This window comes from Lethenteron reissneri, chromosome 23 (assembly GCF_015708825.2).
Source record: "Lethenteron reissneri isolate LAM-NWPU_2019-01 chromosome 23, ASM1570882v1, whole genome shotgun sequence".
Taxonomy (NCBI): Eukaryota; Metazoa; Chordata; class Hyperoartia; order Petromyzontiformes; family Petromyzontidae; genus Lethenteron; species Lethenteron reissneri.
The window spans coordinates 4,021,422-4,093,510 of record NC_083801.1 but is presented as its reverse complement, the minus strand read 5'-3'; the positions used below and the strand labels follow the sequence as shown (position 1 = coordinate 4,093,510).

At 43.3% G+C, this 72,089-nt stretch overlaps 2 protein-coding genes across 4 annotated transcripts in view; both read right to left on the bottom strand.

Annotated features, from left to right (window-relative positions):
• Positions 1–22,843: 22,843 nt before the first annotated feature.
• LOC133345862 (cyclin-Y-like protein 1) lies at positions 22,844–57,983 on the bottom strand. The gene is made up of 10 exons (XM_061556913.1): positions 57,670–57,983; positions 44,150–44,224; positions 40,759–40,805; positions 40,324–40,424; positions 32,840–32,875; positions 31,856–31,910; positions 28,857–28,976; positions 28,427–28,593; positions 26,740–26,902; positions 22,844–25,742 (listed from the first exon to the last, which is right to left on the bottom strand). Exons 1-10 carry the CDS (start codon positions 57,839–57,841, stop codon positions 25,626–25,628), a joined length of 1,053 nt encoding a protein of 350 aa, XP_061412897.1. The 5' UTR covers positions 57,842–57,983; the 3' UTR covers positions 22,844–25,625.
• Positions 57,984–65,326: 7,343 nt separating this feature from the next.
• The window catches only part of LOC133345860 (cAMP-responsive element modulator-like), a 15,757-nt gene continuing 8,994 nt past the window's right edge, over positions 65,327–72,089 (bottom strand). For all 3 annotated transcript variants that reach the window (XM_061556907.1, XM_061556906.1, XM_061556904.1), the window contains 2 exons: positions 71,646–71,808; positions 65,327–66,016 (listed from right to left, as the gene is read on the bottom strand). In XM_061556907.1, the coding sequence (XP_061412891.1) occupies positions 65,872–66,016; positions 71,646–71,808 (308 nt within the window). In that variant the 3' untranslated portion in view covers positions 65,327–65,871. The remainder of the gene's footprint in view (positions 66,017–71,645; positions 71,809–72,089) is intronic.

Here is a 72,089-nt window from a genome sequence, read left to right as displayed (position 1 = left end):
TCCCACTCTTGTTCACCACAACAACAATCATACGCTGACAGGTATTGCCGTATGTTCACCAGCCTAAGTATAAGTTCATCCAATACCTGCACCTACACATTTTGCGGGGCAAAATACGTTTTTGGATCAGCCGAAGTAATATCATGACTAAAAATGGTTCGGGCTTTTTGATTTTGCCATGTACTATAAGATGAACACTACACATAATAATTTTTAGCACATTATTACACCTTGTATAATAGAGGACAGATGAAATAAATTACTAAATATAATACGAGAACGGTTTGCAAAAAGAAAAGGAGTCACCGACTGGTCGTGGAGGTGGTTACTGCTTCAGGCCACGTGACCACCAGCGTAGTTCGTCCCAAACCCACCATGTTGAGCCTTGTATCATGGTGACCGTTGATCATATTCTCATTATTATTATCCCTAATTTTAAACTAAAACACGAGTGGAACTTTTGAAAGGGGATTCAAATGAATAAAAAAAATATAACCACAATCAGATGAGACTGATTTTAAAACATTTTTCACTCCTGTGGCAATGACGTTCGCAAATTTCACATGGTTTCTTCAACCTCGACGTGCACTTTAAAACATCGCAATATACGACGGCGACTCATATTTTCAATTGAACACGTAGCAGGCTTTCGCGACCAATATTATTCATAATAAAGGTTTTTGGGTCAGATCGCGTTATTTATAAATGTGTCGTAACCCTCCATCACCCGACACGGCTAAACAGTAAAAAATGTGTCACGTTTTCAAAGGACAAAATAATTCACTTCTTTAGCCCACCGGTGTGCTGAAGAGACAATCAACAGCATTCTTGCCTGATGAAGCTGATTGTAATTATCAGCGAAACGTCGTACTCAAATTTTTAAATGCTGTTGATTTTCTCTTCAGCACACCGGTGGGCTAAAGAAGTCAATTAATTTGTCCTTTGATTCATATTTTGCTAATAAAAATAATGACGGTGGGAACGTCGTGTAACGCCATGGTAAAACATCGAATCAGCGGGCAATTTCATCACGGCAAATACTTTTCTCAATACACAAGACGACTTGCACTCCAGAAACGAAACTTTCTTTTTCTCATTTCTATGGGCACCATTGTCTACCTTATTTCAATCCTCCTATATATAACATGTGAATATTCCATCCATTCCTAGAACCACAGGAGGGGGGGCGAGGGCACTGCACATTGTTGTCCAAGGCATTGTCATTAGACCACAAAGCAATGCACGGGTGCAAAGTAAGGACTCGTTACTGGCAATGCCGCAAACACACACGAGTCGGATAGTTTTACGTAAAGGAGGGGAAACCCCAGCACCTAGTCGTGTGCACAACGTTGAACGGTGGATAACCTTCACCGAGCGATCACAATGGGAACTCGTGGAAGATGTTTAAGAGGAGCAACACGTGTGTCAGTATGAAATCTAAGTTAAGCTTAGCAAATAACTCTGTGCAGATAAAAAAAAATGTACAACACTATCAAGTGTAATGTTTTACTTGTAAAGTAAACAATGTCAGGAGCCAAACAAAATATGTAAATATGAAACGTCTTTAGAGCGTCGGTGTTATTTTCCATCAATAATGGATGGTGAATACCGTGGCAGATAATAAGGTCCTCTTTCCAGGTATATTTTACATTATAGGTCGAGTCATAACTTTAAAATAAAACAATGCACCTATCACGTGACTCGGTCAGTAGGAACCATTACACAATGTGGGGGGGGGGGGGGGCTTGTGAAGTCACGGCAACGTGGACGTGACGGGGGGTGTAAATTATTGCTAGTCAATAAAGAAAAATAATTTCCACAAGCTATTTCGGGAAAAAAAATCTTATACGAATGAATGGGTATATGTTGGGATGACATTTTTTTTAAAGAACTTATAAAGGATAAATAAACAGATGGTAAACCTCACCAAAGCGTACACGACACAAAAATGCTTACGACTCACTAAGTTGTGCGCATTTTCTAAATTAATTTCCCAGTAAAATAGGCACAATTTAAAATAATTCTGTCCACCACCTCCCAATAATGTTTTGTATGCGTTATAAATTCTGAACTGGCTTGAAGACATTGCAAGAGGAGTCAAATACTGCCACGTAACTTTCAGAAAAGTAAAAGTTCAAATTAATTTATGTTCGAACACCAAATACTCCTTTCCAAGTCTGTAATACTGATGCAATCAACACATTGCGCAAACATCCCAAGTGTAAACAAACTAATAAACAGCTCCGAGTACTCATCTATATATATAAAATCGCGAATCTGTCTGTCTATCTGTCTGTCTGTGTGTCTGTGTGTCTCCGGACCATACGCACTTTCATTGGACGCCGGTTGCCCCTGCCAACGGCTAGCGACGCCTTCGCCGCTTTCATTGGACCTGGCAACGGCTAGCGACGCCTTCGCCAAGGGCTGCACTTTCATTGGACGGCGGTTGCCCCTGCCAACGGCTAGCCACGCCTTCGCCACTTTCATAGGCTCCGTAATTAATTAAATAATAGCCATTACGCAGTATTGTTGGAGCGCTGAGGGGGGGGGGAAGGAACGCCACCCGTACCCTGCCTCTGCCAGGTGCCCAATTTTGGCGAGGCCGCAGGCTCTGCACGCTACTAGGCCTCGACACCCACCACGCCACTCTGAGGTAAATTCATCAAAGTTTTTCGTACTCTTCACTCCACCCCCACCACAATGTGTGCAATTAATATTACTTTTAAACCCAACGCGCCAACAATCGATTACTTAAATGTTCACTGTACAAATAGTCATTAAGCTGGGTCAGCGTACTGCCAGTCTATCATGTAGACTGTAGCCTGCTTATTAAGCTCGGTGAGCGTACTGCCACTCTATCATGTACACTCTAGCCTGCTTATGAAGCTGAGTGCGTGTACTGGCAGTCTATAATGTGGACTGTTGCCTGCTTATTATAATCGATTCTTTATATGTTCTTTGTACAAATAGTCATTAAGCTGGTTGAGCGCCCCCAGTTCGATTCCAACTCACGCCCACCACCGCTGACGATTATTTGAAACGGACCTGGGCCTCCCCTAGGTCGACTCAGCCTCAAACGCGTAACTGCTGTCGTGTGTGAACATCGTCACTGGGGAGACAAAGGCGGCCGGGCATCGTGGATCCAAGTCCCGGGCGAAGCCGGGTCATGTCTATGTGTGTATGTGTTTATGTGTATGTCTGTGTGTCTGTATGTATGTGTGTATGTATGTGTGTGTATGTGTGTGTGTGTCTATGTATGTGTGTATGTGTTTCTGTGTATGTATGTGTTTGTATGTATGTGTGTTATGTGTGTGTCTGTGTGTCTGCATGTATGTGTGTGTGTATGGTGTATGTGTTTGTATGTGTTTGTGTGTTTACGCTCGCATTACACAAATGTGTGGCAGGTCTAAGGCGTTCCTTGCGCAGCATTGCCGCTTTATTATTTCAGTCGTTTACTGCCGTACGCACCCTGAAAGTCGTGTGTGTCTGCAGCAAGCGCGTGTATGTGTACCTATGGACGCGCGCGCGTGTGTTGTGTAGGGGGAACGGTAGTGTAGTGCTTAGCGTGCTGCCTGTGTGTCTGTGTGTGTCTGTCTGTGTGTGTCTGCGTGTGTCTGTGTGTGTGTCTGTGTGTGTGCCTCCGGCCTTCATAGGTGCTCGCTAACAGCACTTGCCCCTACAGTCTGTTCAGGCTATACGGGGGATCTTTGTCTTTGTCTGTGCGTGTGTGGTGTGTGAGGATCGGTGGGTGTAGTGCTTAACGCTACGCTGCGCTACCAACCCGGCGAACCCAGTTCGATTCCCGCTCACGGCCACCACCGGTGACCATTATTTGAACCTCCCCTAGGTCGACTCTGCCTCAAACGAGTAACTGCTGTGGCGTATTAACATCGCCACTGGGGAGACAAAGGCGGCCGGCCGTGGTGGATACAAGTCCCGGGCGAAGCCGGGTAGTACAGCTAGTTGTTTATATAATACGTAGTGTGTCAAACTACGTAACTTGTTTTTTTTATATTTTAATGCATGAACAATTATCAAACAAAATATAAGCGACAACACCCATGCAACGCTATTGCGTTCAACGCTAACTTATGAGCCAACATATGAACTTTGTCACGTGGTGCATTTAAGGTCACCGCACGCAACACTGTCTCTTATCTCTACTTATTCACATCGACCATAACCAAGTTATTGTTTTTGTTAAAAATGGTTATAGGAAACGACCTTGTTATTGTTGTTGTTTATATGACCTTCCACATGCACTCACACTGCACATCACCACAGCAACGTTACGAGAGGATTCGATACGATTTGACTTACTGTAATTGTGCAACGCAAAGGAAGTGGACTACACGTGTGGATGAGCTTCATCAATTTAAAAAAAATGACGAGCACATCGACAGCATATAAACATCAAGGATGGTTTCACGAGGGGTATTACAGCCGAACGTTAAACAAAATATGCTTTCAGAGTAGTCGTTTTTTTGGTGCAATGACGTTTGCATATATTAAATGCTTAGTTTAAGTGCATTTGTTTAGACTAATGGTAATGTTTTTTTAAAACCCCAGCATGCTATGACGGGAGTAACTATGACTCGGTTTTATGGTGCGTTCCCTTGGGAAAGGAACGAGAGTCATAGTGGCCATGACCTCCTCGTGGTCCCGCCGGTAAAATTGTCTTGAGTTAAATCTTGACAATGGCGAACAAGGTTAAAGCACCTATTCCATCTCCCATCCTGTATAAAGGCCTGTACACAGGATTATTAAAGGCCGCAAAAACTTATGATTGAAAAACTAACGTTCTCAAGCCAGTTGGCATGATGCCTGGCCAAACAACGTGCTATGGGTGGCGCTCGGGTTGGCGATCCATCCATTATAGCTAGACCCGCAATAATAGATGTAAGCAACACTGAGGGTTCATGGCGACGGCGTCCCATGAAACTCTTATTCGTCTCAGTATCAACCCAGACGCAGTACGAAGGTGCCTATGGGGCATCTAAAGTTGAAAAACCTACGATGTCCAGACCGAGTCAAGAAATGATTATTACGCATTCCATCACTTTCCATAACTCTTTATTGAATAGGGAGGAGGTGAATTACGATGGTTATGCCCAAATTAGTAAGCTATTTGAGCACGATGACCCTTATGAGGACGACGATAGTGTAGATGAACCCCTGCTCGAATATTCAGTAGAGGAACCAGTGCTTCAAAAGTATCCTTCAGACACAAGAAAGGACACTGTAACAGTTCAACTGCCCTGTTCTGAAACTATCTGTGATATCTGTAAAGAACACTTGGGCAAAGCGTCAAATGTTTCAGCTCACTTCATCATCAAACACAGAGAAATACCGCTTGTATTTAAATGCTCGAAATGTGACAAGACTAGCTCAAACTATCGTTCAATATCATGCCATGCACCAAAATGTGGGGGAAGGAAGGTTAACCAGGAAAGTCTAGCCTGGGGATGTGAGTGCTGCCCGTCACGATTTGAGTCTCTAGAGGCCTTTCGCAGCACAAGAGGCATGCACACCCAGTAGTGCTCAATGAGGAGAGAATCAACCCGCGACAAAGGGCATCTCGAAGAGAGGCGCACACCGGAGCTGCTGGTCGCTGGAAGAAGAGGAGCAGCTGGCCCTACTAGAATTACAGTATCAGGGGGAAAGGACTATTAATAAACTGATTGCGGCCGGGCTCGGATCAAAAACCAACAAACAAGTTGCCGACAAGAGACGATGCCTTAGCAAAAAGAAAGGGGACAACAGGCCTCCGATTACAAACAATGTATCCGGTTTCCTCGAGACATCGTCAACACCACCGAGTATAACAACCGGGGCAAGGACCAAGCTTGTTCAAGCGGCGGAGCAGCTTTCAAGCGGGGTTGGCGGCCGCCTGGAGAAGACAGCGGTGGACGCGATAAGGGCCTGGCTACGGGACGACGGAAAGCTGGACGCCCTCATAGAAACGGCGACAATGTCAACGCTACAACAGATGAGATCACGGAAAATCAAAGTTCCACGCAAAAAACCCCAAAAGGAAATTTACAGACCCAGAACGATGCCAGCAAGACCATGGATGAAGAGGAGAGCTGAGAAAAAAGGTAGCGACATGAAACACCAGAAACTCTTTTATAAGAACCGTTCTCATTTAACGTCTTTGATTCTCGACGACACAGATCGCCATATATGCAGGATTGCAGCCTCTGAAATCTACGGTTTTTATCGTCAAAAGTGGGAAACTGTCTTTGCATTCAAAGGCTTGGGGCAGTTCAAGTCTTCCGGTTCAGCGAATAATGAACATTTTGAAACAATGATATCCGTGGAAGAGGTAAAGGCTGGCATCAATGCAATTAAACAAGCGTCGGCACCAGGACCAGACGGCGTAACGAAAGCTTCAATCTGCACAGCAGACCCGGAAGGGTGGGTACTAGCGTCACTTTTCAACGTATGGCTGGTCACAGGGGTGATTCCTGCAGATATGAAGAAGAATAGAACGATTCTTATCCCGAAGGTCATGAACGAGGAACTGCTGAAAGATCTGGGAAACTGGAGACCGATTACTATTGGCTCCATGGTCGCGAGGTTGTTCTCAAGAATTCTGACCGTACGACTGGGACGTGCATGCCCACTCAACCCACGACAACGTGGATTCATAACCGCATCTGGCTGCTCAGAAAACCTTAGGGTACTACAGGACCTCATTAAGCATGCAAAAAGATCGCACAAACCGTTGGCAGTGGTGTTCATTGATGTAGCAAAAGCATTCGATTCTGTGTCCCATGCGCATATTTTGTGGGTGCTGAGACAACGGAAAGTGGATGAGCACGTAGAAAACATCATTCAGAACGCCTATGAGACCTGCACAACTTCATTTAAAATCAACGAAATTTCGACACCAGACATCAACATCCAAGTTGGTGTGAAGCAGGGAGACCCGATGTCACCTCTGCTGTTCAATCTCACAATGGACCCACTGACATGTGCCTTGGAAACACACGGAGTGGGATACTACATCGACGCCGACTGTGTTACCTCGCTTGCATTTGCAGATGACCTGGTGTTGGTCAGTGAATCCTGGGAAGGAATGGCTAGCAACATAGCTATTCTTGAATCATTCTGCAAACTGTCAGGACTTGAGCTTCAACCAAAAAAGTGCCAGGGCTTCATGCTACGCCACACCAAAGATTCTTATACGGTGAACAACTGTGATCCATGGATGATATCAAGTGCGCATGTCAACATGGTTCAACCAGATGAATCAGCAAAATATCTCGGATTAAAAATCAGCCCTTGGACTGGCATTCTGCAGCCAGAACTGACAGTACAATTAAACAGCTGGATCTCCAAAATTGACGAGGCACCACTTAAACCAACTCAGAAGGTGGAGCTCCTCAACGTCTACGCTCTCCCCAGGTTATTGTATCCAGCAGACCATTCAGACTGCAAAAAGTCAACTCTACGATTGTTGGACCAGGCAATAAGAAAAGTAATAAAGAAATGGCTCCATCTACCAGCTTCTGCCTGCGACGGGCTGCTGTATTCCCGAACTCAAGATGGAGGCCTCGGCATCATGAAACTAGAGAGTATGATCCCATCGATTCAGGTGAGGAGACTACATCGCATTGCGAACTCGACAGATGCGATTACCCGCAATATAGTGTCCCAACTAGGTGCCGAGGAAGATTTCCGGAGCTTGTGGGTAAGCGCAGGCGGTGAAATTGACACTGTGCCAGCTTTTATTCTAACAGAATTGGAATCTAAACATCCGGTAGAGCCAAGACCCTGCGACTGGAGACAGCATGAGTTCTGTCTTGCCTCACGGCAGATGGGGAGCGTACGTTAACAGGAAGTTCCTGTTTTTTGATGCTGTTGGTCACGTGACCAGGAAGTGACGATGTCAGATTTCCACTGTACCACGCGGGCGTCAGCCATTACACAGATAAGTCAAGATGGCGGCACGCATCGCATCTCAGTGAGACCACAGCCGCACTTGTCCATTGTGGGAGCTTAAGAAGCATTATCTGTAAGTTGTTTATATTCTTATAATATTGGAAATTCTGTTGTAATGTTGGAATGACCGTTATAGCAACGTAAATGCCTTTATGGTGACGTTAAGTTGTTGTAGTAAATACGAGGCCTAGTTAGTAACGAAGCCTATGACTTTCCTTATTGTGGATGTTACTTGTGATTTAGTAGGTCGATCAGACTTGTGCCTATGTTGCGATCCTGAGAGTGATGACGAAGTATCTCATCCACAGTTTAGTGTTAAGTGTAATGCTGTACATTTGGGGTGCAGTGGGATGAATACACTGTGCCTGTATGCAACGCACCAGCTTGTACCTTTGTCTAGTTGTTCAGGGGTAATATGGGGGCCTGGTCCTTCCAGGATCTATTGTTATCTGAGACAATGTTCTGATGCTGTGGTGTTCATTGTGTGGGTGTTTCCGAATTATAACAGATGCTGTATCTGTGTTTTCTCACCAGTTTTACCTGTTACAATCAATAAATGACGATCGGAGTTGGACGGTCATCCTGGCTTCGAGGGTTTATTGAACACATGGTTGTCTACTCGACTAGCGGTGCAACGCAGCGCACAGCGAGGCCGAGATAAGTTCCAAAGATGGTGCGAAAAACCAGTCCAGGGTGTCGGTATAGAAAATTTTGCAGGGGACAAAGTCAGTAATGCTTGGTTAGGTCGGTGCAATGGCATGAAACAATGCTACTACATCGCTGCATTACAACTACGAAGCAATATATACCCAACAAGGGAGAGCATTAACAGGGGTAAAGTAGGTGCACTGCGTTCTTGCAGAAAATGCTCCGCAAGATTAGAATCTATATCGCACATTTTAGGCCAATGTCCCGTCGTCCAGAAAGCTAGGATAGCGCGTCACAACAAGATCTGTGACATCCTAGCGACTGAAGCCACAAGATTGGGATGGACTGTACACAAAGCGCCACGCTTCAGAACCGAAGTTGGGGAGCTGAGGAAACCAGACCTGATTTTTGCAAGAGGAGAGGATGCCCTTGTCATCGATGTTACCATCCGGTTCGAGCGAACGTGTAGCACACTGACTGAGGCGGCGTCGCACAAGGTTGAATATTACACCCCACTCCGAGACCAAATTAAAGAGCTAACAAGAACAAGCAACACCAAGATCTACGGATTTCCTGTGGGGGCAAGGGGAAAGTGGCCTCCGCGAAACAATGAGGTGCTGACTGCCATGGGACTGACAAGCCTGCGTGTAACATCCCTTGCCAAGCTGATTTCACGTAAAACATTGCTGTATTCCCTTGACATCCTGAGAATGTTCGGTGGAAATTATGCAGTTTATGAACGGTCTTAAAAAAAAAATACAGTGTGATATTGTTGGTGTTTACTCAGAACATTATAAAGGACTCTTCTCACCCTGGACACTCACTGTTTGAGCAGTTGCCATCAGGCAGACGATTCAGATCAGTCAAAACAAGGACAAACAGATTCAAACAGAGCTTTTATCCTACAGCGATCACCACACTCAATAATGCTAATTAATTATTAAGTAATAGTGTTTACAATTGATTGTGAAATAGAGATGTGCAATGACAAAATGTAACCTTATGTGGGTATGTGGGTATACTTGGGCTGTTTTTATATATAGTATAAATTGATTATCTTTCATTTAATTTTATTTTTATTTTCTTGTTTTATTTAATTTAAATTTATGAATGATGCCCTGACTGGTGAGCATTTTACATTTCGTTGTACTGGTGACAATGACAATAAACGATCTATCTATCTACTTTACTCTCTGCTGCCAACGGTGCCTGGTAACAGTGCGACGACAGCTTGGGGCACCAAGGACATCGGCGCATACCAGTGTGGGGGTCCTGGTACTATTGACCCCCATTCTCTGTTTATCTTTGGTGCCGGATATCAGAGTGACGTTAAACGGGCGACCGCATGGGAATCTTGATATGATTAAAACATTAAGCGCAATAACACTTTTGACGTTGGTTATGGACGGGCCATTAAACCCGGAGAGGATCGGCTTGAAAGAGCCGAATGACAATGCCAAATAAACAACATTGGACATTTCAATACTGAATGCATTTTGTACAATACGTACGTGCCCTACTCTTAAAACTGAAAAGGGAGATTCATATATAATATGGGAAAGTCCACACGCCTTTGAATGTAATGTCTCATCGAAATTATCTGCTCACGATTTTAGACGTCTTTAATACACTGGCTTATATTGATATACTATTTATAAACAAAATGTTTATGTCTACATTTATACTGACCAAAGGCCAAAGGCAGGGCAGATTATTAAATTCTAACGGACAGTAGACACATTATCTTTTTGCAGACGAATATTAAACATGTAATGTTCCTGTATGCATATTAAACAGTTTATATTTAAAACAGGGAGTGTTAAATCAACTTAAATGTCTGCTTAGGGAAACGATTTATTTGATGCCCAATTGACCAAAACAGACACCATGATGAACATGGGTCAAAGTCACTTGTTTCTAAATTAGCAAAAAGAACACGAATGTTGACATATACAGATATGCATCGAGAGGGAGAAATTAAAAGTAACATCAGTTGTCATCGTTTCATTCTACCACAATTGGCTAACACCCCTTAATTTTACGTCTATGAAATTGCTTCAGTAAAGCCGGTGGATTACTGTATGGAGTTGCTTTTTTTATTCGCATACAAATTCACTCAACGTCACTGTCGTTTAAAACAAAAACTATTGGCGCACACGCGTGTCGTATCATCAGCACCGTATTCCACGAACATATTTACATACATGGTCGGGCCAACAGTCCTGACTCAGTCGAACGCCCCCATAAGCAGAGGTGATTCAATGAAAATGTTTGTTATCGGGGGTCGGCAAACGCGTGAGATAGCATTGCTTCACTGCTTACGGCTTCCCATACATTAAAATGCAGTTGCTTACTCTCATTTTAGAGGAAAAGGGGAAGGTGGGGGGGGGGTGGAGAAAGCGGGTGCAGCAGAATGCAGCGACCCTTCCTCAGCTGGACTGTCTACCGGTATGAATGACACTCACGACTACAATGCTTATGCGCTGTGATGAAGGGCACAATTGCAGAGCTATTCAGGTGAAGAATCAGCATAACAGCGGCTGACATGTTCGTGCTGTGTCTACACAAGACATCGAACGTCTTATCAAAGATCTAATTTTGCACTTCTGAAAGGAAAATAGATTATTTCAGAACGCAACTAACAAGCACCTTGTTATATTTATAAAATACTATATACTCGGATGTAATGGCCTAAACCTCATCCAACGATAATATATAAACTATTGATTCATCAATGACCACATGCACACCCCGAGAGCAGGTCAAGAAACAAGATATCCCTCCAAATTGAGAAGTCACAACGATAGGAAAACAACTTCTAAATCCACTCATATTGAGTTTTCCAAACACTTATTCACTACGGCCACCAGAAAAAAAAGTTACGGTGAGGGAAGAACCAATAAAGAACCACGACTATAGTCACATGGCTCTGATGAAACTCTTATCGGAGGTGACTAAAGGCAAGGAGACTCCTACCATTATTCAGAACAAGAGCACTTCATCAGTATGAGTAAAGGGAAACTTTTAATGACATTGATATTAGGATTTGATATGATAAAAAAAAAACCCATCATAAAAACCATGATACACCTTACTGTTGGAAGAAGATCTCCCCCAAGTTATTGCCATGTCTCATGTGTTTGCAATGCACCAATCCATCTAGTTCCTGTACAAGAGCAGTTTTCATTGCTCCATCTCCACACCGGATATATTTGGGCGCATTCCATCCTTTGGCTCCCACTCCACGGTTAGTCTCGAGAACTTGCCATAATCCCTTCGAATGAGATGTCCTGTCCAACCAAGCCCACTTACTTTTCTTAACAGTCAACGTCTGCAACTTGTGTACAAAGTTAAAATCTGCTATAATATCCCTCATATGAACATACCTTTCAGAATAGCATGTTTTGTAGAAACCCACAGCAGATTTATCGCGTGAATAACATTTAAACACGTTTCTGACAAACGTACCTACAATAAACGTGCAAAGTTGCGGCAGTTACCTCTACTCGCCACCGCAATGTAAATTCGACCTACGTAGTACCAGCATGGCGATGCAGCCAATGGAATACGGTGGTTCACAGTGATCGTCGACGGCAACGCCGTGGAAACCGACTCGGCGCTCCGTTGCAGCAGGCAACAAGGCTGCGCTACAACACAGCCGCCCCCTGCTGGTAAACGTCGCGGAGTAACACGCACTGTGACGTGGCCTGTGACGTAGGCTGTGACGTAGGCTGTGACGCGTAACTGTGACGCAAAACTGTGACGCGAAACTGACTAGAGCTGGTTTGGTCGACGCAGTTTGGGCGGCGTTTTCTTCGGGAGGTCGGCCAAGGGTGGCTGATGCATTCACATTGACATCTCAAATGAATGTGATTGCATGAAAATATGTCAAACTAAGTAATGCATGATGATTTAGCCTATCGAGAAGGCAGTGTGCTCAGATAAGTATCGAAGTCTTAGCAGTAAGGCTCTCCTCAGATCAATGACTTATACTCTACGTAGTTTATTTATTTATTGGTATTCTATATTGGTTGGAAGGCCAGCAAGAATGGCAGGCTGCAGTAGGGATGTGCTTTGTTTGTGGGTAGCACGGTGCAATTCAACAAAATCCATTGCTGAACTATAGGTCGATGCTCCCACGTCTATTCTCCCTGCCGACGCCAACCCACACTGACCGGCGTGGTGAAGTATGGGCAAATAACTCCCACAAGCACGGCATTGGGACGCTCTTATCCGCCGTGAAATAACTGAAAAGAGGAACACGTGACAACCACCGTGAGTGACAGGTAAATTGCAACTTTTTTTTGCTGTTGTTCATTTTGCTGTTTTATAAATTTCTTTTAATTTAACTTGTCATTCCAGATTACATTGCATTTGTCATTCCATATTACATTACAAAAGAGAATACAAGGTTTCCACACGTGTTTTAATCAGATGTCACTGTACTGTCTAATGTCCCAAATTGAACATATCAATCCTCCTCTGACAGATGTTCAATTTGTTTATTGAACTTGTTGCACGTGACTTGTGTATCGCTCATTTATCAAGCCCCACAATTTTCCACTGAGTTCTTAAATAATGTTCTATTAATCATTCTGACTCATTGTTATAACGACACTGTCAGAAGAAAACCCCGAGGGTTAATGTTTTCTCCATTTATGTTTAAGCCTTTATTAGCTCCATTACAATTTTTGAAAAATATATTCAAATGCTGCTTTGAATAATAATATAGATTGAAGGCAAGTCTCCTTGTCGGAGTTCCTTTCTGATATTAATTTTGTTACCCCTTTCAAGCAAACTTCATGCAGCTGGCCTATTTTTTTTAAATCATAATTTCAAGAAAATTAGCAAAAGTGTTTACTAATATTTATCGAAAAAAAATCTAAATCAAGGAACAATGCCTAAACTCTTCTTCTAATAAACATGGTCTTAAAGCTAACTCTAATAATTACATACCCATTAGACTATAAACACGTGGATATAATTTGCTCACAAAGATAATACATACCACGTGACAAAGTCCAGTTTAAGAAAGGTTACTCTACGATTGACACGTGTACCATCCATTATATTCTGGTATAGACAAACTAAGATCAAGTACCATTATGGCTAGCCTTTGTAGATTATAAAAAAGCACCTAACCTAGTGGAAGCTTAAATAGTCATATAGAGATGTTTACATAACATGCTATCCATATCGACTGAAATGAAGCTAAATTATAAAATACTTAAATGAACCAATAGTTGGCTTTTAAGATTACGGGAACAAAAGGTGAAATGTAATGAGCCCATTGCTTCTCACGGCTGAGGGGATCAACAAACAATAACAATTTGTGTATTGAATTGCTGCTTAAATTGCAAAAAACTAATGATAGAGGACTGACGAGTCCTTGATAAAGAGCAAAATGTGTGGTCCTCTTTGTGTACATGTATGCATAAATGCCCGTCAGCCAGAACAGACCAAAAATGATCACCGACAGATGATTTAGTATAACATTTAAATATGCAACATGTCAAAGCAGGCATGGGACAATGCATTGCTTAACATTCTTTAATCTCACAATCCACACTTCGAATCGTGTATGTGAGCACCAATTAGTTGTGACTTATGCAAGTAATATTGTTATACTTATGCTGATAAATGATTGTGGCATGGCCAAAAGTGATGTGGTAGGGATGGTGGTGGTCGAGGTGATGATGGGTGAATTGCAGGTCAGTGAAGTGATGATGAAAATTATGAATGTGGTCATGGCAGTGGTAATTGTGATGACATTAGTGGTCTATCATCATAGTGGTGGTGATGGAACGAGTTATGTGCGCTAATGCATGACTGTGATGGTGTGGTATTGACAGTGGTGATTGTTTGTGGTGGTTAAAAGTAAAGTTCATGGTGATTAAAATTATAACGTGGGTGTTATGATGCAGTGGTAAAGTCAATGGACGTGGTGAAGATGGCAATGGTTATGACAGTAACATTATATTCAGGTGGAGATTCAGAGAATGGTCCATCTGTAAGGGCATAATATGGGTTTTAGTGGCAAAGAAATTAAGCCTTGGAAACGGAGTATAGTGTATATTGGTAGCTCACTTGTGAAACACATTACACATCGTCGCATTAGTCATTTGAAAGCCCAAAAGCAATATCTTCCTGTACTCTAGGCTAGTGACGTAACTGCTTTGGTTTCAATAACTTTGCGATTGTGCTTTTTGCATGAGTTTGTTTTAACCAAAACAAGCATGGTTGTGTATGTTTGTGCATGAATACACACGTCCACAGGTGTCAGTCAGTATGTAAGTCCTTCTATGTGCACATGCGTTTCATGTGTATGTCTGTGCATCTGCAAAAAAAAAGTCAGATGTTTCGTACAATTGTGGTTTACACGTGTTTGTGCATGCACACGTGTGTCTGTACATGTCAATGATCTGGCTTCATTAGTTCATTGGTGTGTATCCATTGGCCCATGTATCCATATGTACGTGTCTGTACGTGTACATCTGACATCATCAATCCTCTCTTCTGTCTCTTACAAATATTGCTACCTCCACCATATACATGTATTACACACAAAGTGCTTGCCACAAATGAACCACAATATCTTGCTGATCTCATCAAGGAGCATCACAAAACTGCGGTCATCCTCGCAGCAGCTTTTGGCTAACCATCGAACAAAGGCGGCCATTGCATCGCACACCTTCAGGTGAGCTTCTGTGGCCGTTTGGAACACTGGAGCTTTGCACTTATAACTTTAAATTGAAAACTAATTTCTTTAGAAATGCTTTTTTCATTTAATTTGTTGTCCTTCCCCCGCACCTCCGATGAGCACAGTTGGCTACGTACGGTGCAAAATAAGTTCACTATACATACATTTAACTACTCCGTATACACTCTACGCGAACATCTGTGGAGTTAAATTGGAACATGTTCACATATAATACCGACTACAATGTCGATACACTGTTTATGTGTTTGGAAAATAATCATAATAAACTAAAATGGTAATTACACGACTTCAGCTAGCCGGACTGAAAGGGGAAAGCACTAGTCCAGACATCTGCTCCTACAACAAGGGAACATTTGTGACAAAGGTATTGCTGGTTACGTATGGTACGAAAGACGTTTAAAATACATACATAACTACTCGATAAATTACACCTAACATGACAAGTGCAACTAAAATCCACACGGAATGTTGTACGCATTTATTCTACACTAAATGCCTCAAAAGGTGGCAAAAGAATGATCACAAAAGCGCGTATATTTTGTTGTGATGACTGTGCAGTGGGTGCAGTTATGTATAGTACAGGGCAGACCTCGCTTAGCGCGATCCCATAGAACGCTGATTCGTTATAGCCCTAAATTGTCCTGGAATGCTTTCGTTTTCACCAAAACAAAATGAAATCAAAACGTCTGTAAAGCGCTTACGAGCGAGAACATGCAGCAGCAGCGTCGGCCGAGGAAACCTACCTGCCCCCCTCATCATTCGCTCAGCCAATTAGATCGACGCATGCTCTCAACCAACCAGATTATCATGATTCGTGGTCACGATTACATTGGCAATAAATAGGCGAAAACTCTAGAGACCAGGTGTCTCAGGATGCACCTCACAGAAACCTCACCAGAGATTTAGACTGAGGGCATCACCAAGACCTCGCCTCCCACCGCTGCCGTGTAGGAGTACGGTAGAATATCACTCGTGAATATAGATCATAATACTTATTGACGTTATGTATATTTCATTCATAAAATGTTTACAATCTGTATTATTAGTGCCATTACCGATGCCCCAGATGAAGCCCACATTTTCTCATACAAATGGAATAATTATGCCGGGAACTCATCCCCATATACAGGCACACCTCTTATAGCGCTCAGGATGCGTTCTTGGTAAATGGCGCGCTGTATAAAACAGCGCTATTGGAGGCCATTATAACAATGGAGATGCGTTACCGACACCTTTTTTACCTTTGAGAGATATACGAGGGCTTCCTTGGGGTATCGGTGATAGCCTTAATAATTATACAGTACACAGTGTATAACAAGAAACTTTTAATGGCATTTGTGGTCGGAGCTTATGTAATTAACCACCATCTGACGTAAACACGTCCCGTGGAAAGCTATAGTAACCAATGGGATTACTCGATCCATGGATCGCCAATGAATCACTGCAGTAATTAACCCTCGATGAAACGATGCTCTTAACGTGGCTGCCGGATCGACTACGCTCAAAATCGATACAATAGACACCTCGATTCAGGTTCAACAAAATCATATATGGGCAAAGACACGCCCCTATGGCCAACGCCACGCCTACTTTATTCAATATACGGGGGGCTGACCCGCAAAGGAATTTTCCTCCAGGACAAAGAGCATGATAAGAAAACAGCGTTATACGAGGCAGCGTTGTAAGAGGTATGCCTGTGTATACAATGTTATGACGACCCCATTTTAGTGCCCGTTGAATTGGCACATTTCTCCAGGAACACACCTTGAGTGCTAAGCGAGGTCTGCCTGTACTCAACAGTGCAGTGCGATTGTTGCGCTCTCGGTCACAAATCACGCGGGTTATCCTCGACAAAATGTTTAATGTAAATATGTAAAAAAAAACTGCAGAGCAGTTAGCGTGAAAAACAAATGAGCTTGAAATTCAACAACGAACACAGGATTCTAAACACACGCAAGCAAGCACAGGGTGGAGGGGAGGGGCGGGGAGGGGTGGCGACTGCTCCCAATGGTTGAGTTATGACGATCCAACCGCATGGTTTTGGACAATGTCTTAGCCATTTAAATGAGAGCATGATTCAATGATACCTCTCGGTATGTCAAGGCACACGTGCATGCATGCACATATTTAGGATTTCCTCGGTATATTGCACTCTACACATACGTATCCACACACGTACGTTCACGCACTGCACCTCCAATTAGCAAGGTTGGCTACGTATGGTGCAAAATAACTTCACCATCCATACTGCATATACATCACAGTATATACTGTATACACAATCATATATAACATATCCTTGCATGCATCCACATGCATATGCACACCGTGCATGCACACTTCTGTATACACCGATTATTGTAGCGTACGAATGCATACGCGACAATAATACGTAAACACCATGTCAAAGTGTGTACGCAACATATATATAAATTGCACATGCATTTATACTTTTACACACATACAAGTGCAAAGGTGAATAAATATACCGGTATATGGGTCCCTATACCATGAACATTTCACATAAATTGACAGCCAAGATTAATACCAGGTCTTATCGAAAGTGGGACAATTCCTTGTGAAATGCCCGGTTAAATAAACCCCAGTGAAGCTCCAACAATTATTATTATTATTCATCTGGAGTGGCACCGATCCAACTAATTTCGGTTATTATTGTTGTTGAGCAGGGTGCTAAAGTCGAGCTCATTGATGGGTTGCAATCTTCGTGATGAATGTATAACGGTAGTGGGGCACCTACTGCCAAGCTGCACACACATTATTTTGGTAGTTTGGCCAAAGGAAAGTGATAACCTTGCTGATATCCTTACTAGAGACCAGAAAAAGTAGAATATTCAATGTACGCTTCAACCGACAAACATTACTTTTTGTTATTGAGCTAACCCCTTGGTTTACATATCATCGGGAAAAAAAGTGGCTCAGTCAGAGAAGGAACAGCAAAGCCTCATCTATCTTGCACAGCCACTATCTGCGTAAAGAACAGTCATCTGGACCGAGTTCTCCAGCAACATGGGAACTGAGCAAAACGGACATCTTCCTCACTTCATACAATCTCGACATGTCCATCGTCAACGTTCCGTCTTGCTGAAACTGTGCAAAGACTTCGCAGCGCCACATTTCCTTTGAACAGAAACCAGTTAACTTCCTGGCTATGGATGCAACATCCGGGAACTTTTCTAGAATTCTACATTCATAGTCTCACTTTCAACACTAAATCAACAAGAATGTTGTTAAGCCGTAATCCAGCTCCATACTCATGTGTAATCCATGAAAATCTCTGAGTCGAACATCTCACAAATCACCATGACCCATATAACCATCACCACTGCCATCATCACTCACCTGCACCACATTATTTATTTCTATTTCAAGGCCATTTCCTAAATTTTCTTCAGCTGGACAAGCCACGCTTGTTGGCTTTTTTTTCTCGAGCCACCACGGCTTTCTAGGCGAGAGCTTCCTGGAAATTGATGACAGCATTATTTAGGGGAACACCATCCTGGAGACGATCCTCCATCTGCTACCACCTCGAGTCTCATCTGCCGCAAGGTTCCACTGGCTACAAGCATTTGCCACAAAGGCCCTCACACTCATATCCACCCAATTCCAAGAGGCATACCGCTTACAGTCCCTCGTGAAAACCCAGCACCAAGAGCTCACACGGTGTCCATTTAGATTTAAAGCTTTCGTGACTGCAGGGATTCATCTTCTTGGTTCTTTCGGTAAAGTCACGTAGAATGGAAATAATGAAAAAATAATAAAACGTAAAAAAATATAATATAATCATTATTTTATTATGTTGTATTTATTATTTTATTATTTCCATTCTACGTGACTTTACCGAAAGAACCAAGAAGACGGTGTCCATTCTTATTTGCTTGTTCATTACCCAGACTGTCAATTTAGTAATTTACGATTGAAAATATTTAGCTATGTTCTCGTACAAGATGCCAGGAGTAAACGAAGGAAATACGCACTCACTAAAATCATCCTGCACCTGATTGGCGTCTAGTTTCATCTCTGCAGTATATGAAACGTGCATAACAATGCATATTGCGGACAAGAAAAATGACAAGAGTTGACACCGTCGATACAAAACAATGATTTACTTGAGCATGAACAATCTCAAGTCACTGAACGGAACACGTAAGACAAGCAGTCTCAAGTCTTAACGTGATTATTGATGAATAAGAATTGACACACGATTGCTTGTACAATACCCTGCAGACCAGATGGTAGCAGCTACAAACCGTTCCCTTCATTAAAGCACAATGACCATGGGATTAGGTATTTTAATCCATTCCCCAAACACAGCATGCTAAAAGCACAGTTCCTCGTCCCCAATGGTTTGGGATCAACCAATGATAAGGTTGAAAAATCTAAAAACACACGAGTTGCAGGCAAAGTGGTGCAGTCGATAGTTCTGTTGATGAAAACTTTCTTGCTGACGGAACTCAGCCCAATGGGCTAAATGGGTGCAACTCATAATACGCCAAAATACGTCATCTGGTCCAACACCATGTGAGACTAGACTATAAGAAAAGCTGTCTCGGGTGTGGACCAATCAATTTCAAGGACAGTGCATACATTATCAGAGTTGTGTTTTTTGTTTGCATTCCGACCGCAGGTTTTGTGGTCAATGCAAACATGACTCCTTGTAAAAAAAAGGTGTCAGTTTTGTTGCCAGATAAAAGGGTAAAACATACAATTATCATATTTTGCTACTGGCAAAGGAGGTTCCAATGGTGGGTACAACTCATTCAGGTGGGCAACAATACGAGAAGGTACCTCAACGCCAACAGTGGCACAAGCACATGGAGCGCCTTCCTAGTTCGAGTAGCTCGGGCACAGCCACCACGAGACCACACTTTCCTCGGGTGTAGTTGAGTGCCCCTGAACGGGTGCGAAGTCTGCCTGACTCGATACCATCTATAGGAAGGGAAGCTGCAGGTGAAGTAACCTCAATAGCAATGATGAATGAGGTGTTAGAAGAAAAATTAAAAATATGTTATCTCAAAGACTCGCTGGTGAATCGGCGTTAAGCGATCAGCTTTCATGTAGATCGTGCAGCATCAATCGTACTTGGAACATTGGCAATACCTCTGGCGTACTCGACTGCAGAGTACTGTGCTTCTAAAGCTCAGTCTTGCAGCTAAATCATAAATCACGGATAGCTATACACCTACCCGTTCTTCAGATCCGTTCCGATGATGTACACGAAAGGGGTAATCGTGTTGATTTAAAGCACTCCATGTACACGTACGTCATCAGAACAAAATCAGGAGAAAAACCGACAAAATTACTTTATCGGTACCGAGGCTGTATCGGTACAGTTCTCTGTGGTGAGTAAAATGTCTTGAAAAACCATGGCGTGGTGCCCCTCTAAATAAAATGTACGCTTGAACCGCTTGCACGTTGTGAGATTCAGCGTTGAACAGGACACTCACCCTGCAGCTTGCAGTCTTCTCGGAACGGGAGAGGGTTAACAGCCTTGCCACCCTGCTCAGGACTACACTGGCCCTGTTCTCACTAATCTGCTTGAGGAATGTAGTATGCAAGGTAGAATGCATTCAAGGAGCATTGCACCTTAACAAAAGAAAACCGTGATGTCGTTTTCTACTACAAGAATTGGGCCCATCATCGTTATGCATAACGACTTCTACGTAAAAGTACAAAGTGAGCACAAAGGTGAACCAATCATTTAGGGCCAAGAAATTCAATGGAGGCTCAACAATAAATTTGTAATTTACTCACTTAGATGCACTTTAGTAGCAGAATTCCGTACAATCATAACACAATACTATTCTGTAATCTCATTCCAAGATTCACATACAATTTTCACACGTAATGTTAAAAGCTTTTTTTCCTATAATTTGCTATGGAACTGTAACCAGTGGAATTTGGGCAAAACTTAAAATAAATAATAAAAATTGGAATGTTTGCTATCTAGGGCCTATGTGCCCAGTGCAGATAAAAAAAAAATTCGAAGGAACGTCAAAAAAAATAACCAGAGTAACATTTGTCAAAGCAAAACTCCGACAAGGAAAAATGACAATCAACACACACGTACAACTTTACTCAACCATTACGTAATATAAGTACGTGAGAGCACATCTCAATAAGTTTGACTGTCATGACAAAGACAAATACATGAAAATAGCCAGTATGGAACCGACTATTCTCAAATTAGTGTTAAAGAGAAACCTTAAATCGGGCCACCGTTACTAGGACTGTTTACCCAGGGGAAGCCACACGAAGAGTCCAATGACTCTTTTTCATGATGGTCCCTACATTGTATGTCTTTATATTAAGCTATTTTCAGCTGTGCAATGAATGTTTTACGCACGTGGGCTGCAACCGCAGCATCAATGCCATACGGACAGGACAGACGATATTAGTCCACACTGGCTCTACCGCTTTTAAACTAAACGAAACTACAGTAAAACCTTGGATTGCGAGCATAATTCGTTCCGGAAACGTGTTTGTAATCCAAAGCACTCTTATATCAGTTGTGATCACGTGACGCTCGGCAGACAAAGCGTATACACGTACTACTCGTATTGCAAGACCTCGCTCGTTTATCAAATTAATATTTAAACTTTTTGCTCGTCTTGCAAAACACTCGCAGACCAAGTTACTCGCAATCCAAAGTTTTACTGTATTTATTTTTCTACAGGTTAAGCCCCAGTGAGCCCAAGAGCTCTTTTTTAAGAAGCGACTTGGCCACAAAATGATAACTCAATGAAGCGGTTTTTCACGTGGAAATGTATAGCAGTCAAATGCCATCAACGCACGTTTCTAAATGTGGAGGGAAAAAAAACCGAAGGATCCAGAGAAATCTCCACGCGACCACAGGGAGAGAGAGACACGCAAACTCCAAGTATACAGGCATCGTCAGGGTTGGGATCGAACCCACGATCTCCCGTATACCGGGCGACGTAGTAAACATCTACGCCACCGTGGTGCCAGTCAGAGTGATAGCAACCCGGCGCCCTACGGGAGGGAAGAGAGTCGCAAAACATTTGTGCGATCCACCAATGCTCCCTGCCTCCACAGTGCTGGCTTGCCGGCGTGGAACACCACTACTGCCTGGCAAAGATTCCCTTGTAGTTGTGAAGCATTACTCTCATCAGGGGACACTTGTATGTAAAGGTTTTCCCTTTTTTCCCGTCGGGTTTCTTCATAGCAATTACCAGTGTCATACACAGAATGCAAGAACAATTATGGTAATACTTGATTTTTGATAGATAATGGCATTTTTTGGTGTTACGTTTCATAACAGTTCATGCCAAACATAAAATGTTTACCTATTTATTGTACTTCTACAAATTATTAATTACATATCCCTTTCACTATTCCCAGGTTTAAGTGTAACCTATTTAACGTCTCCATAAAAAAAAAACGCGAGTGCCAATGTTACACTGGTTTAAATAACCTTACAAGCTTCGCTTTCTTTCCCCACCCGCCCCCCCCTCCTGTTGGACCACCACTTCACAACGCCCACTCGAATACGGCAATACATCTTCGGCGCGCAATCCGGAACAGGGTCACGCGCGTTACGTGCGTGGCGGCCCCCACAGATAGTTACTACAGCAAGAAATAACAGTTCATCATCATCATCAACACCGTAAAGGGTGCATCGTTACGTACACAATTTCAACAATACCAAGTATCGTTGAATATAAGATTATCATGTGTCAATCAAAGCAAACACAAAGGAGTATATATGGCATGCTATGAACGCATAATTTAACAATGGTCAATGGATGCTACATTTTCTATGCTTTTGTATAATCCCAAGCATCCCAATACTGCAATATGTTATTTTGTTATTTTACCAAACTTTTGCGTTGAAGTAACGATAAGGAATCATATCCATCTTTAGCACCACACTCTACACGAGGTGAATGAGAAAATATCCCACGTCGATCACATGCTAGTATCCATTCATGTTCCGCACGGAAGATAATACAATGATATCATATTCCTGCCAAATGAGCACGCGTATTTTCTTTTTTCGTAAAATGTACATTTTCAAAAACTATCTACAATACGCTTTAAAAAAAAAAACGTATTCACTTGTCATTTGTATTCATGTGCAGAAATGCTACTTTAAAGTCGATGTATTATAAGCCACGGATGCTGCACACAGAAAACAACTCAAGTGGATCGAAAGTGCAGTCTTTTGTTCATTCACGTGAAGTTGATATTTAAATAAGTCTGCAACCAAATCATCATCTGCTAGAAATTACGACAAATTGAAACACCTGCTGCAAAAGTGGACATTGTTGACCGCTTTACACTGGCAGAAGCAGCTCATTATACGTGCAGGTGTCAAAGCTAAAATCTGAAAATGACGTACAATTAAATCGAGTAACATGAATGTCCCACCATGAATTTCATTAGCCAGGTGCCCTCTATACAATGTGATAATGAGCATCAATTAACTCTGAGCTAATTAAAGGAATTCAGTAGAGTAAAATAAAACTTACTCGTCATCATATAAGCTGTATTAAGAAACCAAATTATTTTCTGTTAATAAAAATGTACGTTCGGGAAGAGTAATGCATTATTACTTTGAAACATTTATATATAAGCCGCAGACATTAAGAAAATAAACAACATCTCGGGATAAACAAATCAGACGGATATCCTCACAAAAAGAGGCGGTAAACAAAGAATACCGCTGCAAATGAAAAAAATATATACGAAAAAAAGTCACAAACCGTACAAAGTAAAAGACAAGTAAATAAGGCAAAAAAAAGTGAGGAGAGAAAAAAAATTCCAACTACAATAACACGGTCTTGATTTCCATTTTCTTTGTTTGCTAGAATGTTCCCTGCCGTCATCCCACACAAGAAACCCCACAGGCCCGCTAGTTACTCCAGCCACTCCTACAGCTCCCGTTACAATGACCCCGATACAGCAACGCACAATGCCACTAAAAGGATTCTGGAATCCTGGAGCGAGGCGGTCTCTTGGGGCTTCAGGCAGCTCACTTTCTCTTTCCATCATTTCTATCCAAGCTGGATAGCCCTGCTTTAAAAAAGAAAATACAGCTTGGCCAAGCCAATTCATTAAAAGGGTCCTCTGCATTATTCACATTATTGGTTGTTGCGCTTAGCGTTGTGTGTGTGTGTGTGTGCGCACAAGCGCATGCAAGTGCACGACGCACATCTTAGGGTTCACACTGGAGTAAACATAAGGCACACGGATAGTGCACGCACGCGATATTCACACAATTCACATTCTGCAGAATTAAGAATTTAAACAATAGGCCCCTCCTGATGTTTTTTGACGGAAAAAAACCCAACGCATTTCATTCGACTCATTGGATTCTAGCTCCAGGTCCGATCTTCTGCAGACTCTGGATACGGAGTGTTAAATAGCACTGTGACTGGTTTATCCATTGTATTAAATGTTTTCTACACCCATAAAACCATACACACAGAGGAGCTGTTTATAAAAAGTATACCCTTTTCGATAGTTCTATTTGAAAAGAGACTCCGACCACGCTTCCTATACCACCCCCATCCACAAACGACTCAAGAGATTGGTCCAATGCTTCCTTTTCCATATGACAGACCGTCTTAAATCACTGACAATTAAAATGTATACATGAGGTCTACAGAAGTACTTGCATTACCATTTAGAAAACTTCTGAATGCTTCACCATTCATGCTAGGCTGTGCTTATTCAAAAACCAGCACGTACCATAAGTATAACATCGACTGCACAGCTACAAGTGCTGAAGATGCAAACATTATCACAATGCAGTTAAGCTCTCAACTCTCCCCAGGCCTCCTTCCCCAACTGAGCTCGCATAACAGTTTTGCAGTTATAGCTCCACTGCCGCTTGCCAAACTTTCCATTGCAAAATGCCTTTCGTCAGCCATTATTTTCTGTCACTTGGGATGTCTGGTGATGACTCATTCATTACCGTAATTTTCAAAAATGTTTACGCTATTGGCAAGAATTAAGGTTCTACTTTGGGAGCACATGAAACTACTTTCACTTAGAAAAAAGCGAGTTAAAGAAATGTTTTTTAAGACATTTAAGCCCTTAATATATGGTGCAATATACTTTAGCAAAATCATAACATTTAAGCGATCGCTTTTTTTGCGTGTGCGCGTTTCTATATTTCCAAATTTGTCACGTAAAACAGAAGGATGTCAAAAGGGCTGGCAATGCACAGAATCGCACCGCATACTTTACCTTGCAAAAAATATTTCCGACAGCCTCAATGTACGTTGAATTAATTGAAGTTGTCGGATGCGCTCGTTCACAGCCACTACGGCAGAATGGCTGCGAATGTCCGTTTTTCGATTAAATTGTCAGCGCTGACGGACTTTCGCAGAGAAGTCTTCGATAAATCTCTGTATTTGTCTTCACAGAGACGGGAGATGGCCTGGAAAGGGAATTTTTTTCTCAAGTTAACGTCAACAGATCCCAACATTTGTAACGAGCTACCATCCGTTTTTTGTCAAGTTATATCTGCATCAAAACGCCTCGTTTAAAATAGACTAATGCTGAAGTCATACTTTACGATAACAATGCCAGGCATCAATACCAAACAAGACACTACAATAACACAGGTTTAAATGTGAACAAGGCAGCCGAATAAACCTATACAATTCTCCTGCTAATTCGATCTTTATTTGGATCTCTTAAGCCTCAGACACCACTAAATGGCACTTCATCATCTTAAGTTAATCAAGACTGCATATGGAAACTGCATACCCATAACATCTGGGATGATAATGAGCTTGTGAGCCAAGTCCAAAGCTTAAATGGTGCAAGACAAAACAGGAATGTGTGCAGCCTGGGTTTACCTAGAACGGATCAGCAGGTGCATGCACATACCCGAGTTCATTTCACACAGTTCCTTTAAAGCCCAGGGACGTATTTTTTTAAATTACGATTTTAAAACGTTATCAATTCTAAACTTTGGCAGTTCTAACAAAAAAAGCACGTGCTCATATTATCCAAGGTTATATCAGAAGGCCCCTAAGGTTGCAGAGAGTCCATGATGGTACACACTTTGTATATAAGGATTTGCATTTACAAGGCGTTTAAATGCCTCCGCTACTCAAAGTACTTGCTTGGTATCACGTCATCTTAACCATTTTAATGGCCTGCGGCAGGTCTGGCCTAGGCAGCTGCCCCTGTGCAGCACAAGGTTTACACAGCATCAGCCTTCAACTGGGCATTCATGTGTCAGTAGGGGGGGGCAATATTGCTACGTGATTTTTCCAATTAAATAATTCTGCTGTAAATTTACCAAAAAATATATATACACATGTCCAAGACAAAATAACAGTAATTATCACCCTGTCAGGAAACTAAATGTGTTTAATACGTTTGGCTGTATCGTAATGCGCGCAAGAGAATGCACGCATCCTCACCTCCAGTCTATGGGCCCTCTCCTTGCAGAGGGGCTCCAGAGGGAAGCTCAAATTGTTGCAGTCGGCCAGCGAACGGAGGTCAAAGTAATACTTGGCATAAACACTTGCTGGGACGTTGATGTTAAACTGCAGCAGCTCTAGAAACTGCCTCTCCAGTTCATTCCTGTGGGGGGGGGGGGGGGAGGAAAAAATTACCCCAATGAGCACAAATCATCACGCAGCAGCTCAAGTATGTGTTTGACGGGCACGACGCCAACCCGGTAAGGAGCCCTCAGATATGGAGGCATCTACGTTGAGGCGCCCCTCGCTCTGCGAAAGGTGGAACAAAATAAATGATTAAACTTTAGCAACTGTTACGTTGTCAATACACGAAAGGACATGGTCAAACGTATGGTTTTCTCTCGAGTATCATATTATTGTGTATATACAATAAGCGTATTATACATCCAATCGAATGGTTATAACAGGCAATTAATCTACTTATGTGTAAATTAACCAAGTTTGGTAGCAATTCAGATAATTAAAAGACTATTCTCAGAAGCAGAATCTTCATTCAGACTGAAGGAATCCGATGAGTTATGAAACTCTTTCACAGATGTCCAGTATTCTAAGTAGGGGATGATTGGCAAGGGACAGGAGGCGCATGCGTGTATGTATGTTGTTGAACTTCTTTTGCACAATACATATCCAACCGCGCGAATCAGAGTTGCGGGCAAAGGACAACAAACTAAACACAAAAAGCAGTTCCAAAGAAATGAGTTTTCAATCTAGATTTGAAAGTGCATAGCTCCGGTGGCTTCCTAATAGCAGGAAGCATGAACTAACACATTAGTCAGTAACTCCGCCATGAAAGGCCCAACTTCATAGCACATAGATCATAGGTGGAATAACACTGCATCTCTATTATGTTGAAAACTATTCTGAATTGTAAATTTGTCATATGCAACTGGATTTGTTACTTAGTCAATATGAAAGTGCTTTTGGATTATTCCATACATAGCGTAACTGTATCTTATTGAAACTCAAGTAGAGTTTTGTGATGTTGTTCTACTGTTTACATGCATCCTGTATTGCTTTGTTCCAGGTCTCCCTTAAAAAAGAGAGACGTTTAAATTCAACAGGTTATTCACCTGCTTTAAATTGTGTATTTAAAAAAAGAAAATTCTTAAGATAACACTTTACACATCCGTTATCAAAAATGTAAACATACCTTTTGATTAAAGCACCATTTCCTCTACTCCAACAAAGATCACTTGTATAATATTCAGTGTCAATACAATGTGTATGTACTTTACGTTTGCATGAAAACTTGGCCACTGAGAGATCTATAAGAAAGCAAAGGGTACGATGAACGAAACAAATTTTTTTATTTTACCAGGTAAGGCCCACTGAGCTAAGTAGCTCTTTTTTAGAAGCGACCTGGCCACAAATGATAGCTCAACAAAGTGGCTTATCACATGGAAATGTATAGCAGCAAAATGCCCTAAATGCATGTTCCTAAATGTGGAGAGAAAAATCCACGCGACCACAGGAAGAGCATGCAGACTCTAAATATACAGGCGTCAGGGTCGGGATCGAACCCACGACCTCCTGTATACCAGGGCGAGGTCGTTAACATCTCCTAGCCACCGTGGCGCCCACAATACACGAGGGCACAGCAGAGAGAGACAGCTGTGGAGGCACGCACACGTCATCGACAGCGATGTCCTTGAGGATCTGGCAGTAGTCCACATTCCACACAGCTTGGTCATCCCACACCTTGGAGGACAGCAGGATGGCTCCCAACAGTATCCGCTTCCAGTTGCTGGGGCAGATGTCGATCTCGCCGTAAGTCATCAGCCTTTCAACGTACACCTGCAGGGAGAGTGTCCACAGAAAGCACAAGTTTCAATTTAGATTTTTTGGTATTAGTAGTTTCTTTTCACCGAAATCCACAGAAGGTAACCGCACGGTCCTGTTCACAGGCACTTCCGTAAAGAAGTCCTCGTCTGACAGACGGCATGAGTGGAGTAAAGCGTAATGCGATGATGTAAAGGAACAAGTTGATGACAATTAACAAATGATAGGATTAATTTGACTAATGGTACCTGGTAGATGGTCTAGGCATGCCTTCTTACCAGAGTGATAATGGCACATTCAGCTGTGAGTTGGGCTGCGCTGAAAAGGTTTCTCAGGAAGCGGTAGATGTGCCTGTGCTCCGGGTCGTTAACACTGTAGTCCACTGGCACTTCCACTTTCTGGAACAAGGAGTGCACGTTAGGTTCTTTTCCATGTTTTTAAATGACAGCTCAACGCGAGCCCGGCACAAAATGCCGATCGCAGCACGGATGGGGTGGGGGGGGGCAGAAACCCCCGCGAACGGCAGCTCGATTTCGGCGTGACAGGTGCCCAACGAAGCGGGGGGGGGATTGTGCTCGCTGTCCCACCCAGGTGGGGGACCGCGTGCAAGGGCCTTGAAGGCTTACATGGGGAGGGGAAGGGGAGTAAGATACATAACATATTGGGGGAAGCAAAGGGACAGCGGGAGGAGGGGGAAGGGCACATTAGGTTATTTGTCAACATAGAAGTGTCAATTCACGTAACTTTTACAGCTAAGAGAAGCATTGTTTACATTAGTAAGTATGCATGTTACGCACATCAAGTCCTGTCGAAAATCCATGATTGTTATGGAATACATTTCCTCTGGCTTTGCAGCGCACTACCACTTACAGGAAGTGCACAATTACTACCCAGTCATGTAGATATATGTTTATGTAGGCTGACCTCATTTCACTACACTCATGCCAACGAACACTCATGCCATGCAAAATCTCAAGGATAACTACAAAAGCTGCGAGGATGAGTGTGTTTGCCAATAGATCATCCCAAAGGACAGATCCCCTGAAAATGGATGGAATTCAAGTGGTGAAATAAACCTTCTTCAAGCTATGCTTCTGCACATTCGTCAATAAAATGTGCAGAAGGAGCTAATATACTCGCATTTAACATGTTATAGGTTAATTAGCTTCTTATAGTAATAGGTTTTTACTCTTTCAAATGGTACAAAAATGGACACCTTTATACAAGGGATCATGTTTGCAATAACCACAACACAAGTAGTCAAAATGCAAACAAAAAGAAACAACTCTGATAATGATATGCACTGTCCTTGAAGTTGATTGGTCCACACTCGAGACAGCTTTTCTTAGAGCCTAGTCTCCATTGGTGTTGGACCAGATGTTACTTTTTGTTTACATTTTGACTGCTTGTGTTGTGGTTATTGCAAACATGATCCCTTGTATAAAGGTGTAAGTTTTTGTACCAGTTGCCACTGGTAAAGGAGGTCTCATAGGGTAATTAGCTTCTTGTTAACAAGCCAACATTGGACCTTATGCCTCAGTGTATCTTTGTCCGTTGACTCCTAGACAAAAACCTCCTCACAACAACTCAGTTATGGCAGTTGTTTGACCATACTTCACCACGGCGGTCAGAGTGGGTTGGTGATGGGGGCGGCTAGGACTTGTTCAGACAGCATTCACCACTGATATTAACCGTGGATGGGATTCAAACTTAGGCCGCAAGACTTGTGCGTGAAGAGCAGGGTGCGAAACACCGCAGCACCGCTTACTCCGTAATCGCCTGTGAAGTGCGGTACCCAACGCATCTGGTAGAAGGGTCTACAGTGTCTTGTAATGTAACGAGGTATAAATGCCAGCTGAATAACACTGCAATGACTTATAACTGGAGATAAAACGGGATACACAAGGCAACGAGTGCATTTTTATAATTGTACAGAAGCTCATTGTGCGCTGGTTTACTGATCGTAAAACGAGTGTGTTTATTCAGGTAGAAATAAGATAACGTTAGTCCATGAGTGTATGGGCTTCTTGGAGCAATGCTTTCCATCAACACTTGATTAATCGGCAAAAAGTCTGGACTGCATTCGACTTTCCGAGTCTCAAGAGCAGTGTGAGGAAGGCCAGAGCCATCCACACAACGCAGCAGGGCCTGTTCAACACAAAACACTACAATTCTGTCGCGTTTCGTGTGTATGTTTCGACACAATTAATTACCTTTAAGCCTACAAGACAGTGGTCAACGCATTTCGAGCAATTATCCTGTTTTGAAAATACAGTGGTCCCTCCATCAGTGTGGTGATTATGCTACCGTGTCTAATTTACCCTCAACTATAACTACTTTGCCTGGGGTTTAACAGCTTTCGTATCATACTCTTCAACAAAGTACACAAAACACTGAATTAGTGAACATATTATCTCTATATATATAAAATGGAAATTTGTGACTATGTGTGTCTGTTCAAAATGTTTAGCGTACTTCCCGACATGCAACAAACTTGAAATTTGCCATGTGGGTACTTTCCAGACTGTACACCATGCAAAAATTATAAAAATACACTTTTGTATTTTTTTGGGGTGGGGAGGGGGAGCTCAATAATGCATATTTTTTAGCCCGGAAAGTGAGCTGTGACGTCACATCTGTCATGTGACCCGCGCATGCGTAGTGCTTAGCGCGCTGCGCTACGAACTCGGCGACCCAAGTTCGATTCTCGCTCACGGCCACCACCGGTGACGATTATTTGAACCGGTCCTGGGCCTCCCCTAGGTCGACTCAACCTCAAACGAGTAATGGGTTTGGTGTGAACATCGCCACTGAGAATACAAAGGCGGCCGGGCATGGTGAATCCAAGTACCGGACAAAGCCGGGTAGTAAAGCTAGTATACTATATAGATTCATCATATATAACAATCTCATTATACCCCTTGCTGAATACCTAGGTTTAAACATAACAAAGAAGTACATTTGATATTTTCAGAATTTAGATGAGTTTTTTTGCATTAAGCAGCCTAGAAAATCTCCATACACTTTATTGCTCAACTAATTCTAACTGTAAATATATACAATTTTAGCTCATTTAGCCCTTCTGGAACATAATTATAATTTACACCATCCGAATCAGTCGCTTATTCACTTACGACCGGCTCTATACAGGCTAGATAATTAAAATCTATTGAACAACAATGTAGTTTAAATTAAAACAAGTGTTGGCTTCAACTTAACATAAGTATGAATCTATAATTCAGTGAAGAGTAAAACGTACTCCGTCTACTTTACTCACCGTTAAAGGATGACGTTTCTCATCAAATATGTCAAGAGTTCGGATAGTAGTATCCCTGTGAATGACAAACAATTACACTTAGAAAATATCGATACGAATACAATTTTATAATAAGGACATTTTATTGAAGACAAAAATATGCAACCATTAGATAAAGTGAAAGGGTTACAAAAAAAGACCTCATCTGGGCATCGGTATTCTGCAGGATATCGAAGCTACACCAGCAACAACACCACGTGACTTTCGTGTTGCCACAAAAGCTTCACGCTCATGCGTCGCCGTTTCAGGTGCATCACTGAAACGTTTCATATTTACCGTGCCGCTAAACATTGTTCAAATATAAAATGAAAAGCTAAAGTACAGCAACTACGCTATGGTAACCAGGGACAAATTTTGGGATGGTAATATGTCCCCCATCATTTGTAACATTTTCACAAATGGTTCAGGGACAAAAATGGAGATGACCACCACCCAATGGAAACTCGTTGACTGGAATTCTTAATACCAAAAAAACTCCTTCGCTCCACTTGACTTCATATTACATTGGTGTTAATTACGCAGGGTGATACAATGGGGTAAGATAATCATAATGCGATAAAACCTAAGTGTTTTCTTACATTTTCAGTTACTTTTCGGTGCCACTTAGTAGCAGGAACATTGAGATGGTAAGTGCTAACCATATATATGAAACCACTAAACCATTTTTCAGTATAACACAATTGTCACAGACATTCACCAATCCTTGTGAAAATATACCAGCGTTACACTGGCAGCTGTCATGTACTGTATCCATGCATCGATGTCTTAATATCAACTTTTAAAACAAATATCCACAACTAAATCATGCATACTATGAATGGATGGTTAAACAGGTGAATCTCATAAAAATGAATCTCAATAGTTGTATCACGTGGTTATTGTCCTGCGTTTTGAGAATAACAGAATATTCCTTGAATAAACAGCCGTATGTAAATCTGCTCTTACCTGTTTTTAATGTGGTAGTATATTGCAAGTGCCACGCTGCAATTAAAAGACAACATTATTTGAAAGTATTTTCTTACGTAATTTAAATTTAAGTCAACATGCACAGAGGCATGAATATTTTTTGACATTTGAAGAAACCTACGGTAAATTAATTACAACAATAATTGAAGCAGCTTCGTATAATTTGGAAAGAATGTTTTTTCATACAATAAAAGTTACATACATTCAATTGCAAAATGATTTACGTTCACAATGAACTAGTCACACGATGCCAACAGACATACATGTCTGGTTTTAAATCGGGTCATCGCCAGTACATGTACACAGCCCACCAAATGAGTACATTAGAAGCTCAGTGGGTGGGTGAGTTCAAATTACCTAAAACTTCAGGTTGAATTACAATTACTTGTCCTAATTTCCTGCTGACTTCATTGTCTCAAGAATTATAGTGCAATATATTCCACGATGTTTTAACTTTTACAAAGTGTGCACTCACTTTTAGGTTGTGTCATTTAAAATAGAAGCCAACAAAATCTTGTGAAGTCAGTGAACAACACGAATAGCATTTCTCCATCATGGCACGAGATGTTTCGCTGAACAGGCAGACAATCTTAAATGGTGACCAATATATTAATTACTTCACCAACACAACTGTACATCATCAAAATAATTATCATTGAGTAATCCAAACCCCAATGCCCGTTAAGATTTTAAATTTAAAGAACCTGGGGTAAGGCAGCAAAAGTGTGCGCAGACAAAAATTGCTGAGGATTTACAGGAAGGTGGTTAAGAGACATGCTGGAGGAAATGCATAAAATAATCAAAGACACATGAGCAGGGAAAGGTTGTCAAATGACTGGGGAAACAACTCCAATATCGTACCATTATATAAGAATATAAAAGAGTGTACGAGTTCTACACGGATGCGTTTAATAAGCATTCCAGGAAAGATGTTCGTGAGAATTATTCTGCGGAGCATCTAAAATCACGTCAAACTGTGCTTAAAAAAAACCACACGATTGAGGATTCAAGCAGGGAGACCGTTATGTAGCAATGAAAGATTTTACTACCAGGCAAATAACAAGAGTAGAGCTGAAAAGTGAAGAGGATGTTTGGATTTATTCTGCAGCTTGTAAGCAAGCAGTATTATTCTGTTTGGACAGAAGGTACAGGGGAACTTCTGGGATATTATGGCATTCCCATAAAGAAAAGCTGTCTACTTAAAAATGTGTAAGGGATTTATGATGTTACATCTGAGATGTGTACACCAATAAATACACAAGAGTGTGGCTGATGATGAGGACCACTGTCTGGAAGAGGTGAATTTATCAACCACTTTGTTCAGCATATATGCAAGGGAGGAAGGAAGGCCGGTGACACAACCAGACTACGGAGTGGACACCCGTAGTGCAGCATTTTACGGACCTAGAAAGAAGATGGTGCATTACTGTAAGAGCCGACCCTTCCAGGATGATTGTGATATGTGGTGGCATTAACAGCTTTGGCATTGATGACCTCTTTACTTTCAAGGAAAGGGACATGCAATACAATAAAACCCTCTCTATCCGTGAGGGTTATGTCCTTGAAAACACTCGCGGATGCAGAATTCGCGAATGCAGAATTCGCGAATGCAGGAACCTTGTTCCAATGGGAAAAATGTATGTTACGTTCCCGGCACAAGTGAACATCGGGGGGGGAGGGGGTTGGAATGGTAAATGTTTAAACCAAATAATAAATTATAAGGAACAATTTATTTTTGTAATTATCTTTGATGATGATTTGATGACGATGGATGTGGTGGTGATGGTGAGGAATTCGGGAGGATGACTCCTCAGGAGATGCAGGTGTTTGATAACAACATCGTTAGCCGCAACACTGTCCTCGGTTGCATTCGCGTTCTTTTTAACGAACCTCACAGTCCACTCGTTTATACCAAGACGTATCAACGAGTCGAAGGTAAGGACGTATGAAGTAAAAATGCACTACAGCGAGTTTAGAGCGAGATAATAACTGCGAGACCGAGGACGACGCGGGCAGCCGAGGTGGCGTGGCCTAACCTTCGCAGACAGTTTCAAATGTAAAAGTCTGCACGCACCTCCCCGGTGAAGGTGGCCTGGCACGACGCACACCCGCGATTACTGGAGTCTGGCGGGTCGCGAATAGGGAATTAGTATGCATTTAGTAACTCACGAATAAGCGAAACTGGTTAACAGCATCTTCCTGGTTCTTTCGGTAAAGTCACGTAGAAGGGAAGTAATAAAATAATAAAAATAAAACATAATAAAATAATTCTCACGACGTTTCAGCCACAACACAAGCAGCCGTCCTCAGGTGAAGACCAGGTCTGTCGAGGCGACAGCATCTAAATGAAACACCACCATGCTTGGAACGTCTATTTAAGCTGGGTTGGAAGGGGGGGAAAGTGCGCATTGACAAAATAATCTGCATATCAAGAGGAATTTAGCATATTTATGGGAAATGCAGGAATGCGACTAGTACTACTCGTGAAATGCGTAGGTGGGCGGGGGTTTTTCAAAGTCATATTATGCCAATGCATTATGCAGGATTAGCAGCATCAAAGGGAGGGGATAGGGGTAGCATTAATAAAGGGAAGGAAGCATTTTAAAACCCTGCAGGAGGGTTTTTTTGTGCATCCCCTGTTGCTTCTGTCAAAACGAGTCCTGGGACACTCGACAGAAACTCGTGTTTACCCAGGACACGGAGCCCTGCACCACAGCAACAAAGTGGCATGGAGCGCTGGCTGTGAGGAATTCTGTGTGCAAGTGCCAAGCCAACACATGTACAACAGCGACCATGGCAACAGCTGCTCAAAGGGGGAGTATTGCCTTTACTTTGATGACATTTACATGGTGTCTGGTGGCAAGGCTACTCATCAAATTGGCAGAAGAGAACCGGGACAGGCGGTGAAGTGGTTTGAGGGCCAGGAGAGATGGCAGGGTCATAATATACGGTTACACGGAATCACATTTTATTCACTCAATTTTATTTGCTTATGTTTATGGTGCCAATTTCATCAAAGCCTGATAGAGTAAAGTCATTCTATATTTATTATAGCTGGATTGATGACCAAATCCAGTTTCATACACGGATCCCACCGTTTTTATGCATGTCAGAAAGACGAATAATTACAAGATAAAGCAGGATTTAGACAAGATACCTTCCTAGAACTAACTATTTAAAACTATTTTCATTTTACCAGTTAGGACTCACTGAGCTATACAGCTCTTTTTCAGAAACGACCTGGCCACAAATGATAACTCAAAAAAGTGGCTTATCATGTGGAAATGTATAGCAGCTATAAGGCACGTTTCTAAATGTGGAGGGAAAAACCAGAGGACCTGGATAAAAATCCATGTGACAACGGGGAGATCATGCAAACTCCAAATATACAGGCAGGGTCGTGGTTGAACCCACGACCTCCTGTATACCAGGCAAGATAGTTAACATCTCGCCACCATGGCGCACAGAAGGAATGGGCATGGACTAAACTGGTGACATGTCAAGCAAAGAAAGGAATATGAATGGACAATGACCAATTGGAATTGGAAGAAATAACTTGCATAATAGTATCTGGAGGCTAATCAAATCGTAACCTAAAAGCAATCAGGTCTCAGACTTGGGAATTCTAATAAAACTCCCACTTTTACAATATAAAATGCCATATATGGGTTATTTGATTAATACAACAATTCAGCTATCTTTATCAATCTTTTTAAAGTATGCGATGCAGTTAACAATCATATCCTAAATTCTAGACTAATAGCCTGAGGGCTTTAACATTGGCGTGCTGCAATGCAACAATTGGTTACGATGATGTGTTTTAATGCTGTATTCTTCAGAGCCTCAGGTCTCCCTCAAAATAAACACTCAGTTCCAATGAGCGCTCACCTAGTTTTCAATAAAGATCATCTAACTCTCAACATGTTGGTGGTAATGTAGATCGTGAATGCGCGTGGTCTATAAAGAGAACTGTGTAAAGTGCATATTACGGTTACATTCTAAATTACGAACATGAACTCGAGCTGCACATTAATTTTTTTACTACCTCACAAAACTGCAGAGGACACCGTGGCCATTTATAACACTGGCTCCGTGGACACGAGCAAGGTTCCGCCAGGGCTGATACTGTTGGTCACATGATCCCCGATACCCCACACAATCAACGTTGCGGAGCGTCACGGCCCACCGACGGGGAGAAGCGGCGGTGTCAGTGTGACCGCCGCCAGCTGACTATTGCACAGAGACAAAGCACGGGATGCAGGGCGCCCGGGCAAGCAGATATTTACGAGAGCAGGTCTGAGAGGAATACAGAGGGCATTCTGACCTTATAAATGTGAGTCTTAATACATTTGAGCCTTTACTCTTGTGCGACTTGATATTCTCGTTAAATAAAAGCTAAAGTAACCATGACTGTTCTAACTTAACCTATAAAAAAGGCATTACAGTAATCACACCTGAGAACCTTCAGAACTAACTTTGCAAGAAAAAACATAACTGAATATACCAATTAAAATGTTTTTTTAACATATGTCAATTAAAACGTTACATTGTCTCCAAGTTATTTAGAAGAGGGACCTATGTTTGAACGAGCAGACAAATATTAAATGAAACTGAAGTTCCTGGACAAAACCGATGCGAATGCAGGGCAATACTAAAACTGTGCAGAGATGTATCAGCAAGCCACTTGTTCTACTGCCAATCACTTAGAGCAGCAATGGGCAACCCAAACGAGTTGGTGGGTCACAGGAGCTGCCCTCTTTCACCTCATTGGGCCGCAAGCTTGACATCGTGCTTGTGCGCCGATCATGACCCCACGCATCGCCCGAGACCAGGGGTCAAGCAACCTGCTGCTCCGGAACCGCATGCGGCTATTTAATACCTACGTGACTTTACCGAAACAACCTCAGAGTATGAATCCTTGCAGTCAGGAAAGCTTCAAATCTAGAATTATTTAATGAGTGTTTCGTGACATTATTCCTTGAGGGCCACCGTCTCGTATTCACATGCATTGCGCATATTGACATAACGAGTTGTTTTTACTTAATGGCTCTTCTTGTTATTTTGGTTGCAGCCCCCTGCTCAAGACACACTTGAGACCAGGCCATCGCAAGAGGCTCCGTGGGATGCATGCAGCCTGCAGGCCGCAGGTTGCCCCACCACTGCTGTAGAAGCTCTCCGAGTCGGGAAGAACATGCAGATAATGAAATCTGAGTAATCCACCAACGACGCCCCTTCCAAATTGTTTGATTACACCACACGCATAACCAAACAAAAGCATCTAATGTTGATTTGAATAAATTCAGCATGCAGTTGAGGGATGTTCCTGTTTAAATGCTTAAATGTTTACATATTGTCCACATGTTACAAGTCGCCAATACAAATCACTTGGAATGTGCATGGATCCAATTTGACTACTGTTGTCACGTAAGCCATCAGAATTCGACACGACACGAAGTCTCAAGGTGCACCTAGCTTGGCACAAGCGCCACAACCTGTACAAATCCCAAGCACCAGTGCAGGAAATGCATGCTGATATTTAGCACTCGGCACGACAACGTGATCAAGTTTAAATTCAAATTGCAAACAAGTCAAAAGAGTTTCACTGAACAGTGTAATCTAAGTCAATTGTTTTTGTGGGTTAGATCGCGTAAATATATAAATGTGTCGTTAAAACCCGCCACCACCCGACACAGCCAACTAGTAAGGGTTGTCACGTAAACAGAACGTGCCAATTCGTCACTACTACAGCAAACCGGTGTGTTGGAGAGCCAAGCCACAACATTTACAATCTGAGTACGACGTTTCGCCAGTAATTACAACTAGCTTCATCAGGCGACAGCCAGATTTGTGGAAAAGTCTCTTACTGTTCAGTTCCTTATATAGAGGCGTAGATGTGTTGACCACCCTTCTGCGGTCTTGCACAATTATGGGGGGCGGGATTACTGAGGCAATGTACATTATGTATGTGCATTATGCGAGCCCTTTGAACTTGTCCTTCCTGTCTATTGTGTTTATTAAAATAGCCCTACCAACGGTAATCCCTATTGAAGTACGCTGCCCTTTATAGGCATGCATTTAAATAATGTATTATTTGATGATTTGCTTCCACGCAGCACTAAGACGGTAGCTATCCGAACGGTTAAAGTTATTTTGATTTCTTTCCATTTCGATAGATTCTCTAATTAGTGTTGGCCAGTAGTTGCTAGTTTTGCACAAAGCTTCAACATTATCTAAATCAATTGAGCGTCCTTGTTGGCACGCGTGTTCTGCTACTGCTGACAGTTGCATTTGGGAGAATTTTATATTTCGCTGATGTCCTTTTAGTCTCGTGCTGATCATTCGTCCTGTTTGCCCAACATAACATTTACCACACGTGCAGTTAATCCTGTACACACGTTCTGTTGATAGCTTCGGTGATACATATTTTGTACCAGATATTAAATTCCGTATTTTATGTACCGTGCCAAATCTGACTCGGATGGTGGTGGGTTTTAACGACACATTTATAATTTTATACGCGATCTAACCCAAAAACCTATATTATGGATGATATTGGTCGCGAAAGCGTACGTGTTAATCTGTTTGTGTGTTTAGTTTGCTGTCCTCCTCCTGCACCTCCGATTAGCATGGTTGGGTGGTTTATAGCAATACAGTATATAATTTAACGTTGGGTTTCTATGGCAGTATATAGTACGGTGTAGACTCGTGTGATTTAAGAGAATAAAGTTTAGATGGAAGCATATTATATAATTTTTACGACGTAGAATTGTAATGTATTACTTACTGTTAGTAACTCAGCTTACTGTAGAGTATAGTAAGTATACTGATGATACTATGTAGTTTATACTTTAGTTGTTTACGTGTTAGTTTTAGTTACTGCAGCTACATACTATTAAAACTCCCTCCCTTTATTAATGCTACCCCTATCCCCTCCCTTTGATGCTGAATTAGTACTATTCAAATACCTGCATTTCCCATATCCTCTCCCTTTGATGCTGTTAATCCTGCATAATGCACATGCATATGTAGTACTAATCACATTCCTGCATTTCCCATAAATATGCTAAATTCCTCTTGATATGCAAATTCCTTTGTCAAGGCGCCCAGCTTATATATATGCTCCAAGCTCGTGTGCTGTTTAATTCAGACTCTGTCGCCTCGACAGACCTGGTTTTCACCTGAGGACGGCTGCTTGCGTTGTGGCCGAAACGTCGTGAGAATTATTTTATTGTGTTTTATTTTTATTATTTTATTACTTCCCTTCTACGTGACTTTACCGAAAGAACCAAGAAGATAGCATGGTTGGCTATGTACGGTGTGAAAGAAGTTCAAACAAACATGCATAAATGTTTGCATTTTTTTAAAGAAAGAATTTCTCTCTGTTTCGTAACGCGTCTGTGCTCCAATTGGTGGCATCGTGTTCTGTCAACCGCAGATTAAGTGCGTCCACTTCCCTGACTCACCATTTAATAGTGTATTTAAGGTTGGGCTGGCTCACTGTGCTGTCATCGAGAAATATGGTTGAGCAGGAGCTGTACTTCTTCGAAATTTGGGCAGGAGATACCTACAAGGCACAATCCATAAAAGTGGTGTAAATTATCACTCACGCAGCGCACAAAAGTTACAACAATAAATAATCTTTTTTTCTAAAGCAAATTAAATACTCCCTGATGAATCACAGTTACACACAGCTGTAAAGGTATTGGAGCTTGTTACGCAAAGGGTTTCCAAAAAGCCGAAAGGTTTAAGCAAATAAAAAAACATTTTCTTCTCTGACATTTATGTTGGCTCCGTTCTAAAAAATTATTTCTTTCCCAGTATATTCCCTTCGATTAGTGAATACCGGTGGAAACAGGTAGGCAAAAACAACAACGTGGAGGCAGTGACATGGTACTCACCGTGACGCTCACATTATTTGAATAGTTACTCTTTCTCTTCTCTCTCACTGTAAAAACATATTTGGAAATTGTGGGAAACACACATGTCCTTGTTCACACACGTACAAGCAAATGGGTATGTCATCATGTTGACACGGCAAATAAACAGCTATTTAAAAAGTGAGGTTTGAATGAACATTACCATACACAGCCCTTTTGCCAATCCAACGATGGATGAAAGCCTCCACATACCAAGTGGGCTTGGGTGGTTACTTTACCATATTTCACCAGACTGGTTAGTACGGTTTGGTGAAGTATGCATCAACGTTGGAACGTAGTATGGTCTATCGATGTATTTTGCTGCACTGACCTGGAGCCGATAGGGTAGCCTCGCAATATCAATGCCTAATAACAACAATATATACAATAATCTTATACATTTCATAAGTTCTTATTTGCCAGAGCAGTACATGGAGGCATTAGATAGTTAACTTAGAGTAAAGTAATTCAATACATCCTCCAGAGTCCAAATATAAGTATGACTTTGTGATAAGTCATCAGCGGTTACCCTATGGAAAGACTTGGCTCTGCCACAGCAATGTGGAATTGTTCACCACTGCCCTAAGCAACCTTCAAAACATGCCGACTTCAATTAGCGGGAAATGGGTACGAAATAACTGTCCCAACATAAAGATGAGTTGAGATGTTAAAACATTTACCCTCTAATTTTTAATCCGAGGAAATGTTGACCGGTGAAAACGCAGCCTTTCATTGGACACAACCACCGATACCAAAAGCATGACCCTCCAAGCAGGCCCGCCTATATTGAGATATCTTTGTCAGGACAAATGAAAGGCTCAGTGAAAGCAAGCCCCCACACGAGTATATTGTGCCAGCAGCCAGCTGAAGCACAAGGTCACGTCAGGGCAAGACGAACAAAACAAATTCGTTCCGCTCCAGCGACAGTGGGGAGGGGGGAGATTGAAAGAGCAGCAGAACTCGGCAGTGACAGCCACGTTGCTTGTGGACATCACTCCACAGCACGTAAAACCATTTTTTTTCAATGTAAAAATTATTAAATGTCTTGAATATTTATCGCTGACATTGACATAATCACACACGAGAGACTGTCCTTTTCAGAGGTGCAGACAATGAAACGATTAATTCCAGATAATAGCATTAAAAAAATGTTGGCAAAAAAGGGATTACAATAAAATTGTACAACAACGAAAATACAATGAATACTGCAGTGACAGTGTAACATTTTTCTGGGCACAATCCACTCGTAAACGTTTGTTGTGCTAACACGACAGACGTCACACACACAGCTTAATCGCATTCACCTGTGATGCAAGGTAAAGGTAGAGTGCAAATTAAAAGGCACATATTTTAGGGTCGACTTAAAGATTGTTCACGGCAGTGTGAATCAAAATAAAAGGAATCCGATGAGCTATGAAACTCTTGCACGGATGTCCAGTAGGGGCGGATCAGCAAAAAGCCCGATAGGAGTGCAAAATAGAACAAGCCGTAATATAAGTACAAATGCCATAAGTAAATAAATTCCTGCCGATGTTTCAACACTAAATGCAAGCTAGGGCAAGGCGGCAAAACAACATTAACAGTCCCAAACCACACCAGTGTCAGACTACTCTGAGCCATAAGCAGAGGGGACGAAGGTTGGGGCTAGGCTAAGACATTCAAGTGAAGATCCAAGCACTTATGCAGGTATTTGTTGGACATGTGTGGTACATTTCAACGTAATGGGTTAATATGTAGACTGATGGCAATGTGGACTGAGTGAGACAGTTTGCCTGTTCAATGGAGGTGTGTTCCTCTTGCGAGTAGCTTTCTCATTTTTTTTTACATTTTGCCTTTCAGTACAGCAGCCAAAAAACATTGCACTGTGTAAGTTGTGGACTTAAATGAAGAAATTGTCTGGCAAAAAAATTAATCACAGCCATTTTGTCAATCCACTGCTGAATGAAGGCCTCCACCCTCTGTGTCAGTTGCTATTCTCACGGTTAAATTCTAGAGATAATAGTGATTTGCCTTATCCTGTGTTGGTTTGCCACAGTGGATAATTTGAAGCTTTAAGTGGTATCGAGAGAATGTGGGAGTGTGGGTCCCTACTAATCGGACCTGTCATCTGACGGGAAGGACAACGCTAACATTTTGTCATCACATTCAGCTGGGACTAGGGTATGAAGCATATAGCCACGTGCTCTGAATCGTAATGAACGTACGTATGCTGAACTTCTTTCGCACTGTACATAGCCAACCGTGCTAATCGGAGGTGCGGGGGAAGAACAACAAACAAAACACAAAACGCAGTTCGAAAGGAATGCATAGCTCCAGTGGCTTAACAATATCTGAAGGAAATTTAAGAACAAGTAAAAAGGCCAGCCTCTGCATAAATCCTGGGTATGCACATTAACACGAGCAATCGATTAAGTGGCTACACTAAAACATCGCCATGTACGAGGCCTGTACTAGTGCTTTAGCCCGAGGTGTGGTGCATCGAGGAGGCCCGTGACAGGCCACAGGCCTCAACTAAAAACTTGAGCCCTGTCCAAAATGGGGAAATTAAGACTTATGGACAGCCCTGGTACTGGTAAACAGCAATGATCACCTGGCGAGTGGGATGATGGAGAATACTATGACTTTGTGCTAAAGGTCAACATCTAAAAGGCCACCCGGGGGCACCAGGAGCACTGATCGGAGTCATGGTCTGCAAGGCTGGATAAGTTACGAAGCCTGGAATTGCCGAGCTGTAACTGCCAGTGATGTGCATGACCGATCCAGAAAGTCTGAGGCTGTGTTTACAGAATCAGTCAGGTGCTGCTGTGGTAAATAATACAATGATAGAAAAAAATGTATGCTCCAAAGGATAACAGCTACAGGGAATTGAAAGCCCTTTTCTATTTTTCAAAAATAATATAGCATAGGATTGCCTCGCTATTCACGAACTTCATAAGGCAATATCATTATCCGCGAAATTTGCTATTCACGACCATCTCTGTAACGTATCCCTCACGAAGTTACGAGGATTCCTTGTATGGTGCCAGGCAATATGGGACAAGGTGTGGGCCACGAACAGTGGCACTTGGTGGTAGTGCAATGCCACCTAGTGGCCAATACTTTGTATGAATTGTTTTCCGATGAAAACGCATTGAATATCACGAGGATTATTATCGGTCATGCTGAAATTGAAAATACCCGAAAAAAGGAAGAGCACGCCCATTGTAACAGCACCGTTTTAACAGGAATAGCATTCACTTTAATACGTAACTGGCTGAACTAGATATGCGCTAAGTGCTGTAACTAAACACATACCAAAATCAGAACACTCCAAATTTATCACGAATCGAATGCGGTTAGGGGGCACCCAGCTCGTATATCTTTGCCCACTCACCGTCAGGTTGTGATTTACTGAGGAATATGGTGTTGGCCCGAGGGTGGTCCGATGGGTTTGGCTCCAAATCGTTATCTGAAATGCATATTCAAAACAAGCATATAGATGGCATGTGGGTGTTTAAAAACAGGTGCAGTACATTAAATGTGTATTAGTTCACAGGCTGGAAAAATTACAGCAATATGGAGATGTGCTTTACAGTTTTGGCAAACTGATTAAACATGTGGTTGCTTTTAACACGTGATTAATAATTCTCAACAGTTTGCTATTCTACAGAGTGCAGCGGTGATTAAGTGGTTTGCACATTGTGCTATGAACCCAAGATACCCGAGTTTTAAGGGGCGCCATGGTGGCGAGATGTTAACTACCTTTCCAGGTACACAGGAGGTCGTGGGTTCGATCCCAACCCTGATGCCTATATATTTGGAGTTTGCATGTTCTCCACGTGGTCACGTGGAATTTTTCTCCAGGTACTGAGGTTTTCCTCCACATTTAGAAACATGCGTTTAAGAGTATTTGGCTGCTACAAATGTCCACATGATAAGCCACTTCGGTAAGCTATCATTTGTGGCCAGGACGCTTCTGAAAAAGAGCTATACAGCTCAGTGGGCCTTACCCAGTAAAATAAAAACTGTTTAGTATTATAGATTCATGACCACGGCTAACATCAGTGGCGAGTGATATCCGAGTGCCCTTTAATAATGCGCACTGACCAGTACGGTGAAGTTCGGTGGCTTACCCTCGGCCTCTTTATGTAGCAAGTTACTGATAAACATTTCCACCATTTATTTGAATGAGGGCTTGTAACCATGTGCACATGCATGTACATAAGCAGATACTGTACTCACTTGCAAATGGACAGGGGCACACAGACCCATTCATGGAAACATGAAGTCACCAAACATGAATGATATGTTCAAAATGTAGCCTTGTATGAGACGGCATACGATTAAAATGCACACATGCATGTACAAACAGTACATTAAGTGCACAACAACTTCTGCAAAGTGGTCGTTGAAAGCCCTTCCAGCAATATATGAATAAGTATAACCCGTAAAAACAAAGTTTTTCACTATAATTCCTTTATATGCGTGGTGGCTAGAGTCTTCTCGTCCTCTGGCTTGAGATGGCTGCCACCTATGGGTCAGATGATTGTCTGCCAGTATTAAGCAATTGGTAATTAAATATTTAATTTGTTTTCCCTAAACAGTGTAAAATTTTGGAATTTTTTTTTCCCACGAACATTAATTGTCTCGCACAACGAGTCTGTGTGCAAAATGTCAGCTCGATTGGATCACGAGAAGTGGGTTAAAAAACGACCGAAAGATGTGCACGGTCGTAAGCAAGCAAGCAAGCACGCAAGCAAGCAAGCAAGCGAACTTAATATAAAGGATTTAAAAAGTAGGGCACGGGCAAAGTTTTTCCTATTGTCTACAATTACCCGGTTTCACATGGCCATGGCTATGCTGAACTTGACACTGGCTTATCTATGGAATCAAAATTAAAACATACAGCCTTTTGTAAATCCATTGCTGGATGAAGGTCTCCCCATGCTGAATTGGACTAGTCGGTTGTGTGAACGTATTGCACAACGCTGCGAGTGAAGGGAGGTCCCCAGGACCGGATGAATTATCAAGTTAAAAATGTATTTTGTTTAACCAGGTGAGAACTCAAGAGACCAGGATAGACTATATGTCCAGAGTGACTTGGATCACCAAAAGAACTAAAGCAAAACAAATACAAGTACAGCAATGAAGTGAACAGAAATCAAAGCAAAAACACGATCACCCTTGGCTGAGAATCCAATTAAGGTAGCAGGATTCATAATGTAGTGTGCTAACTACTGCACCAATGCTACCCCCTAAAGAAAACAACATAACATGAAAACAGACAAAAAATCCCATTACAAAGGAAAACTGGGAATCCGTCACAATCGGTTTACATTATTGAGTCGATATGTATATACACATCACCTGGTATAGACAACAAATATCAGGAACGTATACAGTATAGTATTGCATAACTCATAAGCCCCCTTATATGGAGAATTAAAACATTGAAATATATTCCTAAAATCCATGCATGTGGCATAATGTCCAGAAGCTGCGTTGCACCAGCAGGCAGCGGTTTAGCAGAGGGATTGTGGTGCAATGGTGGGTTTGATTTTTGGTCTCTTCAATCTGATCTTTGTAAAAGGGTCATATTGGATGACCAAATCCATCATGCAAGCATTGAATTGTGACCCAACTAAGATCAGCTCACATCCTGATCGGCTGATCGGACCATCTCTGAAGAGCCGCTTGATAGAAGCCACTTACCTTAATTTGAACCTGATAATGATAATGTATATAGAAAATACAATATCATTGGTCTCTTGAACTCAGGGCCTGTATTTTAGGTTTAACATATTAAAGTATACCACCAGTGAGCCTCATTGGAAACACAAAACCTAGCTTGGGCATAAATATCGGTCTTTGATTTGATACTTACAAAATATAACTTGATATTGCAATTTATTTTTGACACTTAATAACCACTGTTTAATAAACATGGAATATATGGCCCCGAAGCTTGCCATAACGTAAGGGACCGTGGTGATTTACAGCCAACGTCAGTTGAGCGTGGACAATTAGACCCAAGCCGAAACAGAACATATAAAAATATTTTTTTAAATATTTTTTTTTTATGATAGAATATGGTATTGTCATCGGTATGACATACGTATACCAAGTTTGCAGTCCATACCACATTGGGAAGTGGGTAAAAATTTAGTTACCAGATTTGAGGATACAACCACGACACCAACAACAACAGACAGAGTGAGTTAAATAAAAGGGTGTAAAAATAGACTAATGTCCCCAAGGCAGGTACTGAACCTGTAAATTCCGCATGCCAATTGAAGGAGCTGGTGTCCTACCCCTCAGCTACAGCTTCTTGTCTGAGACGCTGCTTTTAACACACTTGTTGAAACACAAAGTTGTCACTTTTCTCATAGAATTCACCGTAAATATTTGCCTCATGGTTCCGTGTAACATATTGTTACCTTTAATTCAAAACCGATCTTGATAAGCCCATTCATATTGAAATTTGCCACCAAGCTTCTTCTTCTGTATGGCTGATGTAAATGCAGAGCAACAACTCGGATTCCACATTCAGGTGGTCAAGCCAAATAACCGCATCAGGAGTCGTGGAGTGTATCGCTGTGATGTCCGCTTCGTATTTGTGGATCGGGAATTGCGGCGTTATACGTTGTACGGCCTGTTCTGGATGACCACAGTCGCACACTGGAGTTTATTTCATTTTACATTTGTGCATCAGGTATCTGTCACGAAGCTGGTATATGATGAATCTGCTTATGCCAGGCTACATGTGACTTCCACATACTAATCAATATATGAATGTGCAGACCTTGTCAACACACTGTTCGATGAAGCCCGTCCTATACTGCGTCAATTATGGAGCTTATCAAATTAATTCATAAATACTCTTTGTGAAGCTATATAAAATCATGCAGAAAACTAAAGCGAATGAATAGCGGGTGGTCTCGGTAGTGTGGAGTACTGGATGTAATCTGATGTCTTCGAAAACAATGTGTGAACCCAGGCACGGCAAATCAACCAGCTTTAAAAATTCCATTGGCTTTCAATAAAACTGCAGTTCTGACAACTACAGTTATGTCGTAAATTATAGGCGTAACACAGAATGGTCTGAATAACCACGCGTTATCTTGTCATCTCAGTGGTATCGCTTAGTAAAATAATGTAGGGCAGGCATAAATGTGATCTCGCAAAAGATCACCATGGATACCAATGGCGAGTTTGAGGCCAAAATGTGAACTAATCTCTGTGAAAACACACGTCAGCGGCAAACAAACAATGAATAAATAAAGACAGCTTGCTTATATACAATTGCAACATTAATAAATACTACGTTCACACCATTCTTAGATAAAATAACTGCTTTACCGATGTAAAAATATGACAGAAAAATTAAGAATTTTCGAAAAATGCACGTTTTGTTAAAGCACATTCCTCAACTTTGGACAAATCACACCAAGGAAAATTATCAAAAACATGAGAAACATGCATGCATGCCAGAAGCAGAAGACACCATAACACAGGCAACATGAATGCCATCGCGGCCAAATTCACCCATCACTCATAGTTCAAGGCATGGCTTTGAGCATTTTAAAGATTAAAACCACAGCCTCCACCAGTAATAAAGTAGACGCGAAATTTAGTCAACCTCAAATCAACACATTATAACACATTATTTACAAAAATCATCCCTTAAAGCTGATCAACTACCTAGACGCTTAATTTATAACATGCAAGCATGAATAATACATCTACAATCTGTCTGATCATGGAATCCACCCAGATAATGCTTGCGCCTTGCCACAATAGGTTTTAAGATGCATTATCAATTTAAAGAGACATGCTTTTGGATAAACAGAGACCACATTGAAAAAAATTACCTTTAGTACTCAAAACTTCATACTGCTAAACATGAGAAAATTCAACTCAACGACGCAATGGCATGGCTCTCCCAAGCATCTTTATGGACATTTTAATTACAATAATCTCATAGATTAATCATTATAAATGTATAGCCCTTTGCCAATCCACTGTTGGATGAAGGCCTCCCCACACCGTGTCAGTTAGCACTGTTATGGGGGGCAGGGGGAGAGGGGGGTCCGTTTTATACGTAAACGTGCCACTAACCAGAAATAACTCTTCCTCCCATGCTAATATCTTGAAATAACTTTTTTAAACTAAACTATTTTTTTTACCAGGTAAGACCCACTGAGTTATTTAGCTATTTTCAGAAGCGACCTGGCCACAAATGATAGCTCAACGAAGTGGCTTATCATGTGGAAATTAATAGCAGCCAAATACTCTTAACGCATATTTCCAAATGTGGAGGGAAAAACTGGAGGACCCGGAGAAAAATCCACGCGACCACAGTGAGAACATGCAAACTCCAAATATACAATAGGTGTCAGGGTCGGGATCGAACCCAAGACCTCCTGTATACCAGGTGAGGTAGTTAATATCTTGCCACTGTGCCGTCCATGAAAAGAGCAGTGAGTGGGGCAACCACACAAACTTTATATCAGACTCAAGCATTCATTAAAATATTTAAATTAAATTACTTCGGCCAAATTCCCTCATGATAAAAAACTTATATTTGAATCAACAACTTGTGAAGGCAGAGCACAATCAACTCAGTCATGCAGGGGTATGAACAAGTACAACCATATTCGAAGTATTGCAAATGTTGAGTGGCTGCATATGCTACGTAAAGACGCAATTCACACAATTCTTGCAGTGGACGAGCAGATGTGGTTATGCAACTCTCTACAATTGCTAAGGTTTGAGTAAATGTTATTCTCGTGCTCAATATATATTGCCTAAAATAAATCCATTAAATTCGACTGACTACGTGTATGGGGGCCAACAAATGTTTAGTTTCCTTAGAGCACAACACTGATTCACAGTCGAGAAGGGAAGATGGCACGAGGCCCCAAATACTGATTTACGAGTTTAATTGATGCACCCACTGTTATGCTGAAATCTCATTAATTTAAACACAGTCTCATTCAATGCAAAAGTGTGTGTGGCTATACCAGGGGTCGGCAACCAAAATAACAAGAAGAGCCATTTCTTTCCAATTCGGTACAAAATTCAGTATTTCAAGAGCCGCAATGCATCTGAGTACATACTGTACATACGTACATATCGTCAAGAAGCAGCCCGTCAAGAGCCGCATGCGGCTCCGGAGCCGTAGGTTGCCGACCCCTGGGCTATACAAACATGCGCATCAACTAAACACACGTTTACAACTTACATGATCGGCTCTATTTATAACTGGGTATATCATTCCACTAAATTACATTACTATCCTTGAAGCAGGTGTCTGTTAAGGCCCATCTAATTTTTAAGGTAAAATCATATACACTTTATCCGAAAGATGAGTTAGTAGTACCATATTGCAGACAGGAACTGGTATGCGTAAGTATGAATTCGAAGGGGCTATTATTTAATGTCAAGTTTAAAAAAAGCTCACTTTTTGTTCCTGAGTCAGGAGTGGAAATTCGACATTCCCATAGCATGAGCCAGAATCTCTATCAGACAACCACAGTTTATATTCTTGGTTCTTTCGGTAAAGTCACGTAGAAGGGAAACAATAAAATAATAATAATATACAATAAAATTCTCACGACGTTTCGACTGCAACACAAACAATCATCATCCCTTCTACGTGACTTTACCGAAAGAACCAAGAACATGAATCCCTGCAGTCACGAAAGCTTTAAATAAAAATGTAACCACAGTTTACTTTCAAAAGGTGGCATTTAATTGCATTAACTCAAGAAGCTTGATGGGCAGGCTGAGTCAATCCCAACCAAGATTTGAATTCGTAACATTCTGACCGTGAGTTGAACACTTTGTCACAGTACAACTTGGCCATGGGCGCTTTACCGTCTGGAAGTGCTGTACAGTACCAAATCGAAAGTGAGAAGTGTCCACGAAGAGGCCCGGGTCTTTTCCTTTTTGTGGACTCTATGATGGTGTATGAGCTGCTTCGTGGGGGTAAGGCTTGAACCAAAAGACTGAGATGCTAAGTTTGAATCTGAAATGCCACCAGTGAATAAAGCAGCCCCCTAAAGGGCAGCAGGTTTGATTTTTCTATCCCATTCACTAATGACTGTACCGAAATAAAATCCATGAAAAACAAGATTTGCACTAAACATACCTTTCTTTTCCAACTCTGAAAGCTTATTTGGCACAGTAACAGAATGAACACCGTCTACTTGTCTTCAGAGTAGTTGGAGTAAGACAAGATCAACTGAAGGACACGAGATTATGGCTCTAGGGAGTTTCACAAAAAGGCGTCACTAAAAGGTCTGCACCTACCACGTGTTAAGTGTGTTGTTTATTTGTGCAGCACGCTTCAAATGCCCTGCAGGTTGCGCTGTATTCCATCTCCTCCACATCCACCTTTTGCTCTGCAACATGTACACGTGTGCACCGTGTGCGCAAATATACTCCGTGATGACTGTATCTCACCCAGACCGCTTCTTTGTTTTGCCCATGTTACTATATTCCGTGAAGGTTGTTAATTCTTCGTTAGATATTAAACGCCCGTGTATATCAGAGGGTGAAACGTGTTTGCTTTTTACTGTGCCCATCTGTTCACTCAGCATGCTTCCATGTCACCAGCATGCTCTGTGTGTTCTGTATACTTCTTCTTCTTGTTCGTCCATCAAAGTTGATGATGACCATGGCACTTTTGTCATTATGTTGGGTTTTGATGAGTGCGCAGATGGCTGAAGAGGCCAATCCGAGCCCGGAATTCCCTGTGGCACACTGGACAGGTCAGGGAGGATGTAGAGCTCTGAGGTGCAGCCACACGTCCTTCCTTGGTAGATTTGCGCTGCTGCCTCTTCAAGATAGCACAGGAGCGTCTCCTACTCTCACAGAGGACTGCACCATCCTGTACTTTTCTTCTCCAGGCAGGTCGGTCCTGTGCTAGGGATTCCCAGCTTTTAATATCGAATCCAAAGCTCTTCAAGGAAGCTTTGAGGGTATGTTCTGTATACTATGCATGTACTCTATGCGTTGTGTATGCCGTGTGTAATATCCTGTACGCGCTTTCAGGGGCATATGCATGCTTTCACACACTAAGTTATAGATTTACTTTTACTGACATTTTTTTTTAAAAGTGGGCTTGGACAACACATGCCACTGGAAGGGATTATGGATTGTAAATGCTGTGCAGCCGTTTTTAAAGAGCTTGCTGAGCACAGCCCCAAAGGCCCAAAACTCCAAAACTCCAAACAGCCATCAACGACAACAGCATGCTCAAAGTTGTGAACGCGTATCTTGAACTGCGTAAGGAACATGGGGAAAAGAGAGATGAGAGGGAATTCCCAAGTCGTGGAGTGCGAGGTAAGACACAGAAACGAGTGCTCTGGTCTGTAATAATGGTGCATGTTCTCCCTGTGGTAGCGTGGTCTTTTTGTCCAGGTCCTCCTGCTATAAATTTTCACATAAGCCACTTTGTTGAGCTATCATTTGTGGGCCAGGTCACTTATGAAAAAGAGCCACATAGTTCAGTGCGACTTACCTGGTGAAATAAAAAAAATAGTTTCTAGTTTAGTCTCGACGACTCCACAATGGTGGAATAATTAACGAGGGAACTTCATTGGACTGCCTTAAGTTGAACTCTATCAAGTGCAGCAAGGCAGACACAGGGTGCACCAGCACCACTTCGGCCAATTTAGGGCTTTGTATAGTCATAGTAAGTATTTCGGAGCTAAAGAAGGCCTGTGCACGCAAAAGAAAATCAGCTTCTTCAATGCATCCTTAACCAGATTATCAGTAAGTAGTAACATTGCCATGCCATGACATATCGAATGAGATTCTGGAAAACAGATTGTGTTCATGCCAATTCGTCACGAGTACAACACACCAGTGTAATTCCCCCCCCCCCTCCCCACTTTGCGCAAGAGCGCAGAAATGTGGTCACCACATCTACGCCTCTATATAAGGAACGAAACAGACTTCTCTACAAATATGTCTGTCGCCTGATGAAGCTAGTTGTAATTACTGGCGAAACGTCGTACTCAGATTGTAAATGTTGTGGCTTGGCTCTCCAACACATCGGTTAGTGCTGTACTCGTGACGAATTGGCACGTTCTGTTTACGTGACAACCCTTACTAGTTGGCTGTGTCGGGATTTAACGACATATGTATATATTTACGCGATCCAACCCAAAAAACCTCTATGGCCAGATTGTGTTCTCTGTACAAGCAGTTACCACGTGCGTGCCGTCTTCCACAGGTGTTTAATTATAATCAGCATTTATTGTGCTCTTGTAGGTCCGGGTTGCGTATATTCTGTATGTCTTGTGTAAATGACGTGTGTTAATCTTGCGTAGACAGTCTCCCTGACGCCAACACGCGGCGTTTATACATTATGCATGTGAAGCACATGCCCTAAGTGGTGTTTCTGTACCGCAATCTCACCCAGCGCCACCTCTGTCTAGTGCTATATTTATGTCACATACGTGTTGTGTGAATCTTACGCGTGCGTGTGTATACAGAGTACTGTATTAACAGCCGGGTGCCCACTCCCTGTCCCTGATTTGCTGCAGGGTAAATATTGAACAATAGTCTTTTGCCCGTCCAAGGACGGGTGTATTGCAGCTAATCTGAAACGTGCAAGCGAAAAGCAGAGCGCGACGTGATATATTCATTGCATTAATGTGTGTGCAATTTGTAAGGGTGCGTTGACACAGATCTATTTCATTTTAAGGTTATAATCCCTTGTTCATCATGACGTCCTTTTTACTTCGATGTCTCAACAGCGTTACGGAGATCACGTGATGACGTGAGGGTTCTGCCTTTGTAGTGAGGGTTGTGAGTTGACGTCGAGGAGGGGAGAGGAGGCGCCTCGGCCCCCCCATGTGGAGTGACGTCACCTGCTAATTATTATGAATGGGGGGGGGGGGTCCATTTGGAGGACGTCAGCTGTTAATGATTATTAATGAGGGGGGTTGTTTGATGTGGAGTTACGTCACCTGCTCATGATTATTAATGAGCGGGGAGGGTGCTCCATGTGGTGGATGTAACCTGTTCATGATTATTAATGAGGGGGGCTGGTCGATGTGGACAGACGTCACGAGCGTTAAGGAGGGACATTCTTGGGTGATTATTGTCGGTATAGTGCTACGCATCTTACATTCGTCGATGACTCGGAATGTGCCCGATCTCCTTAAATCTCGGAAGCTAAGTCGGGTCGAGCCTGGATAGTGTTTTGATGAGCAATCATCGTCCATGTGCAACTACGCTGTCAGCAGAGGCCAGTTACAGCAAAATCTATAGTTGTACTGTACTATGCTCACATATACCCCATCCACATCCGGCTCGACTTCACAAACACACACACACTGACCAGCGTGGTGAAGTATGGTCAAATAACCCCCACGACCCACACGGTGTAGGGAAGGCCTCAGTCAGCAGTGAATTGGCAACAGGACTGCGCACATGCGTATTACAGTATACCAGATGCAGTATATTGCATGCGTTTGGAAAGCGTGCATGATCTCGATTTCACGCGCCCGATGGCGTTTTATGAAGGACTGAATGTACGTGTTATAATTTTAATGCGATCACCGCTGCTGCCGGGGCCCCGTCTGTGCTGCAGGGAGTGCGGGGTACTTTATGATTCTCCTGAAAGTGATTTTCTGCTAAAATCTGAGCATCGGTTCGGTGCTCTCATCTCCAGTTCTCAAGCTTAAAGTCCCGAGATAGTCGTGGGAATTCCACGTTGCTGTGGCGGGCGATTCTCTCCATTGGGAAACCACTGTCGACTTCCCCACAATGTGGTACACACGGACACCAGTGCACAACGTGATGGTACGATCTATATATGCACAGAACCGTAGTACTCCGATTAGCACGCTTGGCAACTAACAGTGCGAAAGAGGTTCAACATTCTTACGGTAGTAATGTACCGTAACCGCTATTGGCCTTAATGTTCAGTATACGCTGCACCGTGCATGACAGTGTTTACAGGCAGTATATAACCTAAACTATTTTAACTATTTTTTTTTTCACCAGGTAAGGCCCAATGAACGTTCTACCTGGCCATAAAGGTCAACGAAGTGACTTATCACGTGCAAATGTATAGCAGCATAATACTCTAAATATATGTTCCTTAATTGGGGAGAAAAAACCCAGAGGACCCGGAGAAAAATCCTCACGACCACGGGGAAAGAGAGATGCAAACTCCAAATAAACGAGTGTCGGGATCGAACCCACGACCTCCTGCATACCAGGCGAGGTAGTTAACATCTCCTAGCCACCGTGGCACCATATAATACTGTAGTGTCAAATAATTCAGCAGCTGCAGCATCCAAATAAGCAGCATCTGCAGCATCCAGAAATCCACTTTTGGATGAAGATCTCCCCCAAATCTGCATCCACCCCTGCTCCATACGACCCTGCGATGCAGCAACAAATCCATGCAGCACCTGTACAGTGCAACTGACTGTGCGATCACCAGCATCTTCATTGAGACTGCAGGAGAAAATCCGATGAGCTGTGAAGCTCTTTTTTTTCACAGACGTCCAGTATGGGGTGGGTCAGCAATTTACAACAGCAAACAAGAGAACAAAAACCGATAGGAGTGCAACATAAAAGAAAATGGTAAGAAAGTCACTAAATACGAAGAGGTAATAAATGCATTCATTATATACGTCAAATTTATCCAGATTTGGCAAGGCAGAAGCAGAAAAAAAACAACAGTTCGATAACGATCACGCCAAGATAACAGGCCAGTAAGTGCAGGGTTTTTTCCTCGTGTTCAAGAGAGGGGTGCCACTTTGGCCGATAAGACATCGCCAGCTGTGTGTGAGGCACCGCCACACATTTGAAACCATTGGAGGTTTGACAGCAGCACGATATGACTTGATTCTCCAACACACCGGTGTGCTGTACTAGTGACGAATTGCCACGTGACGTCTACGTGACAACCCTTACTAGTTGGCTGTGTCGGGTGGTGGCGGGATTTAACGACACATTGATATATTCATGCAATCTAACCCAAAAAAACTTCTATGATGGACGATGATCATGATGATGATGGAAGGGGGGAATGGGGTGGGGGCGTTGTTTTCGCGTTAGTTCGTGTATCACCAGGGGCCACACTAAAGGCCATAGAGGGGCCTCACTAAAGGCCACAGAGGGGCCGCACTAAAGGCCACCAGGGGCCGCACTAAAGGCCACCAGGGGCCGCACTAGAGGCCACCAGGGGTCGCACTAAAGGCCACCAGGGGCCACACTAAAGGCCACCAGGGGTCACACTAAAGGCCACCAGGGGTCACACTAAAGGCCAGAGGGGTCACACTAAAGGCCAGAGGGGTCACACTAAAGGCCACCAGGGGTCACACTAAAGGCCACCAGGGGTCACACTAAAGGCCACCAGGGGCCGCACTAGAGGCCACCAGGGGTCGCACTAAAGGCCACCAGGGGCCACACTAAAGGCCACCAGGGGTCACACTAAAGGCCACCAGGGGTCACACTAAAGGCCAGAGGGGTCACACTAAAGGCCACCAGGGGCCACACTAAAGGCCACCAGGGGTCGCACTAAAGGCCACCAGGGGCCACACTAAAGGCCACCAGGGGCCACACTAAAGGCCACCAGGGGCCGCACTAAAGGCCACCAGGGGTCACACTAAAGGCCACCAGGGGTCACACTAAAGGCCAGAGGGGTCACACTAAAGGCCACCAGGGGCCGCACTAAAGGCCACCAGGGGTCGCACTAAAGGCCACCAGGGGCCACACTAAAGGCCACCAGGGGCCGCACTAAAGGCCACCAGGGGTCACACTAAAGGCCACCAGGGGTCACACTAAAGGCCAGAGGGGTCACACTAAAGGCCACCAGGGGCCACACTAAAGGCCACCAGGGGTCGCACTAAAGGCCACCAGGGGCCACACTAAAGGCCACCAGGGGCCACACTAAAGGCCACCAGGGGTCACACTAAAGGCCACCAGGGGCCACACTAAAGGCCACCAGGGGTCACACTAAAGGCCACCAGGGGCCATACTAAAGGCCACCAGGGGTCACACTAAAGGCCACCAGGGGCCACACTAAAGGCCACCAGGGGTCACACTAAAGGCCACCAGGGGTCACACTAAAGGCCACCAGGGGTCACACTAAAGGCCAGAGGGGTCACACTAAAGGCCAGAGGGGTCACACTAAAGGCCACCAGGGGTCACACTAAAGGCCACCAGGGGTCACACTAAAGGCCACCAGGGGCCGCACTAGAGGCCACCAGGGGTCGCACTAAAGGCCACCAGGGGTCACACTAAAGGCCACCAGGGGCCATACTAAAGGCCACCAGGGGCCGCACTAGAGGCCACCAGGGGCCATACTAAAGGCCACCAGGGGTCACACTAAAGGCCACCAGGGGTCACACTAAAGGCCAGAGGGGTCACACTAAAGGCCAGAGGGGTCACACTAAAGGCCACCAGGGGTCACACTAAAGGCCACCAGGGGTCACACTAAAGGCCATAGAGGGGTCACATCAAAGGCCACCAGGGGCCTCGCTAAAAGCCACCAGGGGTCACACTAAAGGCCACAGAGGGGTCACACTAAAGGCCACCAGGGGTCACACTAAAGGCCACCAGGAGCCGCCAGTGGCCTTCCAATGAAGAACACCGCCAGTAGCCCCCCCCCCCCCTCAACACGTCACATTCACATCGAACTATCGATAACACAGGTGATCAAGAGTCACCCGCTCTGGCGGTCGCTTCGTCTGCGTTGTTCGTAGCAGCACCCGCGGTCAGCGTGGCATCGGCCAGCTGTCGTGTCAGAATCTGAATATTGATCCTGGACGAATCCGATGAGCTTCGAAGCCAATTTTGTTTTTTGTTTCACCCCATCCCACCCCCATCACACCCACAGACGTCCAAGCCGAGTCCGTATCTACCCCAAGACGCACTCACCGCTGCCCGCCTCGCGGTCTCTGATGTGCTGCAGGGAGGCCGCGCCACCGCCGCCGCCGCCGCTGTCTTCGCTGCGCGTCTCGGCGTCGAAGATGCGAACGCGGTCCAAGCTGCGGGCACCAGGGCCCTCGCGAGGGCTGTCGGGCACGCAGCACGACGCCACGTTCCCCATGCCTACGCCATGCGTCTTGCTCCCGCGCTCTGTGGCGGTAGCGGCTTGTGGTTGTTGTTGTTGTTTGGCTGCTGTTGTTGTTGTCGATATCTCAGCGGTGTTTGTTGAAACTGCTGCTTGTTTTGCGAGAGCCGGGCCCCGGATTCACGCTTTACAGCTGCGCGCTCATTGGCTCGGCGTCTGTCACGTGGAGGCGACGGAGACACGCCCACGCCGCGTGGACACGCCCCCTCATCTCCAGCCCCGCACTCCTCTACTTGCGAACACTCGACTTACGAACAGTCAGAGATACGAACAAAACCGAAGAGTATGAATCGTTGCAGTCACGAAAGCTTCAAATCTAGAAGAAACCTGCCCCTATGTCCAGTTGCCCGTTTGGTCTGAGAGTCGTGAGTTCAACCGCCGCGCAATAGATGGCGGTGGTGCAGAACATGAAGAACCAGTGGCATCTACATCTGCAGAACGTGAAGAACCAGTGGCATCTACATCTGCAGAACGTGAAGAAGCAGTGGCATCTACATCTGCAGAACATTAAGAACCAGTGGCATCTACATCTGCAGAACGTGAAGAACCAGTGGCATCTACATTTGCAGAACGTGAAGAAGCAGTGGCATCTACATCTACAAAACATTATGAACCAGTGGAATCTACATCTACAGAATATGAAGAACCAGTAGCATCTACAACTGCAGAACGTGAAGAACCAGTGGCATCTACATCTGCAGAACGTGAAGAACCAGTGGCATCTACATCTGCAGAACATTAAGAACCAGTGGCATCTACATTTGCAGAACGTGAAGAACCAGTGGCATCTTCATCTACAGGAGATTGCATGCCTTTTGAAGCCATTCCCCATGTTTAGTGTACATGCCGTACAACGTATTTGGAATCGACAGGAGTAAAGTTGGACTTAAGAACAAATCGACTTACGAACAGACCTCTAGAACCCTTTTCGTAAGTAGAGGAGTCCCTGTACATCAAAACATGGCCCGTCAATCAGAATCTTTACTTAGACTGGAGGAGGAATCCGATGAGCTGTGAAGCTCTTTTTCGTCACAGATGTCCAGTAAGAGGTGGGTGGGTCAGAAAGTTACACCAACAGACAATGAAAAAAAAACACGATAGGAGTGCAAATTATAGGAAAGGTAAGCGAATCACAAAAAATACAAATAAACATTTTTTTTCCCATGTAATGCCCACTGAGCTATGAGCTTCTTTTTGAAGAAACGACCTGGCCACAAATGATAGCCCAACGAAGTGGCTTATCATGTGGACATTTATAGCAGCCACATATTCTGACCCGGAGAAAAATCCATGCGGCCACGGGGAGAATATGCAATCTCCAAATATACAGCAGGCGTCAGGGTCAGGATCGCACGCACGACCTCCTGTGTACCAGGCGAGGTAGTTACCATATTGCCACCGCCGTACCGCCCCCGTGTCTTCCACGACCAGCACACCCTCTCCTCCCTAACTCTTCATCGTGGACAGTGTGGCTTGTAACACATGCAAGGTTAAGCCAATGTTGGCATGTGGTTGGACCCGTTGGACCAACGTTGGCACAACGTTCCACGTTTTGTTCGTGTTTTAAGGCGTTTTCAGATTCAGCGGCATGTATGGACCTAATGTATGCAATTCCTGATCAACGTGCAAATTAAGGCTAGAAAGTGCACACGTTTCATCGTTAGGGAAGTACTGTATAGCGGAATTTCAACAACACAAAGTGAAAGGTCCACCATATAGCAGACACTGGCTGTTGGAGCAAGCGCTCTTAGCAAGCACTTCTGAAGGCCACCGTGACACACAAGAGGATCGGTCAGTCGTGTGGTCAGAGCCACGCCCAGCCACCTTTGTCTCCCAAGTCCCGATGTTTAAGCACCGCACCAGGTTGCGATTTAAGGCTATGTCGACCCGTATGAGGCCCTGGATCAGTGCAATTATTCGTTACTGATGTTAGCCGTGTGTGGGAATCGCCACTGATTGCCACTGCACTGCAGCTCCCCAATGCAACAACAAAGACAAAAAGACATATCCACACAGTGTTGGAAAATTCCAAATTTAACTCGTCCACTTCTCCCTGGCAAGTCATAATTAAAATTATGGCAAGCAGAGTTGACAGCGACGCTGAGTGTTAGGAGATACATGTAAAAAAATCTGCTAACTCACTGGATGCTGAACTAGGTGGGTGGGTGGGGGGTTAAGATAACGCACCACAATCAGCCTCTCCCCTCCAGGCAAGGCAGCATTCTGATTGCCCATGCCAACGCATGGACCGCATTCCCACCCTCGCTCACAGCGTCCACGCAATGCACGCACGCTTGCCTCTGCGTCCCAATGCATGTCCACGCACGAGACCGAGGAACCGTGCAAGCGCAGTCGCGTATGAGGAATAGCGCTTACAGGGAAGCAACAGATACGCTGAATAACCCTGACACTGTACGTGCAGGCAAATTAGGTTACGTGAAGGCTGCTGCTGCCGAAAGATATAAAAAGAGAGAAACGTTTAAATGCATATTCTTTGGGTCTTTCGGTAAAGTCACGTAGATGGTTCAAAGAAAATAACAAAAAAACTACGACGTTTCGATCACAACACAAGCGATCGTCATCAACTGTTTTGCTTTTAATTACACCAAAAATTACGTGTTTACTTGCATATGTTCTCTGAATGTATTTCCAAGCATTCATCTCCATACGCTTCGTTGCACATGTTTCTGTTCCATTTAATTTCTGAATGTCCCCATTTCTGATCTGTGTCATTGCAGTTGCTATGTACCGATTAACATTTTTCTGGTTATGACTAAAGTGAGAACCGGTGTGTATTGCAGGATATATATATATTTTCACTTAGTTTTACATTTTGTATTACCAGGGCTCTCTTGCAGTAGAAATAATCACAATGTGCTCTTCCATGGGAAAATACAGAATACTCGAAAAGGTAAAGGTGCAGCCCTGCAATTGTTAGCTCGTGCCACTACTGACGTAAGAACCTCCAATAGAGGGAGCTCTAGGGAGTCACTCCAGTTGAGCGTTTCTCAAACTCTATTGGCCAAATTATAGAGTTGAAGATTTTGTGACTGCAACGATTCATACTCATGTAGGTAAAAAATAAATCATACAAATAAATAATAAAAATAATAGAAGAAATAATAGAAATAAAATAATAAATCACGACGTTTCGGAGGCAACACAAGCTTCCGTCTTCAGGTGGAACCGTCACAGCACAATTGCTGTATCAAGTAAAGAGAAATCCCAAGAGACCCGACCTTATATATACTGGTTGAGGGGGGAGGAGCCAGGATGGGCCGCGGGAGAGGAGTTGTTGTGCCAAGGTTAGATGGCATCTACATAACAAAGGCTCAGTCCCAGCAGCAGCAGCCGCAGCCGTACTAACCATCTCACAACAACTCCTCTCCCGCGGCCCATCCTGGCTCCTCCCCCTTCAACCAGTGTATATAAGGTCGGGTCTCTTGGGATTTATCTTTACTGTATTGGTCTGCAAACCACTCAGCCGATGCAAACACTTCCGCGGACTACCCAGCCCCCCACCCCAAGTGACAAAACGCAAACAATTCTCACTAAATGCCACTCACACATGAATCATTTAACCAGAACATACAAAAAAATTGACACAGCTATACTTTTTTTAAGGGGGACATTTAGATCTTAGGGTTAGGATGGTTTCAGCAGGGTTATTTACCTAACTTAATTTTAAATTAAATATAGTGAGTAAAATATTAATTTACGTCGGTAATTATTTCCGAATCAACCTGCGTTTGCAGAACAGCCCCGCGGACGAGACCTGGAGGACCGTCGCGGACCACTGGTGGTCTGGGGACCACACTGAGAACCACTGCTCTCGAGGTATTCTGATCCACTCTTCAACACTGACCAGATCATTTTAGAAGATGTGAAGAATATCCAGACTTGATTTGAAGCGTTCGTGCTGGCAGGAATCCATACTCTTTGGTTCTTTCGGTAAAGTCACGTAGGTATAAAATAAAATAAATCACGCTTTCCCACCTGAGGATGGACGCTTGTGTCGCGCCCGAAACGTGATTTATTTTATACCTACGTGACTTTACCGAAAGAACCAAAGAGTACAATATCCAGACTGTACTCGACCAAACATGACCTGCGGATTGTTAACTCAGAGGTGGTAGGATTATAACTAGAATGTGCCCATTATTTCAACTGCCACGCCAGGAGATCGAACTGGCGTCATCTAGATTGTAAGTCAAGTGTGCTCATCGTTACACCATAACAGCGTTCATTTGGCAAAGAATACATGTCAGTTATGAATTAAGTAGAACAAAATGCGCACCAACCACTGCCCCACAGACCTTCAGGGCATGCTACCACCCCCATATGAACGACGCCGTGCCACCGGATTATGTACAACCCCTTGCCAAGCCACCAGGCCCTTGCCCCCACCACCCAGTTGCCAGAACATGCTCCCTGGATAACACATTCCTGCGGAGGGAGCTGGTAGGAACGTTGGGTTGCTCGGTCAATGGCGGCGTGGTGTATTCCGCAAATATGCCCGACTGTGAGGGCGGGCACAAGCCGGCGTGAGTAGGTTAAACGTTGAGTTTTATAAGGGTGTAGTGGTGTTAACTACTCGCTGTTCGCAAACTGTGAGAGCGGATCATAAACAAGGTTTTCCCGCTCGATCAAACGGTCAGGGTCAAATGGGGTGAGGTAGGATCCAAACCCAGATTGGGAAGGACCAATCAGAGGGTCCCACAAGGTGGCCGGGGATTGGACAACCCGGCCACGAACAGGTATAAAAGCCAGAGCGCTGAGAGCTCTGGAGGAGTTCTGCTACACAAAGACCCAAGTCGGCCGAAGACGTTTAGGGCCCTGGACCAAGCCCTCCAGCCCTTATCAGGGCTAGGGCTCAGAGTAACCAGTGGTCGGGGAGAGATCCCCTAGGTCCAGCCAGAGGATGCTGGGAGAGCAGGGAGATTAGATAGCCTGCAAAGTCCGGAGGCTTGTACCTTCTGAGGGTAACGGGTGAGGGGACCATATACCCCTTAGTGTGATAGGGACGGTGTATTAAGATAATAAACTGTGTGTTCCATAAAGAAGTGTAGGAGTCCGTCCTTACAACACTACAAGGGCACCACGGGGTGACCAGCCCCTCCCCACCCTCCCCTCTCCACCCAGCCCGACCCTTCCCATTTTGGTATGCACGACGGACGGACACAATAATCCCCTGTGGGCTGAAGGAACCAGGTGGTTCCTACCAGAAGCTCCCTTCTTCTTCACTCTGCTGTCTGGATTTGAAACTGTCTCCCCAAACAAATTGTCGGCGAAATCACCGATTCTGATCTTTAAGCCTTCAAAGGCCGAGCACACACATGGACATCTCCGAATTTCACCACACGCCTTGTATGACCGATTCGTTGAGCTGTAGTGAACCAATAATAATGTCCATTAGATGTAATGTCTGATATGGCGGTTGTTCACAATTGCATCCAATATATATATAAAAAAAGGAAACAACCAATTATTTTACTTTGGTATTCTCAACGTGTGTAATTGAACACAATTACAGCAGCCACAGAATTGTAGATGCTTAACATGCTTAACACGGCGTGAAATAAAAATGAAATCACAAAGCACAGCAGCAATTACAACGGACTGATGTAACACAAGAATAAGAAACTATGAAAGGGAAACATTAACAAGGCTAACATTGAAACCCTATGTTTGTTTAAAAAAATACGTTTAACTTCCTGAGTAGTTGAAGACGCTTCTCTCTTCTCTATAAATCTGCACGCAACTTCATTGGGAAAAGTCTTGGCTGTGTATGTTTACGCAAAAGGAAATGCAAACACACATTTCTCATTTGTAAAAATAGTTTTTTCAAGCCTATATTCCCTCTTAAACACCAAATCAAAGTGTTCATTAATGCGAGTAGAAAAGCACTGTTTAGTATGTATGAATGTTCATGGACGAAATATGTCCAAACGTGAAAACATCTAAAGAAATTGCTGTACTATGCTTAGTTCGGGTCTCTAACAAGTCACTGGTGAGTTGCGTTTACTAGCAGCACCGTACGCAAACATTATGCTATCAGACAATGTTAGCTCATGTAACTTAAGGTCAATTAATAGACAGTTCTGCATATGTATATTCCTCGTAAAAATAAATGTGGAACATTCACTGTGCACTAAGTTCTAGGATAAACTTTTTTGTTTTAGATAATTGGTGGTATTGACAGTTTCAGTGCTATTCATCTACGCAATGAGTACTAAACACAAACTTCTACTCGGGGCCTGTGTGCACGCATAGTAACATTTACAACCAGTACCAAACGTCTCCAAAGTAATAACACACCACGTGGAAATGCTGGCCTTTTCACAGAAACGTCACCAGTATCATCACAATTAAACAATTCTGTTCACAATGTCCTCCGAAATAAAAATTATTTCGTATTCTGATTGTTTAACTTTAAAACGTGTACAGATTAATGAAATGCGAGCTCGGCACAAATTGTTTCCATGGATTATTATTATTAAGAGTACTCGGCTACCATGTACTGTATTTAATCCAGGTATGCGCAGTTGGAAAATATTCTTGATATACTATATCGGGTAGGTTGAGGCAAAAGGTCTACAAGGGGTAAGATGCCTTTCTTTTTCCCTGGTGCAAACATAAATGTCATCAGCCATAATCATTTTGAGGTGCAGAATGGCACCCTCTTCTCCCAGCACCTGCCGATCGTGTTTGCAGTTCAACACCCCACATGTTAGCACCAGGACGAATAGGCCTTTCACCCTTACCCCGCCTGACTATACACTTCACAATATTCACGAGACTTGTAACTGAGGGTTACAAGAAATTTACGTCAAATTCGAATGTTTATTTAAACAAAGTGTGAATTAAATATTTGGCCAAATTGTGCAAACTTGCTCGTGTAATAAATCCTTTGACTTCCCGCCCCATCAAATGAAGGGCAGTGACTTCCAAAGATGTCACGATCAACTCTGCACTTTGAGACATTTGTAGTTGATACATTTTGACTGCATGCTGGCACAGTGATGTCAAAATGTACAGAGTACCAACTGCGTGAGCCGAGCGAGTGAGTTAATCCAACATCAGCAGACAATTGAGTAACCTGGAGTCATTGTCCCAGCTCTTTATAAATGTGTAAAAGCCATTAATGCTATTAGGTTTTAATAACAATTAATACGAATTAAGTTCTCTAAGAAGTGATAACTAGGACTGACACTTTAAATGTGTAAATGTGAACAGATTGCTTAAAAGTCAAAATATAAGTGGCATTTGAAATGTGGGGAAATGCCCAAACATTCCTTTTAGAAATCATAAAACTACGACAAGAGCAAGAGGTGATTGATTTCGTAACACCTGTGCTGACAGTAGAAGCATAATATTGAATGACGCCACGAAAACAGACATCTTTTGCTGCTATGTTAGATTGTACAATCAGTATAAATGTAAGAAAAATGTAAATAAAAATACGGTAACAATTCTTTAATAAATATAAACTCTCTTGGCATAAGCAGGTTCTTTAAAAACATTTAACTCTTTAAACAGTTTACTGTGTGAATGTGTACCCTTTAAGGTTACGTGAGGCACATTACCTCACTTGAACATTTTCTTAGCTTTCTCTCACTTTGACAATCAAAATTCTTCAAATAAATATCAATACAAAATACTTGACTGATGGTTTTACTATAATTGTCAGCCTACCAATGTGAAGGATTGTCAATTAATAGTTGTGTGGGTTACAGTGCGGCGGCAATAATAATCATAATTAAATTTGGAATTCGCGCAATTCTGAGGAGAGCAGGGAAATCGTGAAGACGCTAAGATTGAGACTAACACGGTCTGCCAGTAGGCAGTGGTGTTGCTATGTGTAATCCCACTAGAGTACTTCAAGCATCAGCGTTGTGTGGTATGTCAAGCGGCTTAGTTGCCCCTGTACTGGGGCTGCTGTTTGGAGCAACGCGAGTGTTGGACACGCGCGGTGCCATGGGCAGCGGTGGTCGACTTTGCTGGGGCTATTCGGCCTTGTTGCAGTACATATCCTTCAGCCCCTTGAGCTCCTCAATGAGGGTCTTGTTCTGTTTCTCAAGGACGGTGACGCGATTTTCCAGGCACTTCACGTACTCCTTCTTCTTCCTCCGACACTCCCGAGCTGCCTCCCTGCGTTCAACAAACACAAAGACAAAGGCCCCCCGTTTAGCCTTCACAGATTGTTAAGGCACGTACAGGTAGGAACAACAATGTTCCACACTGCCCACCAGGGATTATTTGTCTGTCTGTCTGTCGTGCATAGCCACGCCATCGATTTGTATTTCAAAGAGTGCTTCGGGCGGGCTCAGCACCACGTGACGCGCCGCCCCACGCAGCTCGCAGCCGTGTGACATGGATCGCACGAATGCGCTGTCCAACCAAGTTCCTACCTGCCCACTCCGAAGGAACGTGTTGCTGTTAATTAGCACCTATGGAGGCTGGCACGGCACACCAGTGGATGGGTGGCCAGCACCAGGCCCGAACACCCTCGTGTAGCCTGTAACAGACTGTTGGGGCAAGTACTTTTAGGGAGCACCTATAAGGGCTGGAATGGCACTCGAGGAGGTGGGTAGTCAACACCACACTTTGTCTCCATAGTGCCGACCTCGGGGAGGCCCAGAACCGGTTCAGATAATCGTCACTGGTGTCGACCCTGAGCAGGAATCGAACCCGGGTCACCGGGTTCGTAGTGCAGCACGCTAAACGTTATGCCACAGCACCCCACAAACACGCACAAGCGATATCACACACACGTGCAATGAAGTTCAAATGTGACTCTGCCAGCCACTCAGTATCGGTGCATCTTCTTGAATCTCAATCCAAACTGAAGTTTGGGAGAGTCAAGTACTGTGCTGTATGATCTCTGTTAGTTAGTGTTTATAAACTCTATGGTGCAACGAGGTGGATACGAGATGGCGGTGCAGCGAACACGTTTTCTCATACCTGTATTCCCTCATATGTGTGAAATTTGTCTGGCTACTTTAGTATCCTCCCACATTCAAAACATTCCATAAAATAGTGTTTGGCCAAATTTCTCAATTCACAAGATCTTGATTAAAAAAAGGCTCAGTGGTATACATGGACATTATTGAATACACGTATTTTTTGCTTAAATAATTACATAATTACGTACATAACCTTAATTGTTGGTATGAAAATATCAGAGTTTTGCAATAATAAACGTACAAGGCCACAACGGTCCCGCAGACAAAAACATGGGATGTCATGGGCAAAGGGGAGGAAATAGACATCCCACGTATAAACTGTTCAAATAACTACATTATCTGTACTCAGTGGGTCCCATTTCACATGGCATCGAGGACTTCCAGAGGATGAGAACATTTTAACTAAATAATAGCCACAAGTGTTTAAAGGCCAACATTGCAGTGCATTTCCGTAAACTCTTCTCCTTACTCATGTTTAGATCTCTTAGAGTTCAGCATCACTCCAATCAAAGACAATATCACCTGGTGGATGGCGACTATGCACGCCTGTGATCCAGCACCGTGCAGGCGAGGATTGGTGGATCACACAAATGTTGTGAAACTCCCATCAGCGTCGAGGTGTCATACCCGGGCTTGCCAGAAGGCGCTACAGCAAATGTGGACCCCCATCTGCTCTATTGGTATGGGATTAGAGTGTTGCCCCTTCGCACGAGCATATTTTCTCCGGGTACTCGGGTTTACCCCCACTGTAAGCAAACATTCGTTGGCTGATAACGGCTTAATATACAGAGGACGACAGAGCTTGGGGAGGAATTTGGTGCCAGCTTACTGCCTGGTCTACCTTTCCCACTTTGTCTGTGGATCCTCACGCCTCTGGGTTGTTCTCCCTCTTGAAGAGTGTTACATTTTGACGTGAAATTAGTATAGCTTATGCCTGTATTTGTAGTGCTATCATATAGCTTACTGTTTCCTTTGTAGCGTATAGAATTTTCCGATGATAAAAACGGTAGATTTTCCTTGTATCTAACACCAGGGGGCAGTCAGCCTCCAGTGTTCCCCAAGACCAGCTAAAAGAGATGTCTTTTCACCCAGGACACAAAGTACGGTTGTTAAAAGTTCCTCTTTCACATTAACCGGTAATCACCAAATGAAAAAATAAACTGGTAATAAAAAAACAGTGACCGGTTTGGGAATATTTGAGCAATAAAAAAAAGCACATCTTCCCCTTTTAACTGAAAATCGAAGGACGTTGCCATGTATTTTTTCTACGCTGACATTCTAAAAGCCAGAGCTTCTCCAAGCTCAAGCGAGTGTTAGGTGGCGCTCATTTCTATATTGGTGGCCATTACCAACCACTGTCATGCAAAATTAAACACCCAAGTGTGGTTTAGTACAGACTGCAGATGGTGTGCAACTACAGTAGAGTATTTTTGGTTCTTTCGGTAAAGTCACGTAGAATGGAAATAATAATATAATAAAAATAAAACAATAAAATTATCACGACGTTTCGATTGCAACACGACCAATCATCATCAGGTGTGAAAACCACAGCAAGAACATTTTCAAAACCACAGCAAGAAAATGTTCAAATTTTCTTGCTGTGGTTTTCACACCTGATGATGATTGCTTGTGTTGCAATCGAAACGTCGTGAGAATTTGATTGTTTTATTTTCATTATTTTATTATTTCCCTTCTACGTGACTTTACCGAAAGAACCAAGAATATGAATCCCTGCAGTCACGAAAGCTTTAAATCAAAATTTACAGTAGAGTTTATAAGCCTGCAGAATCAACTGAATAAAATGGACTGCACGTATTCAGGACAGTCTCTTGAGTCTCCAGACATTTTCAGGAGGGTCCTGCATTGCGATGTTTGGCCAATTCCTTTCTAATGAGCATTTTATTTTACATGGCAAGAAAACTGTAGCACCCAGAGAAAACCCACCCATAATGAGGGCTCAACCCACTTGCTCTGCTGCACTGCCATCTTCTGGCCACACCACAGCTCAGTGTATTTGGGAGTTTCACAAATCTCTACGTGACCCACCAACCGAAAACTTCACAGGGCTGGATCACAAGCGTACATCACAACGCCTGGCGTGATCAAAAGGGAAGTCAACAATGGCTTTCTCGCATGTGTATCACAATATTTATTCAGACTGCAGGAATCCGATGGGATATGAAGCTCTTTTTCAGATGTCTAGAATGACTAAACGAGTGATAGGAATTCCATAATGCTGTGCTTTATGCTTGGGGTGGAGTTTTTTTCTCTCAATGTTTACATTAAGTATGCAGCTTATTATGGATGCTGCCGCAGTGGAATGATTGTCACACTCGACTTGAAAACCAACGGTCGCTGGTTCGTTCTCCTGATACTGCGGTGCAAGCAATGGTGCAAGTTTCATAAATCCCCCCAAACACTATCCACCCACCAATGGAAAGCTCTTCTTTCCGATATTAGGAAGCCACCGGAGCTATGAACTTTTAAATCATCTAGATTGAAAACTCTTTAAAACTGCTTGTGTTTTAGCTACGTACAGTGCGAAAGCAGTTCAACATACATACACCCAAGCTGTATAAATGCGTACACCACAGTTAATCAATCGGTAGAACACATGCAGTGGTGTAAAGCGTGGGTACTTCCACCTCTTTCAAGACGTCTGGCGAGCATGGAAGAGTAGGCTATGGTTCCCTCCAGTAGAGGCCCTTTGGCAAGCAGTCACATGAGCAAGTAATTTCAGGGACTGCACCTCTACATTTACAGTCGTGTATTTGTTGTCTGTCATAGTATTTTGGTTACACCAGCCCACAGGGGATTATTGTGTCCATCCGTCATGCATCTAAAAATGGGAGGGGTGGGGCTGGGTGGAGAGGGGAGGGTGGGGAGGGGCTGGGTGGGGAGGGTGGGGAGGGGCTGGGTGGGGAGGGTGGGGCTGGGTGGGGGGTGGGAGGGGTGGGGCTGGGTGGGGAGGGGCTGGTCACCCCGTGGTGCCCTTATAAAACTCAACGTTTAACCTACTCATGCCAGCTTGTGCCCGCCCTCACAGTCGGCCATATTTGCAGAATACGCCACGCCGCCGTTGACCCTGGCCATTGACCAAGCAACCCAACGTTCCTACCAGCTCCCTCCGCAGGAATGTGTTATTGGAGGAGTTTGTCTCCAAGGATACTTATACTGTACCTGTGAGATGATGGAAGCAGTCAAACTTCATGTTTACATTGCAATGAAAATCGACGACGTGGTTAAAACAGATGGAGCGAGTTAAAGTATTTTGTCTTTGAAAACACGGTTAAATAGAAGTGTAAATGAACAGATTGTGCTCATTAGTGTCCGCCTCATTGAATGAATGCTAATGGCATTTGATAGACTCCAGAGGCTGAGAATTCTAAAAGAACAAAGGCGTCGAGACAATAAGACTATGGCGTGAAATGTAAAGTTGCCCTGCTTTCAAATACACAGCGCTGTGGCAATGTCTACATCTGGTGAGGCGCAGTTAAAGAGGCGATACTGCCTGGAGTAGCAAGCCGAGTTACACGCGAACACAGGATGTGATGCTGCAAATAGAGCTGGGATCTGAGTAACACACTAAACGATGACTCTACCAATTATAGATGCAATTACATTGAATATAAGGAAAATACTGCGGCCGGGAAAAAAGGCATCATGTTTAAAGTACTGTGAGCTGCTGCATGTGAAATGCGTGAGAATGAGTCGTGCCACAACCTGAGAATGAGATGCAAATTGAATGTGCGAGAGCCGAGACGTCTTCATTTCCTTTGTCATTAACACTGGCTGATAAAAAATATATATGAAGCCGGTTGCATGTGTTTTGTAAGCTCTTCCAGTCCACTTGCTCCGCTTGTGGCAGGCTGTCAACAACTCACGATTATTTCCGTTCTGCTAAATTCCTGGAGTGTATAAACTCTCCTTGATGTGCATTATCTCCGGGATAAATAAAGATTCTGATTCTATCAAAGTTTCTAAATCTCAAGACCCTTTAACGAGAGGATCTTGCATTCATATGTTTGGCCAACTCTTTATGGTATATCATGGGACCTCCTTTGCCAGTACCAAAATATGATAATAGGGTTTTCCCATTTTTCTGGCAACAAAACAGGTGTTAAGATGTTAAAACACCAAATTGAAACCTTTACAAGGAATCATGTCTGCATTAACCACAATGCTTGTGGTTAGAATGCAAAAAAAACATACTCTGATAAGAAATGCATTGACTTTGAAACTGATTGGTCCACACCAGACAGATTTCTTTTGAGCCTCGTCTCGTTTTGTTGCCAGAAAAAAATGGGAAAAATGTATTATCATATATTGGTACTGGCAAAGGAGGTCCCATGATGTAGTAGATGCTCACCCCGAGCTCTCATTACTCTGATAGTGCATTGTCTTTGGGCAGTACGCCTTTTGGCGTCCTCTGGTCTAACACCGTTTGAGACGAGGCTTAAAAGAAAGCTGTCTCTGGTGTGGACCAATCAGTTTCAAGGACAATACATATATTATCAGTCACTACAGAGTGAAGACACAGTGTCACACTGCATCAACTACGTGCGACTGAACTCATTCGGTGCGCGTGTGACATCAATGGCACGGTAACGAACTTAAGAAGCGGAAAAAACATTCTGGCGCCTCCTAAGCTTTGCCGAGTTGGCCTAACAGAGCCCCAGCGCGGCCCGGCTGTGCAACCAAAACGAGGGATCAGGGCCACCTCGTAGACCTTCCGGCACCTGCCTCACGGCAATGCCTGCACGGCCCACCAGCCAGAGGTGCGTTACAAGCGTGCGACGAAGTCCACTACGTACCTGTTCTTGAGGAGCCGGATCTCTCGCTTGCGGGTCACCTCCTCCCCGATGTACATGCCGCCCTGTAGGCCCGAGGGGGAGGCCACGGTGGCCATGATCACCCCCTGCTGTCCACTCGAGCCGACCGTGCAGATCTGGTAGGTCTGCATGTCGCTGGGAGCCGCTGCAAAACAAAGATCCCCCGTATAACCTTAACGGACTGTAGGAGCAAGTGCTGTTAGCGAACACCTAACAAGGCCGGCATGGTACACGAGGGGGTGGGTGGCCAGCACAACACCCGGCCGCTTTTGTCTCCCGAGTGGCGACGTTTATGCACCAAACCAGGTACTCATTGAGCCCGAGTCGACCGAGTGAGGCCCAGGACTGGTTCAAATAATCATCACTGGCATTGGCCCTGAGCGGGAATCGAACAAGGGTTGCCAGGTTCATAGCGTAATGCGCTAA

What these genes read in the sequence shown, in the direction of transcription:
- LOC133345862 (XM_061556913.1), bottom strand. Translation starts at nt 57,841, where the DNA reads ATGGGGAACGTGGCGTCGTGCTGCGTGCCCGACAGCCCTCGCGAGGGC. An exon ending in AGACCGCGAGGCGGGCAGCG is followed by an intron (nt 44,225 to 57,669) that starts GTGAGTGCGTCT and finishes TATGCATTTCAG; the next exon opens with ATAACGATTTGGAGCCAAAC. An exon ending in TACTACCACATTAAAAACAG is followed by an intron (nt 31,911 to 32,839) that starts GTAAGAGCAGAT and finishes TGTCATTCACAG; the next exon opens with GGATACTACTATCCGAACTC.